Below are 71,515 nucleotides of genomic sequence, written 5' to 3' on the forward strand. Positions count from 1 at the left end.
CCTACCTTTCTTCTTCTCTGAAAGGACATCAAGTGTTTTATAATATTAGTTTAATTCGAGCTATAAATTAATATGTCTTCCATTAGAGATAATGAACTCCCTCCTATATGGAGCCAAAATGTATTATCTGCATCTTATTGTCATTATGGTGTAAGAGCTTCCCTATATATCTCGTGGACTTGGAGAAATTCAGGATGCAAATTTTATTGATGTGCAGGTTGAGAGGTAAATATAATGTGTTTAGTGGTTGATTTATGCTAATTTATGATGTTATTAATATTTAATATGGTTAGGATAATGACTGTGATGGAAAATAATATTCATGTCAATAGTTCTGTTAGTATTTAACAGCAGAAAAGTGCAAATTTCAGGTTTTATTTTATCCCTTATAAGTTGAATTTTCATTTAGTGCATAAGCCAATTCAGCTATTTCAGGGTTTAATTCATCGTTCATGTAAGAATTGCTCTATTGAGCATTGATAATTACAACATTTATAATTAATAAAATTACAATACATTAAAATAATAATTAAAATATAAAAAATAAATTAATGAGATTCATCAAGCTGAGACATGTATATTTCTTCAAGGAAATTTAAACCATCTACAGTAAGTAATATCATTGACTCTATGCAATGGACATTTTTTTATTGATTTGTCTCTTTAAAATACAATAGCTTGATAATTTTATTGTATGGTTTCATTTAAAAAATATAATTTTTAAATTTAAAATTCTATATATATATATACTAACTTAGTGTTGCGAGTGAAATGAGAGAACATGCAGCCATCTATTTAAATAGGAAATTTTAGTTCCTTGATTATGTTAAGTTAAAAAAAATTAATAATAACATAAATAAATAACTTAAGTGGCTTTAATTGATTATGTTCAATACTTGTTTAGAATTGCGTTTAAAGATCTAAAATTATTAAAAAGAAAATTATTTTAAATGTTGTTGAAAAAAATTATTTTATTTTTTTAATATTTTTATTATTAAAATTTATTTAATTTAATTTTAAATTATTTTTTAATACTTTCTAAATAATATATCTAAAAATATAATTTTTTCAATAATAATTTTAACAATAATACCAAATGAGTCATCAGCAGCGGTTGCATTTTCTTTCTTCTGACTGATTGGTTACAAAATCAGTCAGTTACTTTAGCTTTATTGATGGGTCTAGTTAAACCCATATAAAATTTTTGCAATGGTGCGGTTACCAATCCACACCACCTATAAGAAATCAAAAAACCATATTACTTTCCCTTGTACGTACCCACCCACCCTCTCCTCCTCCTGACTCCTGTCTATCTACTACACCCACAGGAAAAAAACCAGGCAAGCACTAGATGAACTGCACTCTTTCCTGTCCAAAAAACCATAACAAAACTTGGGTTCTGGTTTAATTGTTGAACTAATTACTACCTTTTAATCAACCCATGTTAGGGATGAGATGGTTGAACTACTACAGTTTTGCTTTGATAGCCCTTCTTCTGCTTGTCTTTCAGGTACATGGAAATTGCGAGGATCTATCCCAAGTATGCAGCGGTAATAATGGTAGTATTTTCGCTAGAACAAATGGAATCCATTTCGTAATGAACAACAAGCCTCTCTACTTAAATGGCTTCAATGCATATTGGATGATGTACATGGCATCTGATCCTTCTACAAGGACTAAGGTCACATCTGCATTCCAGCAAGCCTCCAAGAATGGCATGAATATTGCTAGAACTTGGGCGTTTAGTGATGGTGGTTCTGATAGACCTCTCCAGATTTCTCCGGGTTTCTACAACGAGGACATGTTCAAGGTAAATGCGTTTAAGCTTTGTTCTTATAGTCAGTCGATCACATGGGAATTTGTATAATGTACACACATGCATGTTTTTCAGGGATTGGACTTTGTGATCTCAGAAGCTGGAAAACATGGAATTTTTTTGATCCTAAGCTTAGTGAATAACTTCGAAGATTTTGGGGGTAGACATCAGTATGTTGAGTGGGCAAGGGAACGTGGCCTGCAATTGAGTAACGATGATGACTTTTACACAAATCCTGTGGTCAAAACATTCTATAAAAACCATGTAAAGGTACTGAAATAATTAATTTGCTAATTGGTTGGGTTTTAATTTCATGAGCAGGCTAGTGGGATAGAACTCAATTTGATGATATTAAATTGATTAATTAATGTATGCCTTGTAAAACTTTTAGCAAAACCATCACGAAGTTCTTGAGCATTTATCATCAGTATTACGGTTCTCTTGATTTCATGATCAGCAATTTGCACGACTATATTATCAACTCGTGCACAAAAAAGTAAAGAAGCTAAGCTTTTGACCGTTTGTTAATAAATTTGTTTCCTATTGCCTTAATAATTTGTCCCATAATTTCTTCAGTATATGGAATAATTGATTTTATATATATGTTCATGCAGGCTGTGCTCACAAGAGTTAACTCAATTACAGGGTTGACATATAAAGATGATCCGACCATTTTTGCTTGGGAATTGATAAATGAACCTCGTTCCAATGACTCCTCTGGATCACAAATTCAGGTTTTTCCTCTCTTTCTACTCGTGGATGTTTCTTATTACTAAATTACGTGGTATATTTTAACTTTAACTTTTTTTTTTTAAGAAAAGAGCTACCTCAATTTAAATCTAATTGTAATTAAAAATTATCATATTATTTACCAATCAGGGATAGTCTATCTTCCTGTGCAAATGAAGAGTTAAAAATAGTAATAAATTTAATCAGAATCGATTATTATTTTAAAAAGAGTTTTATTGAGAAGAGCATTAAAAAATATTGTCAGAACATATAGAGATTTTGTTTTTCTTACGCTTGTTCAGTACTTTAGTGAAAGTCTTGATAATCATCAATATAATGAATTAATGATAATTTAAAAAGCAAATTTTATTTAATTAAAGTAATAATTATCAATAGCTATATTTGTAATTAATTTATTGAATAAAAAAAATAGAAAACATTAAAGAAAAAGTAAAAAAAATTTATGAAAATGGTTAGAAATTGCATAAGAAAAAAAAAGGGAAATACATGCCTACGTTCCAGAAACAATGTTATGGCCGAAGAATTAAAATAATTTCAAATATAAATACTTTATTATAAAAAAAGCCATGGAATTCAAAAGAACAAATTATGAAGTCTGACCTGACTTGATTTGCTCTATTGATTAAAAACATATTACTTACTTCAAAATTTTAATTCTCACCCCTAATTTCCTATTAGGAAAATCATAACAAAAATAATGGAACTCGGTTGTGTATAGATTAGACAGGGATAAGGAAGAAAAATCCTTATCAACTGCAAGAATTTCTTGCAGGACTGGGTCAAAGAAATGGCGTCCCACGTTAAATCCGTAGATAGCTGCCATCTACTGGAGATTGGGCTTGAAGGGTTTTATGGGGAGTCGATGAAGCAGTTCAATCCTGGTAATTTCCTTGTTGGGACTGATTTCATCTCCAACAATCAAGTCCCAGAGATTGATTTTACCACCATTCATCTCTACCCTGAGCAATGGTAATCTCTTTTATCATTAACACACTCACCCTACAATCATTTAGAAGCTAATAATTTTCATGTGTCCCGAGATTAATGCGTTCATGGCAGGTTGCCAAATTCAAGCGAAGAGGAGCAGGCTGCTTTTGTAGACAGATGGGTCAAAGACCATATCCAAGACTCCAATTCAGTGCTGCACAAACCACTTATTATTGGGGAATTCGGAAGGTCTTCCAGGATTCCTGGATACAGCTTACAGAAAAGGGACAGCTATTTTGTGGAGATATATAATGCCATATACAACAGTGTTATAAGTGGGGGCCCATTTAATGGTGGTCTCTTTTGGCAACTCATGGCCCAAGGAATGGACAGCTGGGGAGATGGCTACCAAGTAGTCTTGGAGGAGAGCCCCTCTACGGCCAGTGTGATTGCTGAACAGTCTCACAGACTATCATCTATTAAATGAAAAAATTAAAAAGAAAATACTTCTGATATACACATGTAGGAATCACAAAATAAATTTGTATCCCTGTATTGGTTTCCATCCACAGGAAGAGAAAAGTTGCTACTCTATTCTGAATTTCTGATGCTCCAATTTTGCCTTCGCTTGTTTTTTTTTTTTAAAAAAAAAAAGAAAAGAAACTGTACGATCGTCCCGTCGTTTATTACAGAATTTTTCAACACCATTGTCATTCCTGATCTGATATAGAATGCCTCAGATGGTCTTTCTGCATCTTCCATATGCTGCAGTTCAAGCCAAAAGGGAAGAACATGTTTAGTTTAATATTCTTGTCACACTCTTGTATTATTAACAAAGATGAATTTAGCTGAAAATATTTGGTTGTGAAATGCCATCTCCTACTATTTCAGTGTCAACCTGCATCTCTCCTCTTCCGAAGAATGACTAAAGAAAGTTGGGGTGGAAAAAACTACTAGACAGCTATACATTAATACTTGCATCCTTGTTTGCTATGACCACATTCTTCCCAATTCTTGCATTCTTGTCAATTATGCAATTCCTGCGCGATTAAGATAACTCATTATATGCAACTCATCAAGGATTAAATTCAGAACTTTTGCATGATAAAGATATGTTGGAGAGCTGAGATTTTTTCTATGATTGTACTATGCTTATGTAATGTCTTTAGTTACAAAGGAGAGATTCTCCATGTATTTAGCAACAGATTTAGGATGCTTATCTAGTGATAGGTAGCTTAGTTGTTGACTAGGAAATGCTATTCTCTCTATAAAAGAGAGGTTGCTGCTGTAACAAAAGTGAGAGAGAAAAGATTGTTGGAGAGGGGAGGTATTATAAGAAAATACTTGCAAGAAATAAGTGTTGAAAATGAAGAAGAAAAATTCTGTTTTATGCTTCATGTTTTGAGGTTTTTGTTCTTGTTCTTTCTTCGTTTATCTCCTCTCCATCTCCAACAAGATAAAGATAACAGGAAGGAGAAGAGTCATACTGCGTGTGAGATGGAATATATATTACAGATTTATATGTCAATAAGCAAATGAATGTTGATTTATTGTAGAAGATATTTCATGACAATAGGTGAATAAATCTTCAGACGTTTAGCAGGTGTACTTCACCAAAAATTGAAGATTTAGATGGTGCAATTGGAAAGGATTTTCAGGACTAGGTGCATGATTTTTGTATGAGATGCCTTGCTATGCAGCTTACAGCTGGTTTAGCCCTTCCATTAGTAAGAGGAAGAACTTGTCCCAGCTCCACCACCTAATATAATAGAGGCAACAGTCTTTGGGTCTGCTTCTGGTTTTTCAAGCATTGGTGCCTGTAAATTCTACATTGCGATCTCACAAGAGTATGGATTAGAGGCACCTATCTAAATAACATGAACTTCAAATTTAAAAGCTTATAAGCAAATTGAAGCTACCATAAAATCTTTAGTAACATCAGCAAGGACAGAAGTTGTCAAGAACCCTCTGGTAGTATTACTCATTTTCCTGGAGGAGCTGACCTAATTGAACACCAGAAACAGAACTATTCGAATACCCAATGCCCACTTTTTGTGTGACAAATGGGGACGAAAGAAACATGTAGTAAATCAGCCACCGCCATTTTGGTTTTGATTGTACCAGGATAGAACAATTCATCAAGAATTTTCTACTTTAAGCACTGTAGCTGCTTTTCTATGCTCTTTGGACTACAAAACAAATTCGAAGTAAAAAAATAAGCATTTGAAATCAGATAACTTGTATAAATAAACTTCTGGGGTCAACAGGGATTTGAGAAGTGAAAATCCATTTCCAAACAAAAACTAGGATAAAAAGGCATTCAGTCTCGGACGTAACTTTAATTTATTAAAATAAAATTTTTAGAAAAATTTAGCAACAAGAGGTTTACAAGTTTATTTTATTTTATTTTTAATTAATTAATACTAAATTAATATTTGATCAAAATGAATATATAAATTATTATTTATTTTTTATTTTTTATTTTTATATAAAAATAAAATATTGACAAATACCATATATTGATAAACTATTATTTTAGAATTTAATATTTATTATTATATTATTATTTTTTAAGTTTTATAATTAAATTTTAATTAATAATAAATAATATATGTAATTAATAATTTTATTAAAAAACTTAGTTAAAATATTTTATTGATAATAATTATTAATCAATTTAATTAGATAGGTGAAAAATAGAAAAAGATGGTAAAAAGGTAATTTTATTATTTTTAATTAGAAAAATTACTATTGTAAGTTATGCAAGTTTTTTTTTGGACAAAAATAAATAAATAACTAAGTAATTTAGAGACAGTAGATGTAATTTTCCCCAGACTAAGAGAAATGGGTCATGATTGAGGGATCAAGTGGATTCATAATTAATATGGATCAAAGGGTTTTCGTAACATAAAATGTTATACTTTATTTACTCTTTCCACTTTCATTACTTTCCCTCCAACTACATCCTTTTTTTCAGCAAATAGTAATAAATTATACTTTCATATTATATCTATTGATCATATACATTTTGAGTCAATTGAATCGACTGACCATATATATTTTGAGTCAATTGTGACAATTATTATTAGCCCTTAATTAAGTAAATTGAATTAATTGATTATGTAATATGTCACATTATGTTAATTGACCATATATATTTTGAGTCAATTAAATCAATTGAATCAACACATAATATATATTTTGAGTCAATTGTGACAATTATTATTTAAATGATTTAATTAAATATATATTTTAGTTAATTGAATCAGTTGAGTATGCGATATGTCACATTATTCATGGATAATTGAATCAATTATAACAATTGACATTTAAATGATTCAATTGAATATATATTTCAGCCAACTGAATCAATTAAATATGTGACATATTAGATTGATCATATATTTTAGTGAATTAATATTTTAATTAAGTCAAATGATTAAAAATATATAATTTATTTATATGAAATATATTTTTTAATTAAGCCAATTGAATTCATTTGAAATTATAATATTAATTAATAATTTATTATTATAATATATGCATTAATCGAAATCGATTTATACTGTTAGTTTAATTGAGTTAATTTAATCAACTAAAATTCAGATTGATCATTTGTTTAGTTATAATAAAGTAATATATATTGTACTTTTTTAATATTAATTTACACATTAAAATAAAAAATAAATAAAAATAAATTATTTATTTTTATTTTTATTTTTAAGTTTTTTTTAATTTACATAAATATTTTTTTTTTCTAAATGTGTGAACCTAATTAAAAAAATGAAAGAAAAAAGGAAAGAGAAAAAGTAAATGAAATTTTAATTTGTATTGAAATTTGTAATTATAATAAATACAACAGATATAATTTAAAATTAAATTTTTAAATCTCTATATTTTTTCATAAAAATAGTCTAAAGGATATTTTAGTAAAATGACATAATTTTTATATACAAAATAATTTTACTATTTCTATTGTTCTATATTTAATGCGGATCTACTTGATCCTTCAAACTTTTTCCCTAAGAGAAATTACCTATCAATAAACAAGAAAATCCCAAGATTAAACAATGAAGAACAGTCATTACAATGCAATAAAATTTAAAAATGGAGACTAAATTAAAACAAAAACACTTGAAAAAAAAAATCTCATGGGACAAGTAAATTATCGAGATTCGCAGCAGCTCACAATAAAGCCTCCAGAGTTCGCTGCACGTTTAAAAACGTGCATATGTTTCCCTCTTCTTGGGCTTTCTCAACAATTTCAACTACTGTAACTGCATTTGTATTGTCCAAGCAAATCTTTCTTCGGTTTTCCATAAAATACTGCGCTTTTCACACTCCATCAATCTCCGTGAAAACATGAAAAGAAAATGGCAATTAGAAGATATTGATCGCTCATTGATGCTTGGAAGTTGGAATGACGTTCAAGGAAGAGGGATTGATGACTAGCAACTATTTGGAATCAAGTTTCATAATTAGAAATATTCAAACTTGAACTTGATATAATATTTTAAAGAAAGTAGTAAAAAAAGGGGTTGTTTATGGTTAGTTTGAATTTTCAAACTTGAACCTGATCGTTGTGAGACCCAAAAAAGATGGTTATTTTGTTTAGCACAAAGATTCAGAATTTCTGCTATATTTTATTCAATGCTTTTATTGTTCGTGCAAGAATACCTTTTATTGTTGTTTATAATGAAACATATGAAATCTATCATTGTCAATGGTCCAAGCTATACATTTGTATTCTATCATTTCCCTATAATTTAAAAATCAATTTAGCACTAATAAATACACATCTCTAACCACTTCATTTTCATTCCTAAATTTTTGATACATATTTTATTTTAATTATTATATTGAATTTATAATTTAAACCTTTAATAAATTATAAAATTAATCTATATCGAAAAATAAGGATACATTTAATAAGAACGCTTCAACTGTCCGAACAGTGATGACCCAAACAAGAAAACGACTTCACTTGTTGAGAATAGTTAGTGACATGACTCCAATTGCTTAACCATATAACTAAAATGTTATTGTTTGTCCTTTAAGAAAAAATGTTACTATTTGGAGATTGCATTGATTTTATCCTAAAACTGTCACCTGAGGATAAAATTTAATATTCATCATTCTTTTTATGATATGAACAGTTAAGCATCATGAATCACTGAAAAACAAACTTAATATGGCCAAGAAACAAGCTTAGTGTGAGATTAATAAATTCCCAGACACCGATTTTCAAATGTAAGTTCTACTTAAATGGCCTATCCTCACATGAATAAACCTCAGTGACTTGTATTACGGAACAATTTACATCAATTGTTATCAGAATCAGCTCCATCTTGCAAGATCCGACACTCTGAGTGATAGCTCATGGAGTGGTGGTCTAGACCCACTGTGTAAGGATAGGCGGCCCGTGTGTAGGGTGTTAGCCACAACTAATGTGATCATGACCAACATGGCCATGACCAATAAGGACATTGGTTCTCCAAACATGATGGAGTATTGTTATGATATTGTTACAATCCTTCATCATTAAGGAACAACCTTGATGAGAAGATAATAAATCCCTAAGCACCCTCCCCTTGCAAATCGATTTTCAAGAATGAGTTTTACTTAGGTGGCCTCCTTACTTAGTACAACCTTAGCGATAGAGGGCCAGCTTGCATTCTAAATCCCTCTGACCTTAAATACCAGCCGAAATTAAATTGAATTTCTGCTTGAGACGAACCCAGTGACGAGTTTTATTGATTTTTGAGTGATGCACCAGTTGAGCACATCTATCAACCAAGAGGAAGAGCAAAGAGTAAGAGAGGTTATTAATGGAGAAGCTACAACAACCAACAAGCATGACTAACTGTACAGATACAATTGAAGATTGCTGTACACCCGAAATTATTTATCAATCCTGAGGTTATTACAAAGATGTCCTAGTTCAGGTCTTGCATCCATCCAAGCTGTGAATCTTGTTTCAGTTGGTTTAGCACAATAAAGATAAGATCTGAATGTTATGAGAAAGAAGTACCGCCTGCAAATGGACAGAAAGAAAGGATTATTACAATGTTTGAGCAATTGTGCACAACAGAAACAAATGCTCAGTGATCTCTCTTCATATTTCACAGAAAAGTTGCCAACTCAACTCTGTAAAGTTACAAAGCAATTCTTGATTGAGTCTTTATGTCAATTAATGGCAAAGAATGAAAGAATGCGAACTAACCTTAAAGCTTTAATGCCCATATCCATGATGTATGCACGTTGCTCATCATCATCATCGGGATACTTTCTGAGTTCCTTGCTGTAATATAGAATATCATCACGTAAATTCCCAGCACCGGCACACCTTTAAAACAGAGAAACAAACTCAGCATCAGAAATCAAACCACAAAAGAATTAATTTAAAGAAAATATAGCAATAAAATAAACAATAGAAGACCACATTAAGCAAAACAAACCACAATTTATAGAGATATTACTCTGCCGAATACAATTGGAGAAGAGAAGAATCAGTGAACCAGTTTTTCTTCCCTATGTCATGAAGAATTCTCTGCCTTCATGTGAAAAACAGAGCTTTGCTCTGTTGCAGGTAAGTGCCTTTCTAGTTATTATTTTTGTAAGAAAAGGAAAGAAACGAAAAATTACTTGTCAATAATAATGTCAACATCTGCTTTGCTCTTTGGACCATACATGAGAACTCTTGTAAGACTTAGTATGTCATGGTAATCGCCCATCTTGAGTGTCTCTTCATCACAGGATTGAGAAGGTAAGTTCACTTCATGCACAGAAAATGACTCTGTACCAACCAACGTTTGTGGAATCTTTGCTGTGAAGTTTGCTTCTGCACCTAGTCTAATACAAATAATTGCCATTGCATAAGCTACGCCACCAAACCCCGTGTGTGAAACAAAAAGGTAACTCCCTCCACACCTACAAACAAATCATCATTTTCACAATAAAATTAAGGATAAAACAAGAACAAAGCATAACTCATTATTATATAAATCATTAATAATCGAAAGTCCAAAATATTAAGACTCCATCCAATAACACAAAAGAAAAAGTTCAATCTGCCACCATCAAAGATCTGCAAATCTTTTTGACTAGGAAAATGATTATTATAATCTAATTCAAATGATGGTAGAGGTTCAAGAACATGGGAGTGTCTTGTTGAGAATACCCGCTCTTGGCACTTGCGGACTACCAAAAGAACATAGGAGCGTTTGTCTTGTTGAGAATACCTGCTCTTGGTACTGCAGACTACCAAAAGTAAAATGGTCATTTAATGAATTTCATTTGGTTCCTGAAAATATATGATAAATACATGATGATATGGTGCATGAATGTTAGCAGTTGAAAATTTTGGACAAGTATGAAGTTAATTCAAAACTGATTCTCTCACCGACTTTGCCATTATTTAGTGCCAATCAAATTGGTCAAGTTCATTATGTTAATGTCCCTAAACAAGAAATGGCCTCTGCGTTTGACTAATTTTTTGGTTGGTGTTACATGATTTCTTAAAGATTCATTATGCAACTAACAATCTGCCTAGTGATGATACAGTATTTCAGGCTTTCAGCTACTGCAATAGCCTCTGGATGGGCAAGACCACAAGGAAAAAGGGACACAATTAACATATGACATACACAGCCAAAGTGGTATTCTTTAAAGGATTGCCAATCTTTATCATCTTAAATGAATGCTGGAAAAGTTGACAAATTTGAGAATAAAACTATTCTTTTCCCTTACAATTTATAATGGCTGACCCAGGGAAGTGAGAGAATGTAAAGATGATATTTGCTAGGCTTTAGAGACTGGGTGTAACACTCTAAATTTTTAAATAATTATTTTATATGTAAATTATAATATTTTATTTTATTAAATATTATGAGAATTAAATTGAAATTTTCTGGATTTTTAAAATCAGGTTTGATTTTCTTGAGATAATAAATTTTATCGATTTTTAAAAATTTATTTAAAGACCACATGGCAAATCCAAAAATATATTTGGACTCCACAAATTTTTCTGAGTTTTTTGTAATTTTTTCGAAATTTTTGGACCTCATTTTGGGTCTCAGGGCAAAGTAAAAATCGAATTTCGGGTAACTTGAATCGAATCGGCCGAATCGAATTGAACCAAATCAGACCGATCAAATCAAACTGGTCCATTTCTCTTTTTCTTCCCCTTCCCCAGCGCGTTCGACACCCTCCCTTCTCCTCCCATTTTCTCTCTCCTCTTCCCTTCCCCACGCCGGCCGGCCACCCTCCCTTGCTCCTCCCTCGCTGGCTCTCCCTTAGGTAGCCTCCCCATTGCCGGCCGCTGCTCCATTGGTCGGAAAAACGCGCCAGAAGTTCCCTCCTCACGTGCACACCGTTTCATCTTCCCGACGTGATTTCGGCCGATCCGGCCACCAATCAAACCAGGTCTTGTGTCCATTTTGTTCTACTCTCCAAGAGCTTTCCAAAGACACCTAGAACGCCCATTTTCATTAAGTGATTTATCTTAATCAAGCCCGAGAAGTTTTAGTCCATTTTGATTTTTGAGCTAAATTTCTCCTAAACTGAGAACCCCACGGTGGATTTGAGACTACTAGCACGCTCTACTCGGTGAGAGCTTCATGGTGATATAAATTTCAAAATTTTCTAACATCAAAAATTCGGTGGGTCCCGCGAACTTCGTAGTATTTTTCTTAGTCTTTAATGAGCTTATTTAATTAAATAAAAATTAAATTTTAACTCCTGATGTTGTGAGTTTCGCGTAGGTACTTTCGTTTCCCGAAAATTTCATAGGCGCTCGGATCTGCATTTTCGGGCCAGACAGACGAGCTGCCGAAGCTACCTCGGAAACGGGTTAACATTACAGTCCTTGCCACAATTTTCAAACGTCCCGGACGTGTTCCCAGCGTTAGAATTGGAGTAAGTAAACCCGAACTCCAAATTCCCTTATTTGCCTAGTGCTGAGTTTAAAATAAAAATCCATAAAATATTCGTGGGTTGTTAAAAAATTGTATTTCCTTTTGTAATAATGTTATAGCATTGTGATGGACCATGGAGCACAATTTTAGAATTTTTAAAGCTAATTTGGATGGTTTTTGCAGAATGTCAGTTTTAAAGACTATAACTGAATTGTCTGATTATGTGAAGTTTGCCTGGTTTGGAGAGCCCAAGAGGGGCCATGTGATGATGTTAAAATGTGGACTTGAGGCTTGTGACCTTATAAGTATTATTTAAGCTACTTTGCAGGTTGGATAGGTCCTAAGTACAGAGGAAACTCTATCAAATTTCTAACATAAATTAAGGTGTCTTTTGTATCTTTAAAGGCTTGTTTTGACTTAGTACTGATGAAAGTATAATATAATTGTTTAGTTGATCAGGGTCAACCCTATTCTTTCACTTAGCCGCCAAAGTAACTTCTGATTAATTTGTGAGTAGATATTGATTTTATTTACAATTTCAATATTATTATCTATTCAAGACATGCTTATGTATTCACTTATAAATATATGTATATAGTTAATTATTAAGCACACCTTGTATTGCATATGTATATGATGAATTTATTGTGGATGTTACTTTATGGTAATTTGGAGCTGTGTGCGTGTCGGTGTGCGTGTGATGTGATTATGGATATTGATAGGACGGATAGACACGGCTGGAGCTTGACTCGCTGAGACCCAATACTTTTTGTGGATAAGTCGGTGTGAGTATAGTTTTGAGTTAATCTCGCTAACCCCCACATTTGGATTATTAAGTGAAAGTCCGGCTCGAATTGATCTCGCTAACAGAGGTTAGAATTAAGAGAGCTATATAGAGAATCAGCTCCCATATATATATATATATATATATAGATTTGACACACGGGTGTATGAGTGCTCCAAATTACCTTTTATGTGAATATGATTTGATTTGTTTGAAATATGTGAATGTGTTGCATTTCATCTTCAGGAATGCATTAGACTTAGATAGTTATAGAAATTTTATCTAAAATCAATATCTTACTCTATGAGTCGAACGCTCACTCCTGTTCACTCTGTTTTTCCAAGCTACAGGAGGACCTTTTATGATTAATCTGCTTCCTTTCTCATAGGTCTATTAATAGCAAATATGTGTATTTCATTCTATTGATTTAAAATCTAGAACTCCACATACACTATCAGTATTCTGCTCTTGTCGGGGGCTATATAATTTAAATCATTTGATGTTATTGTAATTTATCATGATTATGTATGGATGTTGAGAGAGTTACCTCCTTGGATGAGGGAGGTGAGCTCCCATTTATAGGGTTCCTATTTGTCCTTACTCTATCATCTTTGCATCTAGTTTCTGCTTTATGTACCTATATGAATTGTAGTTATATGGTATTTTATTTTGGATTTTATAGGCTAATACTGCTGAATTTCAGGAAAATGCATAGAGGTAAGAGAGCCGCTACGGTACCAAAACCAAGAGTGCCGGATGAAATATCGGTGCAAGATGAGGCACTTGCCCCAAGGAGACGAGTTAGGAGACCTAGAGCTGCTCAAGTGGAAGAGCAATAACCAGAAGTAAAGGAACAGTTCTTTATGGCCTAGGGTCCTATGGATCCAATGGTAGCCACTCTAGCAGGCCTACAAAGAACAGAGAACTATAGACATGATGGCTCAATACATGGTCCACCCTCCACAGCAACGGCCACTGCCACTAGTACATCAAGAGGAACCATACAACTCAACTCAACTAAGCTTTTATCCCAAAAATTTGGGGTCGGCTATATAGATTCTCTTTCTCCACACTAAACAATTTTGGGTTAAATCCTCAGAAATGTGTAATGTTTCTAGGTCATGTTGTACTACTCTCCTCCAAGTCAATTTAGGTCTACCCATTTTTTTCTTTCTATCCTCTAACCTAATGTGCTCTACTTGTCTAACTGGAGCCTCCGTATGTCTACGCTTCACATGACCAAACCATCTCAATCTCCCTTCTCTCAACTTATCCTCAATTGACACCACTCCTACCTTTTCTCTAATACTCTCATTACGGACTTTATCTAGTATAGTATGGACTTTATCTAGTCTAGTATGACCATACAAACAGATAATAAATTTTAGGAAGTTGGTGCCTTGGACTTATGATACCACAGATGATGCATATTGATTCTTGGACTCTTGCAAACAGGCAAGAGTGGAGCTACAGTTGATAGAGTGTGTAGCATGTGATGGGACCTGTGCTAAGACAGTGGATGACCGACTACACGCTTTCCTGGATTAAGGGTCTATCCTGGACACAGTTTGTAGAACTATTTATAAACAGGTTTGTACCAGAGAGCTTCAGATATCAGAAGCAGTGGGCCTTTGAAGCCTTAAGACAGAATGGCAGATCAATGGATGAATATGCTTTTTAGTTCTTGGAGTTGAGCAAGTATGCTCCTACTGCTGTGGCCACAGAAAGCATAAAGGTAAAGAGATTTTTGAAAGGGCTAGACAGGAGGTATGCGAACCCGGCTATGTTGTCGGACCAACCTTTTGATATAGTAGTGGATAGAGCCCAGCAAATAAAGATCAGTTATACATGTGATGAAGGTGGTAGGACAAAGAAGAATAAAGCTGAAGGATCATTTGGTATGCCTTATATGAGTACCATGGGTGGTGGCAGCCAGAGTCATCACAGTGGAAGGACTAGGAGTAACAAGAAAGGTGGCTTCAAACATAGATCCAGAGGGTTCAGACACACGGGTGTATAAGTGCTCCAATTTATCTTTTATGTGAATATGATTTGATTTGTTTGAAATATGTGAATGTGTTGCATTTCATCTTCAAGAATGTATTAGACTTAGATAGTTATAAAAATTGTATCTAAAATCAACATCTTACTCTATGAGTCGAACGCTCACTCCTATTTACCCAATTTTTCTAGGTTACAGGAAGTCCTTTTTATGATTAACCTGCTTCTTTTCTCACAGGTTTATTAACAGCAAATATGTGTATTTCATTCTATTGATTTGAAATCTAGAACTCCACATTTACTATTTGTATTCTGCTCTTGTCAGGGAGTGTATAATTTAAATCTTTTGATGTTATTGTAATTCATTATGATTATATGTGGATGTTGAAAGAGTTACCTCCTTGGATGAGGGATCTAAGCTTCCATTTATTTGATTGACTATATTGAGGATGGTGAGAGTGAGCTGAGCTCCCCAAATTGAGATATGTTGAGTTATTTTATGTTCACAAGTCGGGTGAGTTGAAAACTCCCAATTGGATAGTCCAATTTATGGCCAGACTCTGTCTATTTGTTTTCTTGAAATTGGACTACAGTGATGGGCCTTATAGTTTGGTTAGGAATAGTTAATCTTACTACGGACTTTGAGGGTCTTATGCTGACCCAAATCCTAGTCCGGTTCATAATTTGGGTCGTGACACAGGGACAGTGAGCCGAAGGACAGCAATTACAATCATGTTCCAACTACCTTGATTATTCAATTATTCAGTTGGCATATTGCTATATTACTGCTAGTTAAAGAACAACTTTTTCTGGTTCAAAAGAAAAAACAAATTTTTTATGGCGCAGAAGATAGGAATTGATACTTACTCATCTTTGCAATACTGGATTGCATCAACATCAGAAGCTAAAGCCTCCCTCTCTCTAGTTAATGGTATCCTGCCATATGTTATATCATAACCCTCATCTTTTAGAGAAGCATACACTTCAGCTGGTGTCTTCACATCATCTGCAAAGATGTTTTCCCAATATCCTATGACACTGGACTGATTTGTTGCTGGGTTATATTCTTCACGATGTAAAAGCATTCTACCTCCAGATTGTCTCACCACAGATACTATATCTTCTTTTAGTCGTGCCTCCATATGTTCCACCTGTAAAACAGTTGCATGAAAAGGCAGTAGAGAGGAAAAACTTGGCATTGTAATTAGTTCTTAGGGCAAATATAGGCCGGCAGTGACATACCACAGGACCAGTAATTCCAACATGCTTGAGTGTATCAACAGGTTTATGCAACTCCCTAAGGACAAATGGCGTGCTATTAATGTAAACAATTGCTTCTTCTCTAAGATCGGTCAATATCACTTTATGAGAATATGATTCTTCTAACTTGGGCCTGGCACCCAAATATGCTAGCATCTCTTTAGCACCAGCAATTGTTGGAGTTGCCATGCTATACACAGGGTATCCGTCCACCTGAAGCCCATCATCAGACAAGGATGAGTATATATATACACGCTAGTGAGACTGTCGAATTTCTATCTTCTTAGCCATGAAAATATCCCATGTGGCACATTAAGACTTTTAATGCATCTTGTTTCCATCCTTTTGAGCTATATTTTTATCATTTGTAATAACTAATATCACATTATTACCATTAATTAATGTGACTTTTCAGTTTCCTAATGCTCAACATAACATCAATTTTATATATATATATATATATATATATATATATATATATATAGTCCTAATGACAAGCATAATGAAAAATAATTCATAAACATAACAACAGTGGCACATAAAAAGCCACAGCTACAAGTATATAATCATGAAGACCAAACAAAATTACTATAGAAAAATAACTCTATGGAACTTCAATGCATAGAAAAGGTCTATACATAAACCTAAAACAATCATAAATATCTCATTACATTTGAAAATTATAGTCAAAAAAGTATTCAAAGATAATGAACAAGATTTCCCACAAATATCTCCAAGGTATTTTCTTAAAATTTAACACATTTTTTCCATTTTTTTTTTTATATTAGCAAAAGGCCTATTTTGGCCCTTAAACTATTGGCCAAAGGTCAAATAAGCACATAAACTTTTTTTGGGTCCAAAGAAACCCCTCAACTATTAAAATAAATCAAATAAGTCCTATATAGTTTAATTTTAATTCAATTAAGTCCAAGATCACATTTGACTGTTAATTGACTGTTACAAGACCATAAAAAATAATATAATATTATTCTAAAATATTTTAATTCATTTAAAATATTCCTTTCATTCACCACATCGTTGCCTTTCAAATATTCTCTCTTTCTATACGAATAAAGGCCTTCTATTGATAACTCTAAAGATGCATTTGTTGCAGAAAATTAGGATATTGGTTCATGAACATGGTCAAGAGTGATTCAAGAAAGTAAAAGATTGTATTGGATTCAGATGAGAACTTGTTTGAAGGGTTTAGCAAGCTTAATCATAATGCAGTGCCCTTCAACTTAAAAGGGTGGTATGATAACTAGCTTCAATCCTTCATGGTGTGTACAACATCTAGAACGCCAGTGGTCTATGCTTTAGTGGAGGATGAAGTCGAACCTGTCGCTGGTAACTCGAGAAGTGAATTAAAAATGTGGAGGAGGATAGTCAACAATAGCAACTCAAGAGAAGATGTTAGAATATCTTAATTAGTGTAAATCCCTTAATCAGTGTAAATTAGCTGTAAATTAGAATATAATTAAGAATCATTGTATTTATTGGCTATTATTAGTTTTCTAGTTAGTCCTAACCTTTGTATATAAATTAGAATGCTTGTAAATCAGTTTAGTATGAAGAAATATAAAAGAAAATTTTCCAAATTCTCTGTTTTCTACATGGTATCAGAGCAGTGCCAAAATTTATTAGCGTGAACAATGTATTTCTGGGTTTTTTTTTTTTTGGGTCAACCTTCTACGTCGTTCTAGGAAGGGAGGTGACTGTCACCACCCACTTGAGGAGGAAGGACACCAACCGATCAGCCTACGCCCGGAGTCCCGCCGGCTTTCGATGAAGTGCGTGAGCTCACACGTCTCCAGAAGTCTCGCATCATTCTTCAAGCGCCGGCGCGTGCACCCTTTTTTTTTTGTGATTTCTCCGACCGCACCTCTTGCCAACGACCTTCCCTGTCCGACGCGCCTCTGACCAATGTGTTTTCACACCTAGTTTGCACATTCATTTTTTTTTGGCACCTTCCGTTGCCCAGTTTCTTACTTTCTGTCTTAGTGCCTATTTCTTTAATTGAAAAATGACTGATGAAAAGAAGAAAGCCTTTAAAACAAAGGCTGAATTTGTTGGTGATAATCCCTCTTTACAAATTAGTCCAGTAAAAGTTGGATGGAACTAATTATTTGGCATGATCTAGATCTTGTCTACTGTTCATTCAGGCTAGAGGACTGCAGGGGTATATCACTGGAGATAGAAAAAAGCCAAAAAGTACTAGTTCTACCTACAGCCAGTGGGAGTCGGAGAACTCTCTTATTATGTCATGGCTCATCAATTCTATACAACCTCATATAGCTCGTGGGTATTTACTGTTAGACAGTGCCGCTACCATTTGAAGTGTTGTTTCTCAGATTTATTCTCAAGTTAGGAATAATGCACAAGTTTATGAGCTTAGGAACAAAGTTCATGGAATGAAACAAGGTGAGTTGACTGTTGTTAAGTATTATGCGGAACTGAGAGGTCTATGGCAAGAGTTGGATTTCTATCAGGACTTTCAGGCTTCATGTCCGGCTGATGCAGTTAAGTTCCATTAATTGGTTGAGAAGGAGTACATATATAATTTTCTTGCTAGGCTAAATGTGGAGTATGATCATATTTGGGTCCAAGTGCTTGGTAAGGATCCTTTGCCCACCTTAAGGCAGACATACTCTTATGTTCAGCAGGAGGAGAGGAGAAGGAGTGTCATGATCAATTTTACAGCTGTTGATAAGGCTGGGCTGGATGCTAACTCCTTACGAGAACAGTCATATGGTCCATCAGATAAGGATCACTTGCATTGTGACTACTGTGGGAAATCTCGGCACACCAAAAAACAATGTTGGAAGCTGCACGGCTGCCCAACTAAAGGGCGTGGAGGAAAAAGGATGGGCTCTGCTAAATCACAAGCAAATGTATCTGAGGCTGAGTGTTTCTGAAGATACTGCTATCACTGGGATATTTTCCAATGAAGAGGTACAGACTTTGAGAAGATTCCTATCACAGCTTGAATCACAATCCACTACAGTTGTCTCTTCTAACTTCATCAACTCAGGTAATGCTTTTCTTGCCAATCATAATAATTCATTTTGGGTTATAGATTCTGGAGCAAACAAACATATGACAGGCTCTTCGAATAAATTCATATCCTATTCTCTATGTTTAGGCAAAAAAAAAGTCCGCATTGCAGATGGATCCTTATCTAATGTTTCTGGAACAGGTTCTGTTAAATGCACTCCTACTATAAGTCTTAGTTCTGTCTTACATGTACCTAGCTTTCCTATTAACCTTTTGTCTGTCAGTTCTATTACAAAAGATCGCAACTACAAAATTGAATTTTTTCCCACTCATTGTGTGTTTCAGGAGTTGATAACAGGGAGAACGACTGACAATGGCAGACTGCAAGATGGGCTATATCTATTGAATGATTGTGTTGATCAGACCATGTTGGGACAGTCTATGGGTGCTGAGTAAAAAATTATTCAGTAGCATAGGAGACTTGGACATCCTTCATTTACTGTTTTAGAGAAACTTTATCCTCTTTTGTTTAAGAAATGCAAAACTGAATTGTTAGTATGTGATGCTTGTGAGTTTGCCAAACATACTATTCTGCAAAAAATAATAAGGTTTCAGTTCCTTTTATAACTATCTATTCTGATGTGTAGGGGCCTACTTAAACTGTGTCTTTATCAGGTTATAGATGGTTTGTGACCTTTATTGATTGTTGTAGTAGGTTAACTTAGGTATATCTGATGAAAGGAAAAAATGAAGTATTTTCATGTTTTCAGCAGTTTCACAAAATGCTTAACACCCAGTTTGATGCTCATGTTAAAATACTGAGAACTGATAATGGCACAGAGTATATAAATAGAGTTTTTCAGGAATATTTGAAGTCACACAAAATTTTGCATCAGACTAGTTGTGTTAACACTAGTGCTCAAAATGGAGTATCTGAGAGAAAAAATGAACATTTACTTGAGGTTGCTAGGTCTCTTATGTTTATAATGAATATTCTCAAACCTTACTAAGGGGATGAAATTCTTTCTGCTGCATATCTTATTAACAAGATGTCACTCCGGACTTTAGAGTTTAAGAGTCCTTTAAAGGTTTTGCAAGGTAAAAATTCATATATTATTCCTCCAAAGGTCTTTGGTTGTGTTTGCTTTGTTCATCAGCCTAATAGGGAGAAGTTAAAACCTCGAGCCCTCAAGTGTGTCTTTATTGGTTATTCCAGTACTCAGAAGGGATATAAGTGTTATCACCCTCCTACACGGAAATATTTTATAAGCATGGATGTTACCTTTAGGGGATCTGAATCTTATTTCCATTCACCTCTTTAGGGGGAGCATAGAAAAGAAAAAGAGGTTTCTTTCCCTTTCCCTTTCCCTTTCCCTTTCCCTTTCCCTTCTTCTTTGTGCTCTCCCAACTTTCAACTTCAAAGAGAAAATCTGGGTCTAAAGCCTATACCTAATAATGATACTTAGAGGGAGTCACCTAAATCTCAAGGGAGACTAAATGGACCAAATTTGAGAATCTATACTCGGCGGAACAAGAAAGATATAGCCATCGAGCAGGAGACTGCTGATCAACCGGAATCTCTGGATTCAATTTCTGAACATCTTGAGGTATGTGATGAGTCTCTTTTGGTTCCTGAAAAGTCTAATTTTAATTCTCAGTCTACTCTTCCTTCTTCTAATAATGATCTTGATATTCCTATTGCTCTCAGAAAAAGTGTTAGAACCTGTACTAAACATCCCATTTCTAACTTCATTTCCTATGATTCTTTGTCTCCATCCTATAGAGCATTTTTATTATCTGTTTCCTCTGTTTCTATTCCACAGGATTGGAAGAAAGCATGTCTTGATCCAAAATGGAAGGCAGCCATGGTGGAGGAGATAAAAGCTCTAGCAAAGAATAAGACATGGGAACTTGTTACTCTTCCACTGAGGAAAAAACCAGTTGGATGCAAGTGAGTATTCACTGTGAAACATAGAGCAGATGGTTCGATTGAAAGGTATAAGGCTAGGCTGGTAGCAAAAGACTTCACACAGACGTATCGGGTAGATTACCAGGAAACATTTGCTTTTGTTGCTAAAATGAATACCATCAGAATTTTACTATCATGTGCAGTAAATCTTGAATGGGATTTGCAGTAGTTTGATGTAAAAAATGCCTTTCTACATGGTGATTTAAAAGAAGAAATATATATGGAAATCCCTCCAGGGTTTGAGAATGGGAAGACCAGAGGAAAAGTTTGCAGATTGAAGAAAGCACTATATGATTTAAAATAGTCACCTAGGGCATGGTTTGACAGGTTTAGTAAGACTATGGTTTCTTTTGAATACTGCCAAAGCAATGCTGATCACACACTTGTTTGTAAAACACTATAGGGGTAAGATCACTCTGCTTATTGTCTATGTAGATGATATTGTGGTAACTGGTGATGATAGGAAAGAAATGATTCATCTAAAGGAACAACTAGCACAGGAGTTTGAAATCAAAGATTTGAGAAGGCTAAAGTACTTTCTTGAAATAGAAGTTGCAGATCAGATAAAGGAATCTTTATTTCTCAAAGGAAGTACATACTAGATCTGTTGGAGGAAACAGGAATGCTAGGTTGTAAACCAGCAGAGTCTCCCATTGAGGCAAATCACAAATTGCAAGCTAGAGTTAGGAAATCCGTGGATATTGGGAGATATCAGAGGTTGGTTGGCAAACTGATTTACCTTTCGCATACCAGACCAGATATAGCATATGCAGTGGGTCTAGTATATATGCATGATCCTCGTGAACCTCATTTGGAGACTATTTTCGGCATCTTGCGATACTTAAAATCTGCACCTGGGAAAGGACTTCTTTTCTCAAAGTATGGCCATCTTCAGATGAAGGCCTTTACAAATGCAGATTGGGGTAGATCTCTTGATGATAGGAGATCGACATCTGGTTACTGTACTTTTGTTAGTGGTAATCTAGTCACTTAGAGAAGCAAGAAGCAAAATGTGATAGCTAGATCCAGTGCAGAAGCTGAGTTTAGAGCAATGGCTCAAGGTATTTGTGTACTATTGTAGTTACGAAAGTTGATGGAGGAATTAAAATTGCAAGAAACTAGTGGTTTGTCCCTGTTCTGTGATAACAAAGCTGTCATCAGTATAGTTCACAATCCAGTTCAGCATGATCGGACCAAGCATAAAGAGATTGCCTGACACTTCATAAAAGAAAAAGTTGTCAATGGTTCCTTAAGTATCTCTTACGTAGGGTCGAAAGACCAGTTAGCTGATTTGTTCACTAATGGATTAAGTTGTAAGGGGTTTCATACCCTAGTTTGTAAGTTGGGCATGTGCAACATACATGAACCAACTTGAGGGGGAATGTTAGAATTCCTTAATTAGTGTAAATCCCTTAATCAGTGTAAATTAACTGTAAATTAGAAAATAATTAGGAATCATTATATTTATTGGTTATTATTAGTTTTCTAGTTAGTCTTAACCTTTGTATATAAATTAGAATGCTTGTAAATCATTTTAGTATAAAGAAATATAAAAGAAAATTTTCTAAATTCGTTGTTTTCTACAGAAGAAGTGAATGATTTCATATCTACAAGTTCCAACAACTTGCACAACATGGAAATGCAAGCTCTGCTCCTTAGAGAAATAGCGCTCATCGACTCTATGTTGTAGAAAGAGAAAACGAGAAAGGTAGATGTTTCAGAGTTCTTCCAAGAAGACCAAATCAACACTACCCAATTACACCTCACTGTATGTATAGTGTATACTATTGCTCCTATAATTGCATGACTAGGATTTGGGTGGGTGCTTACTCCTATAACTGTATGAAAAACAAGTTTTGTGTATAATTTGGTGATCTCAATTAAGTGTATCATCAATAGTCAGTATGATAGTATAGTTTTTAGATCTTTGAGTTAAGTGGATGTCTTTGTCTTATAACTTACAAATCTTTCTCGTTCTGCAGAAGATTAGTGCATTGAAAAAAAAAAAAAAATGAAAACTCTGGACCCTCCCCATCTCTTGGTGTCTCATCTCCTTTCTCTTCACAATGGTTCCAGAGTTAGAGGTACAGCTAACCAGAGCTTATCTCCTGCGTTTTTACGTTCTTGCATGTGTTTTATATTTTTGCAGAAGTTGACAATAATTAAGTGGGCAAATCAGTAATTTTACCACACTTTTTAGCGGTGTTAATTAATATCGTTTCTTTGGAGTTAAATATACCATTTTAAATAGTTGATGGGCTTCTTTGGACCCTAAAAAAGTTTAAGGGCTTATTTGACTTTGGGCCAATAGTTTAAGGGCCAAAATAGGCCTTTTGCCTTTTCATATTTTTTCCAACTTTCCACACTGTATGCTGATTATTTATTTTATTAACAATGAACACTATAAAATTTTAACTATAATTGCACTTGCAAGAATCAGCATGAGGCTAGTCTATCACCGAATATCTTAGTTTCATTACACTATATTTATACACATATAAATCTATATTTATAAATTATAATTGTAAACAAAATTCTTAAATTTGAAACCAATAAGCATAAACAATTAAAATACAATCAACAAATAAAGTGACATCTCACAATTTTATACAATAACAATTTAAGGAATTAAAAAACTCATGCAAAACATAGGAAAATATAAATTTATCTATGAGACCAGGGAATACAAAGGTAGGCATCGCTCCTACCCGCAAGCTGCAACATGTTGGTGGAGAAGATTTAATATGGGCTAACATTTAGGCAATGCATGTCTTATGGCCAATGTTATATTGATAACAAAATGCAGCAAATATCACAGTATGCTAATTAAGCTATCATATATATGCAGCCTTTCCATGTGGCATCACAATTTCAAAGAAACAGCTTGATACTACACATACCTTGTAAACATGAGGTGCTCCATGAATTTGTATATGACTGGAAGTCCTTTGACCAGGAAAGAAATACATTTTAAGTATAGAACCTGCTCCTAGAACTGAACCATTACGGGCCTTGATAGTGGCCTCCATCACTGCATCTCCATGCTGAGATTCCTGCGCTGCTCTCAACTCCTCCTGCATAAATAGCATTTACAACAATATCTAAGTTAAAACAGTAATAAAAGGAGAATCTAAATAGTCAGGAAAAAAGTATATATATTAACAATACTGAAGTCCCCAATAAGTAGGCAGAGAAAATATACAGGGATAGTGAAAAACCGCCCAGGTCTTAGTCTTATGCTCCATTTCATTGCTTGGACCTCAGGCCTTTGATGCAACCAACTCTTAAATGTCATCCTCAATTCTCCTTGCCCACAAAATCCATCAAATGCTTCACTTCCAAGATAGGCTGCAAAAGCAATTAAATGAAAGTACCGCTCCAGATATTCAGCACCACGGCTCAATGCTACTCTCCTCACCCTCGGCTCAACATGTTGTTGATTGACAACATTTCTGTAGTGCAGAACAGCTTGGCGTAGGTTCTGTAATGCAGAGCATCTATCAATGACAGCATCTAAGGCTTCTCGGCATTCCACCCCATTCTCAAATAATCTTGTTATCTTCCACAACAGTAGGATATCATCAATGCCAAAAGCACGACTTTCCTTTGTTCCAGTTCTTACTATGATAATACTGGAGGGGGATGCAGCAGCATTGCCTCCAGTTCCTTCACCACTAGAGCTGCCACTATCCACCTCTTCACGGGTCATATCATCAACTAGGACTCTAATTGGCCGCCCATAATCAATCCTATGCTTCAGAAGGCAAGCAATTACAGTGCCAGTGGTTGTTCTTCCCCTCCCCATCTACAAGTATTGCAAAAGACCAAAAAAAATAAAGGAGAGAGAGAGAGAGAGAGAGAGAGAGAGAGAGAGAGAAAGGCAGAAGAAAGAAAGAAAATTTCAACATGAGAAGATAGCAAACAAATTTGTGTAAATCAATAAAGATCCCTAAGCACACTTATAACAGTGGTGGTGAAAGAAGGAAAACTTTAACCTGGCAATTGAAAACAAAAGCAGTATCCTTGGAAGCAGAAGCAATATTTGCTGCCAATGTGTCGAAGTCAGAACTTTTGGGAGCTTTACCATCAGTGATCGGCACTCGTGCATACTCAATGGGAAACCCATCAGCCTCTAGGCATTTGAAGACCTCAAGTGGGGTCATAACAGAATCAGGATTCACATGCTCCCACGCATCAAAAATTTGCCCATCATCTGTTTCATGAATGACCATTATAGCACCTGCATAGCTTTCAGCTTCTCGTAAGATATCCTCCTTTAATCGAGCTTCCATTCTCTCCACTCTCTCACAATCAATTCCCTGAACGCATGAATCATAATCTCAGCTTCACCAACTGTAGCCCATGAAAATTGGGAAAGAGAAATTGAGCACAGCTTGCAATAATTTAAAAAAATAAAATAAAATTCAAACATAGAACAATGCCTATGTGGAAGACCACTTTTGTATACAAGCAACCTAGACATGTCATACATGGTTCTTCCATCCTGGGAATAAGCTATAAAAGTAACAATATATAGTCCTAAATCATACAGTGCCAAACAGTCAACTCATGGCAATAAGGCCGCCGCATTTTCCCGATACACAAGTTTATTTATTTATTTATCTATTTTAGCAACATCTATTCATCCATCACTTGTTGGTGAACATGATATTTCTGGTGCTGTACATGTCATATAACAACATGGAAGATTAAAAAGTGAAGTGTTGAAAGATCAGTCAAGTCTCAGCCACATGCACCTCTAATTTTCCTGCAGCTAACTTTGTATAGATAGGAAAATGATAGTCTTTACCGTGTACTCCAGCATGTTTTTATATGGTCTTTCAACCTCACGGAGCACAAATGGCTTTCCATTGATGTAGATAACAGGTTCTTCTCTCATATTGTGCCAAAAAATAGAGCGACCACCTTTGCGGTTTCCAATCCTTCGAATTACAGAGAGAATACCATCTATAGTTGGATTTGCAACTCCATAAACAGGAAATCCAGGAACTTCTCTGAAATTAGGTGCACCCTCCACTCTCTCCGGTAAAATTGGGTTTTGACAACCAGGACAATGGTCACTTTTTAGAACAGTTTGACTTCCTAAAACCTCCCCATTTCTTAAAGCAGCAACAACTCCCATCTCATGAGGACGGCCATCAGCAGATTCAGCAATCTTCATCAGAGACGGCTTCAAACTTGCATAACCAAGTGCACCCATTGGATCTCTCCTGAGCAACCTGCAAAAAGGAATAGTAGCAGCAAAATAAGTTACCTGTGATCTAGTTTAAGGACAGCAGGACACAAACTGACAGATTTAGTGCCTTAATTTTATAGAGACAAGTGAGTTAAAGGAAAAAACTATAAAAACTCTAGATGTTGAGGAGTTACACAAGCATGTGGTAAACTTGCAATATTTGGAAATATATAATTAACCATGAATGAATTTGCTTGCTCAGGGACAAACTATGAATGGTGAAGCAAATATAATGACCATTAAGTTTCTCAAGAACACACTCAAGATATTACAGCATACTACCCTGATCATTATAAATGAAGGCAAATACACTCATGATCGTCCATAAAAGTGTCATACAAAAATGGGTACAAGTGCTCAAGTGTTCAACTTCAACACTACAGTATTCCAACTGTTGTTTTCAAAAACAACATAACCCATATTGCAAGCAGACAATAAAATATACATAGACTTGACGAAGTTATTGCCTAAGTGGGACTGTAATTGAGGTATTTTTCATTTATTTAAAGGTGTTAATACACAGGTATATATATGTATACAATCATCTCCTATTCTAAATGAATTAAAATTCTACTTCCACATAAATTAGGAATCCTTTACTAGGATATCTTATAGGAGTTAGTCTCCTAATTGAAAAAGATTTCTATAACACTCTCCCTCAAGTTGAAGCATAGATGTTAATCATGCCTAACTTGTTACAAATGTAGTCAACCCGAGTTCCGCTTAGAGCTTTTGTAAACATATCTCCTAATTGCTCTACAGTTTTAATGTGTTGTGTTGAGATGATCCCTTGTTGAAGCTTTTCCCGGACAAAATGACAATCAATTTCAATATGCTTGGTCCGTTCATGGAACACAGGGTTAGAAGCAATATGAAGAGCAGAGGGTGGTAAGCTATTTGAAGATCCAGAAAAATACAAGAAGTTGGTAGGTAAATTGAATTATGTTACAATAACTCGTCCTAATATTGCATACTCAGTCAGTGTGATAAGTCAGTTTATGCCTTCCCCAATTATTACTCATTGGAAAGCTTTGAAACAAATTTTGTTTTATTTGATGGGAGCTCCAGGGCGAGGCTTATTATATAGTAATAATGGGCATTTGAATATTGAATGTTTTACAGATGCAGACTGGGCGAGTTCTAAGGCTGATAGAAGATCAACTACCGGATATTGTGTCTTTGTTGGAGGTAATTTGGTGTCATGGAGAAGTAAAAAACAGAGTGTAGTCTCTCGATCTAGTGCTGAATTAAAATACAAAGCTATGGCACAATCAGTGTGTGAAATAGTGTGGATACTTTAATTACTAGATGAGGTTGGCCTTAAGACCTCTTTGCTTGTACAATTATGGTATGATAATCAAGCCGCTCTTCATAAACACGTTTAAATTCCATAAAATATATTGTAAGAGTCTTGTCTTGTTTTTCAGGTCGATAAAATGCTTTGCAAACATCATATATGCAAGAAATATTGCCTTTGCCAGAGTATAAAAACTCTAAATATTGCATCAATTCTATAACATACTCACAGTGATTAATAAGGCTCATTATCTCACTGCGAATTGAATTCCGAAGCTGTAAGAACAAACGGGCATCTTCCCTTAACCAAGTTTACCTATTATCATCATTCAGTGGATCTTTAGTGAGATGATCATCTTTATCAATGCTCCTCAAATAAATCCGAACAGTTTTGCTCCACTCCAAGCAATTCAAGCCATTAAGTTTGTTTTCAGTGATTTTAGTCATCACTGGGACTACATCAATGATTATAGACTTGGTCTCACCCTTAGCCATTGCACCTTAACTGTCCACAGTCCACAAATAGCCCAACCTATCGAATATTAACAGATTTAGTGACCCAAGAAAAGAGAATCTCCAAACACTGCCAAGAACGTAGCCTCAAAACCAAACGAAGCCTGCAGGGATGGAATCACCCATTCGGGGCAACGCCGGGGAAGGATGTTCGGCCGTCGGAAGTCGCCGGAAAACGCCACACGCACGGACACGCATCGGCGCGTGGAATAGGGCTTAGAACAAAGAAGTGGCGCGTGGAGGCCACTCTCTCCAAGTCCGGTCACCAGACTTTTAGGGGCGGCCGATCGGCACCTAGGTCTCCTTCTGAGACTGGTTGTGAGGTATTTTGATGGCCCTAGGGAGTCCTCCTAGGTTACAGTTTGCCGATGACAAAGAACAGTGGACGGGAGGAAATTTTCAAGGAAAAGGCTTTCGGAACTAGGGACCTGAGGCTCTGATACCATGTAATTGAGGTATTTTTCATTTATTTAAAGGTGTTAATACACAGGTATATATATGTATAAAATCATCTCTTATTCTAAATGAATTAAAATTCTACTTCTACATAAATTAGGAATCCTTTACTAGGATATCCTATGGGAGTTAGTCTCCTAATTGAAAAAGACTTCTATAAGAGGGACCAAAAATTTTAGCAACATGATGAAAATCCATAACTTTAAATTGCATCTAGGTGAAAAAAAAAAATATATATATATATAGCTAACAGCATCTGCACATTCAAGTTCACATTATAAAACCATCTAGCGCCACCTTCCAGAAATCAACATAAATTCTCAGCTAGTGGAGATTAAATCATATAATGAGCAAAAGTGTTGAAAAAAAAATCCAGATAATTCTGGGCTGATAAAAGCATAACCAAAACATCAAGGGCCTAAGAGGAGTCCAATCTGTGGTCCACCCAAGAAGGCATGTTTCTACACTGGTGAAGATTAGCCTCAGTCCAGCTATAGAGTAGCAGAGGAGTTGGACCATCAGAAAGCACCTTGACAAATCATGAAGTCTACAACCACATCATTAACCTAAACAGTTACCAGTGAAAAACGAAAAGTAGGGAAAAGCATCGGATGTTCATACAACTCAGCATTACACTGACAATTTCAACCTACCACTGAGTTAAAACTCAATCCAAGAATGCATACTTATATAACTATTAACAGTACCATTACCACTTATTTCTTTACCTACGAATTATGCTATACAGCTCTGGTCGTGCTCTCATCCAGTCAGCAAAACTGCTATGCCCAAAAGAACTAGAACGGAGGGCATCTCTCTCTGAGTGAATATATACAGCAAAGCATATGAGAAAGTAGTATCTTTCCAAGTATTCCACAAAAAAAGAAAGTGAAGCCTCTCTCTTCATTTCATCTGGTTGACGAAGAATGCTATTGCGATAATTGGCAATTGCTTCACGCAAGTTCTGTGATGAAGAAACCTCATTTAAGTGAAAAAAAAATGGAGAAAAGGAAAAATCTCACACTTCTCAAAGATGTATAGCTGAACGAATTATGACAAATTTCAGAGCCTACCTGCATGGACGCACACTTATCAATGACTTTATCCACTTGTCTTTTACCTTCAACACCACCCTAAAGGCATGACAATAAATAAGTCAATTCATAAAATCTCAAGAAAACTGTGTCTGTAAGTTAGATATTAAGAGACAGAAATGATCAATAAGAACTGATATTAAATACCTCTAGAACCCTGGTCAAGCTTCTTATGACTGCATATTCTCCTCTACGAATTGCCTCCTCGGAGTTTGGCAAATTGTCGCTGACAGAAGAACCAGTGTCAAAAACTCTCCCTATTGAATTGGCTCTTGGAATACCTATTTTAAATGAAATAATAAATACAACATCAAACACTATCATGATTAAAACAATTACTTACACTCAGATAGAAATTAAAAAAAGAACAGTATATTTCAAAAGAACAGTTCTTATTTCCGAGTTACCCAAAAACAAATAATATTTTACTCAAATGAAACTCGAAGTATTTTTCGAGTTACTTATTGCATGTGCATCCCTAATCTCCATCATTGCAGTGATCATTTACGAATTATTCTCTAGAACGAGTCCTGACTCCTCAACTGGGTACCATTTCAGAATAAAAGTTAAGAAGCAAACTGTATGAATTCTTTCTTTCAATACATTTTTTCTAGTCCCAGCCTATAGTTATAAAGAAGAAGCAGCAAGAGAGAGAGAGAGAGAGAGAGAGAGAGAGAGAGAGAAGGAAGGGAGGGGGGTGAATGGGAAAAGGAGTGTAGAAAGTGAATGTTACCAGATGCTCCAATTCGCTTGAGGTAAACCAAAGTTGCTATTACCATCCCAGTTGTAGTTCGTCCACGTCCCATTTGACAATTAAATATGATTTCTTTATTCAAGTTTGCTCTATAAATTTTATCAACCTGAAAAATATAAAGAAGAAAGAGTAGACTAACAGTATTAGCAAATGGACATCAGTAAAACTGTGAATAGGGCTGACTTGCCTAGCACATTCCACAACTACAGTTCTTCCACCAAAAATATGTGAAACCACACTCTTTGATGCAGAAAAACTAAATTGCATATAGACACATGCATAACCAAATCCCACGTGACCTAAATTGCAAACAGTCCTAGGCCAGCCACAACAAATAAATAAAGGGTAAATTACTATTTAGTCCTTGAGGTATGTAAAAATTAACACATATGTCCCTCAGTTTTTAAAAGTCAAAGTTTTCATCCCGGGGTTTTGAATCTATCCAACTCAAAGGTCCTTCCATCTATGATTCTGTTAGGTCAGAATCACAAGGGGAGAGAGAGGCAACGAACAGAAGGTACCCAGCCCCAATCAGGCCACTCCAGGAATCCGACGAGCCAGGACCTGCTGCCAGATGAACACCCAACCTCAGACAATCCCATCGCCATTGGTCTTGCAGCGAACAACCATCAGAAGGCAGAGAATCTAGTGGGTTCAGTCGCAACCCGTGAACTCCACCCGCTTGGAACTCACCTTTTCCAGCACCAGCCAAGCCCACCGGCACCTCTGGAGCTGACCAGACCCATCATTGCCCCTGTTCATAGAGGAAAAGAGTGGGTCTTTGTGGAAACAGAGGGAGGAAGAATGGTGGTTGAGGTGCTGTGTGGGTGTGTGGCTATGTGGGTTTGTGTAGGTGAAGAGGAGGGATAAATGTGTTAATTTTAACATAGTTCAAGGACGGAAAAGTAAATTATTCTTAAGAGTATCTTAGTCATTTCATATACAATTAACGGTAAATTGATGGAAATATGGACAGAGGGACTTTGAATTGTACGGATTCAAAACCCAATGACTAAACCATTGCCTTTTAAAAACCGAGGGACATGTGTTAATTTTGACATACCTCAAGGACTAAAAAGTAATTTACCCATAAATAAATGAATAAGGTATGAACAAAACCATGCTTTCAAATAGAAGATATAGAATCTAATTTTAGAAGGAAATATAAAATTTTGAAGAAATCAGATATCACAGAGAAAATCCTCTTTCCTCGTATGCATTCATTTTGTACCTATTTCATGACAGTTCAGGCTAAATGCAAAATGGAATACAAATAGCAGTTGTAATGATTATATGCTCCATTGGAAGTTAAAGATACAAAAATTCAGTAGAATATAGGAAAAGAGAATCTGTGACCTCTCTCCCTGCCACGTGTTGACATTGATTGCTATACATCTGTAGAACACTTCACAACTTTATGACCCATGAGAAATTCTTTGATATTGATTCCAGTACATTTCAAAAGAAATCCTCTCATCAGCCTTTCTCAATTTATATTTTGGAGACAAGCCACTCTGAATTCTATCATACTACATTTCTTTTAACATAGTTGCTCATGGAGTCTTACACTCATTTTATCATGACTGAGCAGACAAATTTAAAAATAGAAAACAAATTGTTGGCTTCTGGCACAACTAAAAATTTCCACAATGTGATTGAGTGACGTCTATGCAATCAACAAGTGTATTTGTTCAAATAGGAATGAAACATGATGTCTCATGCAGAAAAGTAAATCATTAATCAGGCTTTTAATATAAGATTTAAAACATGAAACTCACTAAGATATCAAAATCCCGCTCCCCTGGTGATTTTTCATCAGTTATAGGAACACGTTCATAGTCAAAAAGGAACCCCTTTAATTGCAGTTCCTCATTCGCCTACACCCAGGAATGAAGTTAGAAAATTGGTAGACTAATCATTTTTTGCCAATTCACAAGCAGAAAGAGTTATATTGATCATGCCTCTAGTGGTGTTTTCACAGAATCATGTGACACTGGTTCCCACTGGTCCACCATCTGACCATCTGGCAGTTCATCTGTGACAAGTATTTTGTTTCCATATCTGCCACAAGCAAGAGCAATTGATGGTAAATCACATAGTATTCATAGGGCACTAGAGATAAACACCAAATTCAACCAACAAAAGCACCTCACAGCTTCCATCAGGATATCTTCTTTTAATCGAGCCTCCATTTGCTCAACCCTAGACCTGTTGATTCCCTAATTCAATACAAAAAGTTGCTATCAAGTAGACAATAATGAAAGCAAATTATCGTTAGACACATATATACACACGCGCGCGCACACAGAGGTTTGCATTCATTCAAGCAAACATATTATTTTTGCAAAACCAACTGATTAATCCAAAATTAAATATGAAAGAAATACTCACCAAACTACACCATAATAAGCTCAAACCACAATGGAAAATGAGCATAAACCTTATAAACTATAACAACCCTATAGTTGGACACTCTTTTAAAACTTGGCAGTTTCTCAAACTTGCAATTGGCAACCAGATTCAAGTATCAAGACATTAAGGTTATTAAAGATACAAGTGCTAGAAGCCTAGAATGCATACGGGAATTTTGGAGAGAAAACATGAAATGCAACATGTGAGAGGGATACACGAGGAGATTAAGGTAAGCCATGTATAAGAAGTAAATTACTTTAAAAATAGCATACCGTATACTCAAGATTGGAGAAGGGTCTTTCCACATCACGCAAGACAAAAGGACGTCCATTAATGTACACCACCTGTTTTAAGTTGTTAGAATAGTAAGTTTCAAAAACAAAAAGGTTATTAGCATAGCATAAGTGCATGCTGTATAAATTTTAAATTTAAACTGCATTCATTCAAGTAAGAAAGAGCTCATCAAAGAAAGAGCTCATCAAACATTTTTCTTCTTTTCAAAATATTCCAGGGCAGGCATGCTTTATGCATTTCCAATGAATGAATCAAAGAAAAGCATTGTACAGTCTTCACTTGCTAATAACTTAAATTAAAATTTGCTTCCTCAAGTTTTAATCTACTGCAAAGATTGATAGAAGATAATAGCTATTCCATTTAAATTATCTGAAATTAAGAGCACATTTTTTGTAGCAAATGACAAGTAAAAAAGATCGTTATATTGCAGAGTTAGTGGTTAGAAAGGCAATGCCTGTTCACATATCCTGATTTACAAGGCTAAGCAAATGAGACCTCCATTAACTATATTAAGACAAAAGGGGCCACAGGATATATGTTATAATGAAATCGTTTAGGATGGCAAAATTGGAGTGAAAATGGCAACTCATAATTCAAGAGTTGATTATACCATTAAAAAACTAAATAATCAAGTTCAGAAGTTATGGGAACTGAATAATTAACAAAAGGAAAACCAATTGCCGGACAATAATAATGACTCGTCAAAATAATGCATAGCACAAAACCAATCAAAGCACGGCGCCAAAATTGCTTAGTTATATATACAACAGAACCTGCATGCCGACAAATAGGCTTACTGGTTCCTCACGAAGGTTAAACCAAAGAACGTGTACCCGACTCCCATCTTTTTGGGCCCCAATATGCTTAAGAACATTACAAATTCCCTCAATTGTTGGAATTGCAACACCATGTACAGGCAATGAATCAGCCTGTTACAGAAACCACCAAAAAGCAAAAATAAAATAAAATCAAAACAAAATTATTCAAATTAGATCCTACATAAACCAATCATATGCATCCTACAACATAGTTAAAGACATTTACAAAACAATTAAGATCCCCAAAAAGGACTTGAGAACATATATGTATGCATACATCTCCGCCCATAAGAAGTTCACACATTACATTCACAAGCACTATATAGAAGCATTTGGCAAAATCTTGTAATATTATCGAGTTGTAAATTTGACCCAACATAACAATAATAATTGACTATCGTTCCTCCAGTAAAAACAAAAACAAATATTTGGGTTATTGCCAACTAATTATAAAGTCAAAGAAAGTGGAATAAACATATACGTTCAAAGGTGGTTAACTGGAGGCAAATAGTAAAGTAATTGGCAAGCGCATAACACGTTTTATTGTAAATTCCATCCAAGTTCGTTTGTTTCTAGCCGAGAATTAGTGTAATTTTGACATCCAAATCTGCCTTGATAAAGAAAGGAAAGACAATGCAATACAATGCGTAGATTTGGAAATCCAGAAATATTCCAATAAAAAGTGCCAAATCAAGAAAATAAAAGAACCTGACGGTAATTGGGAGCGCCATCGATCTGAGGAGTAAGTCGCTTGTTTTGACAGCCAGGGAAATGGTCGCTCTTTAGAATGGTCTTCTTTCCCAGAACTGATCCACCTCTAAGCTTCATCACCTGCTCCAACTCCTTAGGTATGGACATGGCTCCTCCTTACACTAGCACTACTATAAACAATTAATTCACAATATTATGCACCACTAAAAATTCAGAAATTCAAAATTCACCCACTCTCCGTATCAACTTTCTTTCTTCTCCGCTAGCTCAATCTCAATTTAACGTGCATGTCCAGAGTTCCATCACCGCGGCAATGCTACATGCAGATATATGATTAAGCAAGCAAAGTGATTATACAAAGACTCGAAAGGAAATGAAAGTTAAAAGGAAAAGGATTGTGATTTGTGATTAGGTTAGCCTGAAGAAACGAGAGAAAGAGACGAATGTTTGCAGAGGAAGAAAAAGCGACAAGAGAGATGAGAGAGAGACAGAGAGAGAGAGAGATAGAGATGGATAGATAATCATATTATAAAGCCGAGAAAGCAAAAACATTTTATTTGGGTGCGGAGCTTCAAGGCATGCGTAGAGTGTAATCTTGTGAGTTTGTTTTCTGTGGGAGGCGGTGGGATAAAGAAATGCAAACACTAATCCAGTGACACTCCTCCGTCCTTCATGGTCTATCACCGTCGCTTCTCTTCTTTCTGGTCTCTCCTCCTCTACCGGCCTGACACGTAAACGTGGAAAGCGTGTCATACTTTTTTTTTCCTTAGTACAATAAGCTTTGATTAGTAACCAACTCCGAGATGACTCTCATTTTCTCGTACTACTCCCTTCCTCTGTGCTTTTTAAAGTTTTTATATAAAAAGTAATAAAATCATTAAATAACCTTATTTTTATTTAAAAAATATTAATAATTAATTAAAATATATGTATATTTAATTACCGTATTTTATATGGAAGTTTAATTTATATATTTTTAATTTTATGTAAAAATTTTAATTTTAATTTATTTTAACTTAAAAATTAAAAAAATAAAAATTAAACATTTAATTTTTAAACTTAAATCAATAAATAAAAAAATTAATCTTAAAATTAATGAATTAAATTTTTTTAATTTTTTATTTTAATTAAAAAATTTAGTTTATAAATTTTAATTTTTATGTTAAATTGAGTTTTGAAACATTTAAATTAATTTGAACAAAAAGTTAAACTTCCGAATAAATATAAGATTTAAATTAAATATTTTATAATTTAATTAAAATAGAAAAAGTAAGAGATAAATGTATTACAGATAACAATATACAAGAGTATAATTTAAAAAATATTAATTCTTTAAATAAATAAAATAAAATAAAAATAATTTTTTTAAAACATCACTTTAAATAAAACGAAGATATTACTAAATTAAAGGCCAGATCATTGACTAAAGCATACAAAATTTCAACTCTTTAGGGCATTTTGTACAGGAATAACAATGAATAATTATTATTTTGATAATTTTTAATTTTTTATTAATATTATTTAAATATTTAAAAAGAATATATTAATTTTTTATGAAATTAATATTTATATCTTTTTAAATCATTAAATATTAAACTTAAAATTAGGTTAATAATTATCTTCAATTAAAATTTATAGTATAATATTTAACTTTTAATTTTTTAACTTTTTATTAAATACACTCTTAATTTTACACTCTTAATTTAATATTGTTTTATATACTTAAATTCAATATCTCACAATTTAAAAATAATTTATTATTATTATTATTAAAAATGATGAAACTCATAAAAAATATATATTTTCAAATATCTTAACTGTTATTAGAAAGAGAGACTGAGACAAAAGTTTTCAAAATCATTTTTAGTCGTTAATAAATGAGGCAATATGAATAGAGGTGAGCATTCCGTTCAAATTGAACTGAATCAAATTATGAAAGTCAAATTATATATTTTAAAAATTAAACTGAATTAAAATGAATGAAAAATCGAATCAAACTGAATCGTTATATTTCGGTTTGGTTCTGTTTAAATCGATTGATTTTTATTTTTTATTGATTTTTTAATTTGGGCTTTATTTTCAAGTTATTTTTATCTAATTTTGACCTTGTTTTGAACCTAATAACTATTAATCAATGAAATTAAATAATTTATATATATATAATTACATATAATTCATAAATTTCCTATAAAAATAAATTAATTCAAAAATCAATAAATCTATTCAGTTCGATTAGGTTTAACTGATTTTTTTCTCTTCAAAATCGAACCAAACCAAAATAACTGAAATTTTTATAATATAAAATCGAACTGAGCCGAATTATATTAAAAATCAAACTGAATTACCAAATTAAGGTGGTTCGGTTCGATCTATTCGATTTGAACCTAATAATGTTCACCCCTAAACATGAAAAATCCCATAGCTCAAATATTTATCCCAAAATTTTAATTTATTTTATTTTTTCTTCTCGTCCTTTATTTTTTATCTAAAAATCCTAAAAACAAAAAGCTTTATTTTATGAAATTATTTTTTAGTATTTTACAATAATAATTTTTTTATAATAATTAGACGATGGTTATTCAATATTTTTAAGTATTTAGTCGTATCTCATCCAAACATCCAAATATGATAAATTTAGATATCAATAAATATGTTTGAAATGGATGTTAATATGTAAATAATTACTTATTTTGGAAAATAATTACTTATTTTGGATATATATTTAGTATATTATAAGCGAAATTACCCGCACAATATTACAGATTTTTATTTGATATATAAATTTTTTTTATAAAGATAAATTTTGTTCATTTGTGTCAAATTATAATTTATTTAATATGAGCATAATAGCAAAAATATAATAATTGTCTCTTTACTTTTTCTTTCAATTAAAACATAAAAAATAAATGAATCACTTTTCTCCTTCCCTTTTCCCATTGAAAAGATTTATAAAAAAAATAATAATTTTCTTTTTTATAAGAATTTTACTTTTTGTATAATTTCATCCACTTTTCCTTTCCAACTTTCTTTTGTGCAAAATATACCATAAATTTTAGAAGTCGTTCGAATGATCTACTTAACTTAATCACTTATATGGCTGCTATATATTATGTTTGAAAGTTGATATTAAAATAATGCTAGAGTTAATGAATATTCATAATGTTACTTTACTTTTTTTTTTATAATCGAAAATAATAATAAATAATAAGATGACAAAAGAGTCGAAATAAAAAGCACTTGCTTCAATAAATTAAAAATAAACAATAAGTTATTAAACGTTTGAAAAGCTAAAGTATAAACTGGTTAATTGCAATTCCTTCTTCACAAAGAGAAAGAAATTGAGTTGAAGTCATTTACTGAGATCTTAATATCAGCAATGATGCTTTGATCTATAAAGGAATTCCTGCCTTGGATAGTATTGATGACTAAAAAAGAATCCCCTTTAACCACCACACTTATAAACCCTTTAGCTTTCATAAGTAGGATTGCCTCTCTGCAAGCAAGACTTTTAGAGATCAAAGGATCTGAAATAACTGCATTTTGAATCTTGCAAGACGAATCACACGGAAGCTTATGGTGATTCCTTTCATAGCAATAGCCGCCGAAGCACCTTCATTCCTTTGCTTACTCACCACAACATCAAAGTTAATTTTATAAAACCATCATTAGGAGGAATTCATGCTCCTGAATCATGATTCATCAAATTAACATTTTTAGGATGCAAAGAGACTGCGCCGTCAAGAAATCATCATAATATTTAATTGCCTTATCAATAGCTTGGATAGCTGGAATTTCTTGCCCACTGATTTGTGAAAATGATTTTGAAATTTCTCACTATGTGCCGCTCTCTCTTCTTATTGGCGTTACGGCATTTATCATCAAATATTAATGGCATATAATCATAGGTGCCAAAATATTATCAAAAAAGTCTTAAATTTTAGTTAAAATAATTATAAAATCTATTAATTAAAATGATTACAAATTTATATATTCTTTCATTAACTATTTAAATAAATTAAATAATAAAATAAAAATTTTGCATATTTTATTTTTATAGATTGGCTTACAGTGGAAATTTGGTCAACTTTTCTTTATCAAAGTTGTTCCTTAATGTCTTATCTTTAATTCCTTTTTTGAATCACTCCATTTGTAGTTTTGTAGCCCAAGTTATGACCATTTTTTTAAGGTTGGCCGAATTGGTATCTACTCAAAATTATAGGCAGATTTTTGGTTATAGCAATTTTGGGCAACTAAATTTGGGTGGCAAAAGGACTTAGTTATAGGCAGAATTTGGGTTGGTGTTCTCCATAAAAGTTGTAGTACTATGTTATAGCTTTCTAATGATTTAAAAATCAGGTCATTTGGATCTGCCTAGACTAAATTATGGCCATTTGAACATGTACTATTTATATGGTCAGTTTTGTACAGGGGCAGTGTATGAAATCCGAATTTAACCTAATTTTCCACCCACTTATAGTCAATTTTAGGGTAAAGTTTCTACATGAAAATTATAGCTTTGGGTCTTAGTTTTCATCTCCAATTGGCCTCACACTAATTGGAATAACTAATTTTCAATTATGGCCATTTGAATTGACCAAAGTCAAACTACCAGCATTCCACACTTTGCCAATCACCATGTATTTCAATTCAATTCATCAATTCACACTCCATAATACACTAATTGACCAAATTAAGTATCACTAATGTCAATTGGTTATTAATTCACAAAAGTCCCTAATTTTTCAACCAAACCCTAACTACCATAACCCTAATTCATCAACTAACTCAATCCATACACCATTCTTTCACTACTCATGTTTAACACCCCAAAATACATCACAATTCACGTTTCATTTAATTTAACTCATCAAATCCATCATCTTCACAAGCATGGCTGAATTCTATACCCATCCCTTCATACAAATTTTTCTTTATAGTCTTCACAATTTTTATGTATCTTAACTAAATTTCAAGAAATCTTTCAAGAATTAAAACTAATTCATACTTACCTCAATTTGTAGATTCCCTAGTTCTTCAATTCTCCTTTCTTTCTTCTTTTTCTTGTTCCCAATGATTCTACCAAGGTCTAATATCAATTTTTAGTGTTGGAAATTATAGAATTTATGAAGAAATTTTTAGGTTTTAAGAGCTTACAAGAGGACTTTAATGGAGATTTTGAGAGAATATAGAGAGAGAGAGAAAGGTGGCGGGTTGAAGATGAAGTGAAGACCACAATTTTTTTTTCTTTTTATTTGTATTTATCCCATTTTTGACTTAGTTAATAATTTAAATAATTTAAAATAAATTTGATGTCATTGCTTATGTCACTAGGGTGAGGTCATAATTCAATTTTCATTTTTCTTTTCTTTTTCCTTTATTTTTCCATGGTTCTTTAATTTAATTATATATTTCAAAAATTTTCATTTCTTAGATTTTAGTAGACAGTGAGGTCATGAGTCACCTCTAGGGGTGAATTGACCAATTTGCCCCTCGTCGGTCTGATCCGGTTTGCAAATAATTCAGTATTTCTTTCGGAATCCTGACCTAATTATTTAATCTGGTTCTCAACATTTTTCTGTGATTTTCATATTTCTCCTAGCTACGCAATTTTTCCTATGACTGCGGTGTCATAATGTCCCGTACGAATTTAGGGTTACAATTGATTTTGTAGTCACTTCCCTGTGTGGTCACTCATTGCCGTGACCCCTAGCTCATTTAACCATTATGCTTGGATTTCTTTATTTTCATTTTCCCTTCTTATAATTGTTATTTATTTTTATCTATAACTTTTCTGAATGTCACAAATATAGCTTCAAATGTCTTGACTATCCAGGCAGACATCAGGCACCGGAACAGTAAACTATACAGGAGTGTCCAATATAAGGGCGTTACAATTCTCCCCTCCTTAAAAGAAATTTCGTCCTCGCAATTGTGCCCACTATCCATTCTTAAATATTTATACGTATTATTTTCTCATGTTTTCATTACATTTCTATTTAGTTTCATAGTCTAAATAATGGTCCATAGCACTTTAACCAATACTATTTACTCATCGATCGCTCACCTCGTGTGCCAAGTTTCTTATGAGCTTCTGTCATAAGTTAGATTTAAATTCATTTCAATTTTAGAGGTAAGCAAATCTGTGTGCTAATGGATCCACTTTTTCTAGGACCTCGTATGATCCTATGGGTGAGAACTTAGTTTTACTCTTTTCTTATTAAATCTCTTGATCATTTGATGCAACTTTCAGTTTAGTTTAGAATATTTTAGTCTTTTCTTGCTGTTGTTTTAGTAATTATTTTCCTTTGTAGTCTCTTTTTTTTTTTTTTAAATGACCTTGTTGGTCATATATGAACTGTTTATCTCTTTATTGGCCATAGTTCTATAACCATTATCTTACCATATTCATTTATGACCCAGGCCTATGTGCCATTTTGCACTATCTTGTTTGCTTTTATTTAACTTATTTATTTCTTAATAGAATAGTTCAGGATATTGTTACGCATCTTAAGTAGGTTGTTTGCCCTGGTGGCAATTCTTCAACTAGTGTTTTTCTCATTGTTATAACTTAATTGGATATTATCCCCATACTACTTACTATAACATGAATTGGGGATAACAGAGGTTGACCTTTATCCTACAATTTTGAACTCCATGGCAGGGCTCTTAACACTATCCCAAGTTAACTTATTCTGATGTTTGCTCTTTTATACCAAAATAATAATTTTTCCTGATGTCATTCCTTTTTACTATACTCATCCTTACTTTTCTAATTTACTTCTCTTTCCATTCCATAATTTAACTTAACTTTAATTAATTCCTTTCTCAAATTTATCTTCTTCCTTGACTCGACTATAAAGTCAAAGTTTAGCACATCTTATCACCCCTAATAAATTTGCTATATTTTAATATTATTTTGATTTGGTCCTCTGACCATTTTAGTCAACATTCTTACTAATATTCATAACATTTCTTTGTTACATTTGAACCAACTATTCGAATTTTTACTTCCACAACTCTTTTATCTATCAATATTCTACAACTTATTTGCACTGATGTGCAATCATTACTTCCTTTTGTACTGAACTATAACCTTTTGATATTCTAACTTTAGAGTTTTAAATCCCAGATTAGGATTTTCAACTCATTTCCAATAATAAAATTCTGTCCTGGCAGAACTCTACCAAAATAGATGCCGTTTGCAACCATCCTTATCTTAGTGCACTATCGAGTAGTACGTAGCTCTACACAATAATCTCAAGTCAGTACTGTAATCTGTAGCTTACAGTACAAAACATTAAGAATATTGCATAGTTACTACGATACATTCCAATAGATCAAACTTTCCTACAATTTATACTTTTTGAATTCACTAATATCCATAACTTATTCTGATTACCATATCCATAGACAATTACTAGCAGTAACATCTTTGCTCTCATCTAGATCAATTCTATTACTGTAACTTACTTTTAGGTCCTCTTACTTTATATTAAATAGGCTAACTAATTAGCTTTATAAATTCTTATGTGCTAGCAAATACTTTTCGTTGACAAACTCTTCCAAAACTAATTTCAATTACACTTATTATCGAAATCCTTATCTTAAAGGCCTACTCACTAATGCGTCAAAATTTATTCCCACGTAAAGGAATAATAATAAAATATATAATTCTAATATTAACATACAAACAAGTAGTGCTGGGATCAAATACTAACTAATTGTTTCTTCCAAAAATTAAGAACTTACCAGCAACTACGTTCAAAGTTTCTGCTCTTTTCCCTTGGTGCCTGGAGTACATCCTGACTGGTTCACTATTCTGTTCAGGTTGATTCACTATTCTTGGATTATGAGGAGTACCAACTCTATTTTTATCTCAACCTCTACTGACTGTCTGTGAACTTCGGAGAGCAAATCAAGGTTCTCTAGTATAATCTCTAGCAAAGTGTCCAAGCTTTCCACAATTATAGCAAGCTCCAGTGGCTTTACGATAAATGTCCCCATGTAGTTTGCCACAAGAGTTGCAGATGCGAGGAGGATAGGAACTTCTGGTTGTTCGACGACTGGACCTTAGTGGCCTCTGTTCTGATGATCCGTCTCTATCATATCCCTGAGCTCGGGGTTCCTCAAATTCTTTTCTCTTTCCCAAATGACTATTCGAGCTCTGACCCATAGGTCTTTCACTCTTCTCCATTTCATGTTGCCCTTGTGGGGGTTGGGTTTGTACTTGGGCTTGAGCTGATAGACTATCAACCATTTGTTGAAAGAAAGTGGCCATTTGTTGGGTCATTTGCGCGGTAATTTGTACCAGTGGAACTGGTATAGTCGAATTTTTTACACTCTGAGGAGCTGGGGCCTCCCCTTGTGCCTCAACTATAACTGGTTGTTCTATTGATTTATCTCCATCTTCCATTTCTATTCATAAAATCTTCTTTCCCAGAGACAACCTACATAAGAAGATTTCTCTCCGTCAATTCATATTTATGATGCAAATGTACTATATGTATCAAACATTTGAGCAGTTGTATTTACCGATAAAATATTTCAAATTCACAATTCAAAATTTATTTTAAAACCATTGCTCTGATACCACTAAACATGTCACGCTCTACTCCTCCGTAAGGCATAACATGATCCCGTAGTATACCTAAAGAATTACCGTACTTCGCCTACCAGTAACCTATTAAATATACTATAAGGGATTTTAAAACAATTTCTATTCATTTTTAAGCTGGTGGGTAAATTTTTTTCAAATATTAAAACTTTTAATTGACATTAAGTCATAAATCTAATTTTTAGATATTTAAAACTACTGTAATTTTTACAAAAATTCCGACAGAGTACTAGCTGTATTTTGATAAAATAGTTCTTCAAAACCTAAAAAGAAACACACTTTCAATATTTTACTCAACCATAAATCTAATACAAATCCATTTCTCTACACAATTCAATCCCAACAATGAATAAATCATTTGCAGCAATCAACTCAGCTCATTTTTAAACCAACACTGAACATCTCAATTCAGAAAAAGAAATAATTTATCATTCACAAAATATAGAAATTTAATTATTTACATTGATTACAAAACTCAGAAATAAGTTTGAACATTATAATAATTTGCATTTTAATTATATACCCAAAATAATATTATAAAAGTTCTTTGCACAAGTGCTCAAATAAATTACACACATATAATTACATGCGTACATCAAAATCTAATGTACAAGAGTATACCTCTAATATACCCGAAGCTAATCCCAATGAGTCTTCAAGGCGCAGCTACCAGAAATCTCACTCGATTGCTCTATCTTTACTTTCACCTGCGACAGCATACAAAGCTGTCGCTGAGTGGTGAACTCAGTGGTGCACAACCATAATTTAAAGTATAATATACAATATCTTACCAAAATTTTAGCAAAGAATTTGAAAATCTTGAAATTCAATCAAAATTTCAAAAATCAAAATATTCGTTGTCAATAAAATAAATCATTTGTTAAAATGACTCTGCTCAGGAAATTCAATTTATCAAATCATAACTGAATATTTAAAGTAATTTCAGTAATTTATGGAAATAAATCTTAATTCCAATAAAATTAATTGTGCATAAATCTCATTTGAAATCACAATTCTTACTATTCAAAACCCATTCTTTATCTCACTAACTATGCAAGACTAATCCGTAAAGGCCATCTTCGGGGCGATTCTAACTCCCTATGGTCGGGGAGGTCGAATCGGGATTCTAACTCCCTATGATCAGGGAGGTCAAATCATCGTGCAAAGTGCACAACACAATAATGAAAATTCCGAAAGGGCCAATGAAAAACTTAGATCTAACCTCTAATAAGAGGAGAATCTAAGCCTGTGCACATACCATGGTATTCAAAACAAAACAAAGCTAACTCCATTGTCTCCTCAACAAATAAGAGAGACGGGTAATAACCTAGTCAAACATCTATAGTGAGATATAAAACAACATCATAAATCTCTTTGCCCTTCTTGTGAGCATAAATCATAACACAATTCAATTCAATGTCAATTCCAATATTTAATAATTTTTATGCTCATCACAATTCAAAACAAAATTTATCCATTTCTCATGTCAAGTATATTTCAATCAAAATTTTTCTAAAGCTAACTTTATTCAATTCATGACAAAATAAAATCATAACTAATTTCATTTTTTAAAACTAAACTCATTCATACCATAACACATTTCAATAATTGTTGAGATAAATTCAATATTTAAATAACATAATACAATAAGAAATAAAATCATTTAGTCAAAAAACATATGAAGAAACATAACTAATAAAAACACTAGTTGTGCATAAACCTCTTTGTTGAATACTTTACTCCAAATTTCAATTTTTCTTTGAAGATCCCTTTCCAGACTATTTTTCAACTAAAACACACAGTTTAGTGTGTTTCAGTACCATATCTCATAATAAATCCATTAATTTATTTCATGCCTATTTAGTTGTAGCCTTAAATTTGCTTAAATTGGTATCCTTTGAATTTTGCATTTTAGAGTTACTATTCATTACACTATTCAAGTCAAACTATTGACTTTTTTATACTTAATAGGTTCATTAATTCTAATTGCACTCATATACCATATTTTGGGTCATGTTTTTGTTGGCATTGATTGCCAAATTCAATTTAAAGTCTATTATGGTTAAATTTCAAATTTTCAGTTTTGGGTTACTTGTTTGTATTGTTCCATAGGTCTACCTGCAGTGGAAATTTGGCCGAATTTCCTTCATCAAAGTTGTTCCTTAATGTCTTATCTTTTAATTCCCTTTTTAAATTACTCCATTTGGAATTTTGTAGCCTAAGTTATGGCCATTTTCCTAAGGCTGGTTGGATTGGTATCTACCCAGAATTTTGGGCAGATTTTTGGTTCTGGTAGTTTTGGGCAACCAACTTTGGGTGGCAAAATAACTTAGTTATAGATAGAATTTGGGTTGGTGTTCCTCATGAAAGTTGTAGTACTATGTCATAGCTTTCTAATGATTTAAAAATCAGGTCATTTGGACTTGCCTATACCAAGTGATGGACATTTGAATATATACTGTTTATATGGTCAGTTTTGTACAGGGGCAGTGTATGAAATCCGGATTTAACCTAATTTTTCACCCACTTATAGTCAGTTTTAGGGCAAGATTTCTCCATGAAAATTATAGCTTTGGGTCTTAGTTTTCATCTTCAATTGGCCTCACACCAATTGGAGTAACCAATTTTCAGTTATGGCCATTTGAATTTACTAAAGTCAAACTGCTAGCATTCCACACTTTGCCAATCACCATGTATTTCAGTTCAATTCAATTCATCAATTCACACTCTATAATACACTAATTGACCAAATTAAGTATTACTAATGTCAATTGGTCATTAATTCACAAAAGTCCCTAATTTTTCAACCAAACCCTAACTACCATAACCCTAATTCATCAATTAACTCAATTCATACACCATTCTTTCACTACTCATGTTTAACACCCCGAAATACATCACAATTCATGTTTCATTTAATTTAACTCATCAAATCCATCATCTTCACGAGCATGGCCGAATTCTATACCCATCCCTTCATACAAATTTTTCTTTATTGTCTTCACAATTTTTATGTATCTTAACTAAATTTCAAGAATTAAAACTAATTCGTATTAATTTGTGGATTCCCTAGTTCTTCAATTCTCCTTTCTTTCTTCTTCTTCTTGTTCCCAATGACTCTACCAAGGTCTAATATCAATTTTTAGTGTTGGAAATTATAGAATTTATGAAGAAATTTTTAGGTTTTAAGAGCTTACAAGAGACTTTAATGGAGATTTTGAGAGAATATAAAGAGAGAGAAAGGTGGCGGGTTGAAGATGAAGTGAAGACCATAATTTTTTTTTCTTTTTATTTGTATTTATCCCATTTTTGACTTAGTCAATAATTTAAAATAAATTTGATGTCATTGCTTATGTCACTAGGGTGAGGTCATAATTCAATTTTCATTTTTCTCTTCTTTTTTCTTTATTTTTCCATGGTTCTTTAATTTAATTATATATTTTAAAAATTTTCATTTATCAGATTTTAGTGGACAGTGAGGTCATGAGTCACCTCTAGGGCTGAACTAACCAATTTGCCCCTCACCGGTCTGATCCGGTTTGCAAACAATTCAGTATTTCTTTCGGAACCCTAACCTAATTATTTGATCTGGTTCTCAACATTTTTCTGTGATTTTCATATTTCTCCTAGCTTCACAATTTTTTCTAGGACTGTGGTGTCACGATGTCCCGTACGAATTTAGGATTACAGTTGACTTCGCAGTCACTTCACGGTGTGATCACTCATCGCCGTGACCCCCGGCTCATTTAACCATTATGCTTGAATTTCTTTATTTTCATTTTCCCTTCTTATAATTGTCATTTATTTTTATTTATGACTTTTCTGAATATCACAGATATAGTTTTAAACGTCTTGACTATCCGGGCAGACATCAGACGCTGGAACAGTAGACTGTACAGGAGTATCCAATATGAGGGCGTTACAATAACATTTAAAAAATATATATTTTATAATATTCTATAAATTTTATAATACCGGCACCCTTAAATTTTTTTTTTTTTTGGTTTAACTATACTATATTAGATATTTTTTGAATATATAATATAGATATTTTATATTTAACATTATCTGGAATTAAAAATTTTATTTAATTGAGTTATTTGTTTAATTCGTCTATGCAAATAATTATATATAAATAAATATATATTAAATTTTTAATAATTGAAAATTTAAATAATTATAAATAAAAAAACAAATTTTAATAATCAAGACATTTTACAATTATTTCAATACATTGAAATAAATAAATAATGATTGTAAATTTAGAGTATTTTTCTTCTTATATATGCTAACTAATAGAATTTAAATATAAAATATTTTTATGTATATCTTAAAAATTTTTTTTTACAATTAAATATGATTACTTGAATTAAATCACTTAATACTATTGAACAAAAACTCATTGATTATATCTTAAATTTTTACATACCATCTAAACTGTTTAAAAAATTATAAATAAATTATATATATATATATATATATATATATATATATATATATTTTAATAAAAATAAATTAAAAATATTTATATTATATATTTTATTTTTTTTTATAAAATTAAGCGGAATAACTAACCATACTTAAAGCATGCAGCTCAGTCATTGCAAAATTTTCTTTCACCATTAAATCCTTGATCATATTAAATGCAATCTAATACTATTCCCTGCGTAGCTAATAATGACGTGCCACATATTAAAAAAAAAAAATATATATATATATATATATATATATATATATATATATATAAACCTAAAGTACGTTGATCTTTTATGTAATGGTAAGAGTCATTTAAAAAATAAATAAAAAAAGAAAATAATTAAATTAAAAAAAATAAACGAGAGCTAATAAAAAGTATTAAGAATACGTGCTTATCGCTTCTTCGTTACACGTGTAATTATTCATTTTCGAAGCTAATAAAAATAAAATTATCTTTTTTTTTTCTAAGCTCGAAAATGTTGTTTATAGAATAACAAAAAGCCAAACAGGCAGAAATAAAACGCTTACGCTAAAACATAATTTTTTATTTTTAAATCTAAGATTAATTAAATTAATTTTGAGTGATTAAGAAATAAATATATGAAAAAGAGTTATAAGCAGTGAGTAGTTAACTGTCAACGATTTAAAAATAAATTTTTAAAATTTTTTAAAATATAAAAGCTATAAATATCATATTAACAATGTGAAAATCTCAAAACTCAATTAAATAATACAAATCAAACTCTAATGATCTTTTAAAATTACTTTATCTTTATTTTTATATATTTTTTATATTTTAAGTTTTTATATTTAATTTCAAATTTTATATTTTCTTTCTAATCAATTAATTAAAATATCTCATTTTAATTCACTTATTTTCAATTACTTACAAGATTAATAAAATTATGTATAATAATGATAATATAATTTAAAAGTTAAAATTTAAATTAAAAGATATACTTAATGTCTAATACACCTACGTAAATCTTAAATCGTGAGACAATCAAAATTATTTGATGTAGAAAACAGAAAGCTTGAACGATGATCATGATTCATGAGTGATCCACGTGAATGGAGCGTGCGCAGTCATAAAAGCTAATTATATTATTATTATTATTATTATTATTATGATGGAGGCCAACTGTAAAGAAAGCATAAAATGGGATAATAGCAATTGCTATTCATCTATTTTTCCTTATTATGAGACTATTGTTTTCATTTTGCAATTTACTAGTTTTTCATTAAAATAACATTTTTAGAATTTTTTTTAAATTTTAACATTTAAAAGATGAAAACGTTATTTTAAAGAATAATGCAGGTTTAAATTATTTGAATTTTAAGAACCAATCAAAATGTAATTAGCTTGGATTTTTTAACCTTTTCTTTTATAGAAAGTGATATCATAAATTAATTAGAGAAAATGGGTTTTCTTTTCAATTATCAGAGACAATGAATAATATACTTCTTCTTTCCTATAAAAATAAGTTTTTTTTTTTTTGGAGGGTGGGATCCAATTCCAACCTCAGCTGCATCAGCATAGACCCAATCACTTATCTTCCTTACATAGGATGAAAATCTAATTCTGTCCTGATATGTTGTCTTTGCTTGAAGTTCACTGCAGTAAGAATTCGACAACAGTGCACATCGAGTAGAAGACAATGGCAACTTATATAGAACCTACCTATCTTTTGTAAACAGCTTTAGTACTTTGCTAATACTAGTTGCATTAAGAGACACCATGATTAGTGTTTAAGCTTGATCAATTTATCAAGAGATCCAACAACCAAGAAGAACATATCCAGTCTTCTTTACATACTTGAACCAAACAAAACCAGTCTTGAGCTTTAAGCTTGGTGAATCCCCCAATTTAATAAAAAAAAGGCCTGCTTCTTCCATTACCCCAAAGCCTGATAGTGATAAACAAAAGCTACAAAAAGTAAAAAAGGAAGTGTGTAAAGACATCCGGTATGATCTTTTGTCTGTTTCAACAGTAATCGATTTGCTTGCCAAAAATAATCAAAACTCTCCATTACCTACTTTTACAAGGCAAGGCTCCATCTTTCAACATCATAATTGGGCACTACAGGAACGCAGGATTCTGCTACCGACAAAATAAATAATTAGAGCTATTTCCATGGAAACTTCCTATCATGACCAGGATTCTCACATCCTCTCACTTGTTAGAAAAAATTTTAACATCTTTAGCACTCCTGTAGTAGAGATCCAATGCCTAATAACAGACAAAAAGATTGGAAATGAATGTGAAATGAAAATGCGGGGGAATCCTATTATACATTTGAAGAACAAGCCATACAATACTTACAGACTGACATTCTTAAATGGACAATAAATGTTTTGTTGGCACAAACAAATATTACAACATGGATTTGTAAATCTGGTTTCTATCCATGCCTGATACGTATCCATAATTTATCTCTGCAACTCATGTCTTATGCATAAATTACAGCACTTGTGGTACAACAATCTCATCCCCAACACCATCCGTGCCAGTAACCTCTCTAACAAGATCAAGATTTCTGGCCGAAGGCAAACCAGCAATCACGTCTTCTTCAATGCCACACTCATTTGTTCCTCTCAGTATCTTGAAGTAACCATCCTGTCATTCAAAATCAAGTTTATAAATCATTTGCGAGGGAAAATTTCCTATGGTAATTTAGCAGAGACAAACTTGTGATAGGAACATACATCACCCCAGCCTCTATTCCACTGGTTTGCAAGAAGCTGCAAGAGAGAAGAATGCACAATTGTATTAACATCTTGATAAAATTAATAGCAATAAAATCTGAAACAGAATAATTGAGCGGGTCACACATACCCAATAATCCTCTCCATCATCAGAAGTCCCCCACCCAATAAGCTTAACTGCATGGCCTCCCATTACATCACCAGTAATGTGCTTATAAACTCCAGATCTATAATGAGCAAAATCCTGTAAAATGGTAAAGAAGCTACTATAATTTACAACCAAATAATCCTAGCCGCAGCAGTCTTTGTGCAATGCACAAGTTATAATTTGTAATTATGTTCAGCTTGCATTCAGCATAAATGAAAAGTAGAGTATATATAGAAAGAGGAAAACTCCTAATTCAGTAGTCTAATATGTGTAAACTCTCATTGAGGTTGTTCCTACATTTGTGGCAATAGTTCATGATTCTTCAGCTCAATAAATTAGGATAGGAACAGCCAAAAAAGCTAACTTACAGTTGCTTGCAAAGAAGTGCAAAAAAAGCAAGCAAACAATAATTCATCACGTGCATAATTTACCTCATAAACAATGAAAGCAACCTCTACAGGTCCATTTGTAAGAACTTCAGCCATAATATCTTGGGGATCAGAGCTAATTCTATATGCATTGACACCGTAATGCTTTGACTGGCTCCAGAGCTGGTTCTTATCAACACATTTTCTTACACACTTTGGAGTAGGGAATTCAGGCGTACAGCCAGGGTGGGAGCAGCCAATATCATCAAAGTATGGGTCACACTGTGAGATGGAAAATTAGCTCATCATTAGAAAAGCACATCAATCAACATAGGAAGCTGTTGAACTAAAGCAATGATCTTCAACTAGTCTTTACATCAGAAAAGAAACATGAAATCATGAGAACCTAGACTTCCCACTAAGCAATCTTATGTACAGTCCAGATAATAGGCAAAGACAGAAATCTGTACCTCTTCGGTGACAACGCCATGGTTGACAAAGTATCTCCATGCATAGATTGGATACCCTCCATTACAACCATCTCCACATAAAAAGCCACAGCATGCCAAGAGATCATTGACAGACAACGATAGGTTCTGCAGTGAAAGCGATCAGATAGTAATTCAACATAAGTAGAATTTGATCTGTGTTAGTATTGGACAGTATGAGTAGCCAGCTTGCTCAGGATATTCAATTACCATGCCAAAGTGGATACAAAAGCGATCAGATAGTGATTCAACAGCACCAAACGCCCAACAAGATCCACAATGACCCTGGAATATAAAATACAGATTTGCTGAGAACACGTAGAGCTCACTTAAATGAATTGATTAAGAGTAAAGTAAAATCAGATTTTACCTGATCTTTTATTAGGTAAGTGATCCAGAGTTTGCCAAATATTGTGGAAAGTATCAGCACCTCAAAAAAAGGGAAAAAGATATTGCAAAATTAGAAAACCAAGTAAGCAACTGACCTAGAATTCTTCCAATGGTGGTACATTGTGGCCAAGCTTTTCTTGCATCAAATTCTTTTGGCAACTTCAAAGATTTTGGATGACTTGTAACCGGAAAACCCCTCAACTCCTTTTTGGGAGTTGGCTTGGCCCCAAGGAGATACTTGAATTGACCAACCTACGCATCAGAAAATAGAAATATTTCAAATCAGAAAGTAGAGTCTGCCTATGTATGAACTATGAACAAAACTACAAAAGGACTTGATATATTCTCGGCATGCAATGATTTTTAAGGCTCACAGTGTAATTGGAAAATTGAGGATTCATGGCAGCTTCCCATCCAGCATTGGGGTTTTCATTGATTTTTTTAATTATCGACTCCTGCAGGATGACACCAAAAAGAAAAAATAAATGATCTGTAATTCAACACAAAGTTCCGGATTCCTTGAAGAGTCGGAAAAAAAAAAAAAAAAAAAGAAAGAAAAAAAGAAAATGCCTGAAGGATCCTAGAATTAAGCTTCAGTGTAGAATCTGGTGCTTCAGCAATAACCTGTTGACAAAATAACATTTAAAAAGTTCAAAGTTAAGATAGGAACTTTCAAAATCAAAACATAAAGAAAGAAGATCCCGCACTTATCATGCTGTGAAAAACAATAAGCACAGGAAACGACATCAACATCTTCAGATTGGCTTAAACTCACAAACTATACAAGGTCCAATCCAGTTAGAATAACTGAATATGCTCCTTTTCTAATTTTCAGAGTTTCATATGTTCTTTAAGTCTATTAATGATGCATGCATTTTATATCATCATTTAGATGTAATTTTTGCACATAATTTACCCTTATTCATAGCCGTTATTATAGATATTAGTATATATTTAGTCAATTTTGCAATTTTTACTTTGCAAAAATTTTGAAGTTGAGTAAAAAATGGCCGAGAGCGACACAACCTGCAGCACAACCGAATTAGCTTATGTCGCAAGTTGTGTCGATCGTCAGATATTCAGGCCGAGAGCTACACAACCCGCGACACAACCCACGACACAACTGACTCGGCTTATGTCATTTTTACTGGAAATGGTTGACGTGGCATTTCCGTTACTCTGGCTTTTTACCTCACTTTCTCTGGAACCTTCCCCCTTTTTACCCATTCTAGGGCAGTCCCCTCACCTATATAAAGTCTCATTTATCATTTTCTTTCCATAGAGAGCAAGGGAGGCATTTTTGGAAGGATAGAAAGAGAGAAAGAGAGGAGCTCGTTCTGCATTTTTCCAGCAGCAGCAAGGATCACGTTTCTGCACTTTTCTGCAGCAGATCCTTCTGCATTTTTCTGGGTTTTTCTACCCCTTAGCTTACATTTCCATTATTTCTTCATTTATACATTTGGGTTTGTCTTAAAACTATGAATAGTGAGTAGTTGATTGAGATTCTAGAGATGGGTTTGTAAATATTGATTTGTATTGTGGTTTTGAACTGATTTAGCCATTTAAATGGGATTTGTTACATTTTGATTTATTGCTTGTGAGCTTGTTGCCTTGCTTGATGAATGGGCCCTCATTAAGTTAAGCTTTAATCCTTAATAGATGGACTGAAAAGTGAATATTAGGGATAGATAATCTTGCAATAAACTTTATTTTCTTGGTGTTAGAGATAAGCTAAGAGGATTAAGGGGAACTTTCCAAAAATCAATTAGAGCTTTAAATGGGTTTTTGTTAGGTTTGAAATACCGTGAAAACAGGGTTTGATTTAATGAAAACCAACTTTGAGATGCTTGAAAAAGGTTTCAAAAATTTAAGAATTGATTTCCCTCAAAATTGCAATTCTCATGTGTTTGGCTAAATTAGGGATAAACCACATGCAAACAATATTGAAAAATTCAATCTCTAGAATCACTTTAATTTTTATTGAATTTAGATTTAATTCCTCTCAAATTTCATAAATAAAAATTTCAAATTAATTTTTGATAATCTAGTTTAATTAATTTTAGTTAATTGTTTGATTTAATTTTAATTCCTCAAATACCGATTTTAATTCCAAATTTCATTTTCCATCTTTAATTTTTGTCATTCTAATTAGCTTATACTTTTATTTACAATTTAAGCACAATTCCCTGTGTGGGATCGATATCATTTTTTTTAAAACTATACTACTGTGGCCCGTGCACTTGCGGACAACATCGCATCAATTACATGAAAGTTTTATCACATACAACAACAACTAGTGTTAATCACAAATTAGATGCATTGACTATATGTATTCTTTTTCGATATTTAGCTAAATCTGCATAAATATTCAAAAATTATAAATCATTAGATATTAATTCTCTCCTCATCATTTTAGATCTTTCCATTTCCTTTTTCACTCTTTCACTGCTAACTTATCAATTTTGTACTATGCCATTCACTGTCAACGATATACATCACCAAACCATTTAAAATTTAACATATATAAATAAAAGAATCCACAGTGCAACTAAAAAATAAAATCCCCCCAACAGAAGATCAAAATTATCTATATTCAGCTTGGATTAGAGTTATCAATAAGACATCTAGTAGAAAGCATCAAACTGTCCAGCAAAAGAGCATAGAATTCTCATAAATGCTTAAGTTTTAAAGTCAAAACTGAAATAAATGGCTTTTAAACTCTTATCACATATCATGGTCAAGTACAGATTAAGCATGATCATATCCTGATACCCATCAGATTTTTCAACACATCCAAAAACTGATTCGATCCCCCAAATTTGCACAGATAAAGAGTAGGTTAGCTCGTAAGCAAGTTACCTGGAGGTAGAAGGAAGAGATGGTCGAAAGAAATAGCAAAAGAGTGAAGAAGCAAAAAGAAGTTGCCATTTGCCCCTCTTCAATTCCTTGCTCGCTCTCCGGTGAAGATTGAAGAATGAACAGCAGAATCCCAAACGAAGAGGAGTTGCCTCTGAGGGCCCTTAGAATGGAAGATGGTAAATAGAGTTGAAAAGTAACAAAATGGAAAGACCAATAAAGCAGAGAAGGAAGGAATCTTTCCTGACTTCTACATTCAGCGATTGCAAAAGCCCGCCCAATGGCCCTATCGGTTGCGCCCACCTGGAGATATTTTTGTTTTTCTTGGGCAATGGGGCGCTCCTTATGGGCCAATACACCGGACTGATCTCAATCATTCGTTCCTGGTTCTGAATTCTGATATTTATTTATTATATACGTACACTAGCTATTTCGAAATTGAAAATTGAAGCTCCGAAGAGAAAATTACAAAATTGGAACCAAGAGTCTTCGATGGTTAATTGGACGCTTGCAATCGAAGAAAGCGAAGGCAGGGTCCCACCATCATCACACAGGGATACGATATTTTTCATAAATAGAACAATTTTTTTATTATTATATAAACTAAATTTTATTATATAACTCAAATTAAATTAAATCAAAATTAAAATTAGATCAAATTTTAAACAGTAATTAAAATTGGATTAAACCGAAGCAGTCCCCAATTTAGATTGAAATTGTGAAAATCAACCTTTGCAATTCTATTCAAATCCTATGATTTCATGAACAAAAGCTATTGGTTCAAACTTGCAATTAGTTATCCACGAAACTCTCTCAACCCAAGAAAATGGCCTTTTAAACGTGGAAAAACTGATTGAACGAGGGGAACTTAGGAAAGCATCACTTTATAACACTGCCAAAATGGAGATGAAGCCTTCTAAGCCCTTGGTAGCACCATGAGAGCTCCAAAAAAAAAAAAAAATGAAGCAGAAAACCTCTTGATGTAGATCTGAAAGAGATCTACCATGAGGGCAAAAGGAGGAACAAAGTCCCTACAAATACTCGTAGAGGGCACTAATCAATATGAAATAGACAAAACACAGCATAACTAACTGAAGACATAGGCAAAGAAGAAGTGGGCCGGCAGCAGTACTACTCTGCTACAAGGTCTCCCTCTACAAGTGCCCAAATGGGGACCCCTTTTAATTTGGCTGCTGCTCATCTCCAACTCCAACACATAGACATTGAAATTATATATTCGAACTCCATAGATAGGAATGAAAATGAAGCAGCTCACCATCTGATATAACTCTGCTTTAGGAATGAATTACCGAGTAATTGGTTAGTGGATGTTCCTATTTCGATTGTCAATATTTGATCTTGGCATGTTGCGACGGCTGTGTAATGCTTTGTTTAAATAAATAAAAAAAAAATCGTTCCATAATCTCTCTTAGAACGAGAGATTCTGTACTAGGAGGTGTGGGAGAAAGGAGGATCGTGAAATCACCATCACATAAGCATTCCCAACTCATTGATGGATTAAAACATTAAAACTCAACATGGACAACCACGCACCTACATCATTACAGTAAGTTTTGAATATCATACTACATCCTTGAGCAGCCTTATGTCACAGTACGTCCTTAAATATTCTTCCGTCATTACCATCAGCAATAGGGAGAGGAAGAAAACGAGGGTTCGTATCCTATTCCACATTGACAAGGAATTCCCCAGAAGAGTCACGAGGGCGCTGTGAAGCCTCAGTTAATTGCTTGAGTGCTTTGTCATATGATATAAATCCCATAAACCAGAAGTCATGATCATCTGTTGTCACAATTTGGATGTATTTTTCAGAAGGGTTCATTCTGCTTGAAGAAGGATTTACCGTTCTCAACTTATCCAGCTGCACCACCACCTACACAAATTGACACGGTCTGACATCAGATGTTTGTAGCTATAAGACCAAAGTTTAATGTTCAACTACTTGATAAAAATAAGAATATAATAGCAATTTAATATAATGGCCCAATTCGAAATGCTCCTACCAGTACCATTTTAGTAGCTTGGACATAAATTGGTATGAATAAACTACAGTCAATGAGCTTGACCAAACTAGATAGTGTCATATTAATTTCTATAAGTCTTTAGCTCCTTGATACTAAAGTTAGCTCTAAGCATCTGTATAGCTAGGCCAAACAAGAATAGGCTCAGGCGGGGCTGATTAGGAAAGAAAATTCTCTTCAGGTTACGCAAAGTGATGGAATATGTTCTCCAGTGTTCAAAAGATTAAAAGGAGATGGAAAAGAGAAAAAGGAATCCATTGATGCAGCATAAAACTACTTATCACAAAGGGATCATTGATTAGAAAATTGAAAAGAAATCTACACCTTATTTGGAATTAGCAAGCTACTACAGTTGAAAACCGTTAAGAATAATTTAGCCATTGCATAAGCTCAATTTATCCTTCTTCCAGGCCCAAACCTATTGATGTTGATTACAAATGGCAAATCTTTAGCTTTATTGTTGAAGAGCCATGGGTCCAATCCAATTTCAAAAGGAGGTTCTGTTTTCATGCCAGTCTAGCATTTGTAACCTTGATTACTGACTTTTTCAATAAGAGAAAAAAGTAAAGGCCGCAACATTCTTTGCCTCAATTTTTTATTTGAAAGTTACTTGACACTTTTATTTTATAATATTTTTAAAATAAATTATTAATTATAATAAAATTTTTTACAATAAGATTTTTTTATATTTTTAAAAATCTCAAAAAACTTTCATCTATAAAGGTTTTATGAATGTTTTCCCTTTTAAAACCTATAAATACTATAGAAAAAAATTTTCTTTCCTCTTAAACATTTAGAAATCATGAAGGTTTAGAAATCATGAAAAATCTTATTTTAAATAAGTTTATTTTATAAAATTTTATTTTATCATACCTCCTTCTAAACAGAGTGTTAATTACATCTTATTTGATACCTTAAATTATTTAACCTAAGCATTTGATGTGTACATAACTTACATACACTTTTAACTTTTTATTACACTTTTAAAAAATTCAGCAATTTAATAGTTACACCTTTTATATATAAAAAAAAAAATTAATATTAAATGGAATACAATTAAAGTGAGCGTTACAAGTGACTTTTTAAGTAAAGCTTCGTCAAAAAGTAAAAGGTAAATACCTTGTAATACATCCATTGCTGCTGTCCAGTGTGAGAATAGTAGCAGACGGGATTATCACTACAAAAGGCCAGTCTTTTAGTGGATATATAAAGCGTCCCAATCACAGGGCCAGAGATTGTTGACAGATAGCAAACATAGGCCTTCACGAGCTTCTCTCCAGGCAAGCTCCCAAATGTCTGCTGGAATACTTTATCATGCCCTCCTTCAGCGAGAACCTTTGTCCCTTGAGCAATCCTTGCCATTGCTGCATCTGTGAAACTGGAACTAACTTTGACTGTTGTTTGCAGAGAGTATGATTACATGTTAGAATCTAAATAACATACGTATCTGAAGATATGGAAAAAGCTGTATGCCAATAGAGAGAGAAAAAGAGAAGGTATCCAATTCCTTAAATTATGAAGTCAATGTCATTCTACGGATTACTTTCTTCCTCAGCTCCTCCCAATAAATCGTAGAGATAGTCAACTTCCATGCAATAATTCTTTAACTCGACAAATAATACACTCAAGAATGTAGAATATACCAATTCTTATTCGAGAAATGGTTCTCAAAGTAAAGGAGTTATTCTGTTCTTTCTTTTTCTTCCCCTTTTTGGGGCAAAAGACAAACTATTCTACCAAGAAGACAAATTAATTAGTCTGCTCTATATTCCTCCAAACATTCAAACATTCCAATAAAACCCCGTGTTTACTTCGTTAAAATAAAATTGAAGAATTAAGTCATGCAGAGTATTCATCTTGCATATCTTTTCATTGCAATCAAGAACTATCCTACTACTGAAATTTCAGTCGTGATCATAGTTACAGCCTACAAAAGACTAGGTGAGTTAATTAAGTTGTTTGCCCGATTAATGATTGCGTGAGATTCTAAGCTCCTGGAGAACAATAACCAAAAAAAAAAAAATTTCTTCCACATATATTTTTACAACGGAGAAGCAATATGACTCAAGTTTCAGCTGTCTGTGAGTCCAGTACAAAATATGTTAAAAAACACCATCTTTAAAAAATGGGAAAAGAAAACCAGTTCAGGATCGGGATGGCTTTCCTGTCAAGTTTAATCTAAAAAGCCAAGAAGAAAGCCCTCATAGAAAGATGGGTTTCAACCTTTACCTTACGATGATGCTTATTTTTTTATTAACCCGGGAAAAATTAAGAAGAAAATAATACTTACGATGGTGCCAGACGTTATCTGCGTAGACCTCTGCTTTCCTAGTGACATCTTCAACCCTTTTCCCACATCGATTCAACACATCGCATATCCCACTCATCGGCCCTGAAAAACCAATTAATTAATCATGAACGAAAATTAACACAGGAAAAACTCAACCAATACAATCATTACTTACGTCTCCCATATGGCCCGTATCCATTAGAAGCAGGAACCGGTGCATTCTGGAGGTAAGGATTGCCGTTATTGTAATTGTAGCGGTTATCCATCATCTATTTGTTGCTGTGGTTGTTTGGGTTTACAGAATTAGCTTGAAGTTGCACTTAATGCTCCGCTTTTGAGCTTTTCCAATACCGTCTCACCACTCCCTTATATTCTGCCTTTTCTGGATCCGGGTTGGATTGATCGGCCATTTCATAATTCTCGCCTTGGTAAGAGTTAGGTCTGGGAATATGTCCCGATTAGGAACATGGTGATGATGATAAGTGCTGAAGTGACGATGGCGATGGGAAGGGCATTAATTTACAGAAACTAAAAGCAGAAAAAGCCAATGTGAAAAAGCCGAAGCTGTGGGCTAATGCTTCTTTTTTTCGCTTTAGTTGTGGCTTTGAACTTTCTGTGATTCCATCGATTTAAAAATCTGTGTTGATGATAACGAATTTATTCACGATTTCATAATGAACGGATTACCAGAGATTACAAGGAATATGGAATTCTTCAAGACCGTGCTCCTCAGCCTACTATTGGATTTGCGCGCGCGTCGTGCACATATTTTTTTTAACCTGCAAAGTGGCGATACCGATGTGTTGGTTATTGTCTTTAATTTAAATTATTTTTGTAAAATAATTACATGAGCATTATTGAAAGATATGAATCCCTTTCAACTAGTGTGGTAACCTTATGGTTATTTCAGCGAGCTAACTTTGTCTTATTCGATTCTCGACATCAGTAAATATGAAATTACATATATACTCTTCTTTTTTATTTTAATTTTTTAAATAATTTATAAAATTATAAGTAAAATAATAATTTAAAAGAAAAAATACTATTTTATTTTCCTTCCTATTTCTTTCTAAACAGGAGGAAATAAATTTATTTTCTTTTCTCTCACTATTTTTCTATTATTCTAAATAAAAATAAAAAATAAAAAATAAAAAATACTTCCCTCCTGTTATATTCCTCTCTGCCCCATTATATACCCTTAAGGGTAGGGTACTTGCTACAGTGCTCCTCCAAATCCTTTGGAGAGAGAAATTCTTATGTCTATTCAATATCCAATACTTGGCCCAACATGAATCAATCCTCTACTGCCATATAATGGTAATTCTTTACATCATAATTAATTTTAGGATTTAGTTTTAATTAATGAATTTGATTTAAGTTTATTATTTAAATTAAAGAATACTAACAACACATATGTAGTTTAGTCAATAATTCAAATCCACAATCTAAATGTCTAAATTAAGATTTATGACTAAAATATAAACACAAATTCTCGAGAGTTTGAATACTACTAATTTATATTTTTTATAAAGTTTTTAATTTATTATTTTTTTTAATATATAATGATCTATTTTTAAAGTGCACTAATTTTTTTTAATATAGATATTAGATACACAAACGATTCAGTGATGAAATGAATATCTATAAAAATTACAAATAATCATTTATATTTGTTGACAAGATATTTGTATATATTTTTATTGAAACACTTCATAGTGAAATCAAAGAATCCTAAATTTTTTTTTTCTTTATAATCATTATGAGTAAAAATTAAGGCATGTCCATACTCAATTCACGTCAGCGTCATTGGAACACTTACAATTTATTCACACACACACAAAAGGCCATACTACTTTTTTAACATTTTAAATAAGTTAAAAAACATAGAACACAAATAATTAATTTTAATGATATAAATTGCAAGATAATAAATTTGAAATGCAATTGATGTCATTATTAAAAATATGTTTCTTATTTTTTTAATTTATTGATGTGAATAAATATTTGTGTCTTGTGATCCTATATATATATTATTATTATAGTATTTTTCTCTAATAAATGTGAATAAATGAGAAGAAAACAGAAGTATTTAAAAAAATTAAATTAAATTAAAAAGTATTTTATTTATTTTCAAACGTACAAAATTTTAGTAAATAAATATAAAAAAGACTAAATAAAGATTAAGTGACTATTTAATAAATTATTGTTTGAGTTATCTTAAATTAAATTCAATTGTAAAAATTACAAAATAATTAATTTTTTTTAAAGAATATTTAAAATAATTTTTTTTTATGAAGTAAGCTAAGAACTTCAAAATTCTCAAATAGACTCTTAGGATTTCATTCATTTTATGAAAAATAATTCATATATAAAAAATATTTTTCAAGAAAATTATTTTTTAAAAAATATTTTTCATAAAATTATTTTCATCTATTTAATTTTAATATTAAATCAATGATATATATATATATTTATATTATATATGTATAAATATTTTAATAATATATTTTCATCTATTCCATTAATTATTTTTAGAATATTCTAAATATTAAAAAAATATAAAAATAAAATATTTTTTTGTGAAATAAACATACCCTAAGGAGTTAATTATAATATTTTAATAACATTAAATAGTTTTAATTGTTAAATTAAGGGTTAAAGGTTATATTATTGCTTCATTTGGCATTGAACTTTTAAGAATAAAAGATAATTTTTTTTTAAATATAATTTGAAATATAAAAATTATTTTATTAATTTTTTATAATAAAAAAATATAAAATTTAATTTTAATACTCCTTGATTAATATATTTTTTAAACGGCAATTTTGTCAACAATGATAAGCGGTAGCGGTGACAAAGTTTTGAGCAGTGTTTTCTTTAACGCATCGAAAGTTTGTTTTGGTAAAAGACAAACACGGCCTTAGATTGTTACAGCGTCACCACTCACAGGGAGACAAGGGTGCGAAGCCTGCTGTTTAGTTCAGTAATTGAGCCTCTTCAAAGTAATTAAATTAAAAATAAAAAAATCAATTGAATTAAGCTGATTGAGGGAAGAGCGAGAAGTCACTTTTGCTGTCTCAGATAATGGTATTGCCTCACAGTGGAAAGGTTAAGAAGCTAAAATACAGAAACAAAACAAATAAGAAAAAAACAAAAAGAAAAAAAAAAAAAAAGGCAGGCAGGAATAAGGTGGGCGTGAGGAGTAAAGCTAAACTAAAATCAAATGGGGTTCGTACGCTGTTGGGGTTTCTATTCTCATCGATTTCAACCAAGGTATTTGCCCATAAACTACTCTACTCGCTTCTTGCTCAATCATTTTCTCTCAAGTTCTTCGTTTAATTTCACTAATTTTGCCTTTTGATGTCTTGTAATTGTTTTATTTATCGTTTGCTTGGTTCTATGTTTCCAGTAATTGTTAGTAGTCGATGATTTTGATCTATAAGTTCTTTTTTTACTTGATTCTCTTGTTTGATCTTTTAGTTATGATGAAAAAACTTTTGGGTTGCTTCTTTGGGGTTTTTTCTGAATGGGGAGTTTAGGAGTGCGGATGATCTGAGGAAACCAGAATTGATGTAGGTCAAGTCTGATAATTTGGTGGAAATGAATGCCCATGTATGTGTAATGTATTTATTTTATATGTGCCTACAAAACAATTATTACTGTATGTGATATTAATTTCCAAAATGCTTGTGACCATCTCCATTTCACTTCCCATAGTTCTTGTATATGCAGAAAACATTAAAATAGGCTCATTACTGCTGCACACAAAAGTGCAACTGTTATGTATAATGCTTCATCTATATCTAATGTAAGAGAGTTTGCATTTCTGTAGTATGCTTGCTTGTTAATGTTTTATGCCACATGTTCATTACATTGATCACTTTCCACATTGTTATCATTTTGAGAAACTTGATCAAATTTCTGCATTAAACTCAACTATATTTTTTTTGATTCATTGGTATAATGTAGGTAGTTTGGGAAAATGGAAGGCTGTTAATTGCTGTCTTGTCTTTAATTGTGATCTCTCTAAAGCATGAGTAGTTCATAACCATGGGAAATAATGTTCTCATGATTCACAAGATAGGATATATCCTATCTTTGTGGAATTTTAGCAATGTTTTCCAGCAAATATCAAATGGTTTGACATGTTAGAGGATTTCTTGTGTAAAACTGAATTTGATGGCTAAAAGGTCCATGTTCTCTTCAGGGATCTTAATCGTGGCAGTAAATTTTCACACTGGGATCTGACTTCTTATAACTAGATCATTGTGCTCAGAAGACCTTCTGTGTCAATGAGAATTCAAAAGATTGGCCATCAGAGTTTCAAACACAGTAAAACATTTTTTGTATCCAATGCTGGAGAGAAGGAAATAGAAGATAACCCTGTCTCAGGAGCAGACACGGGTGATGATTCTGATGATTTTGAGCTCACTGAGTTGTGCTGTGAGCTTGGCTTGGTAGAAGGTCAGCTGTGTGGCATACCATATGAACTCTTTGATCTGCCAGATTTGAGGGAAATATTATCATTGGACACTTGGAATTCTTGTTTGACAGAGGAAGAAAGGTTCTGGCTGTCGGCTTACCTTCCAGATATGGACCAGCAGACTTTTTGTTTGACTATGAAGGAGCTTTTTGAAGGTAGTGATCTATATTTTGGGAACCCATTGGATGTGTTTTTCAAAAGATTGAGAAGTGGATTCTATCCTCCAAAAGTGGTTCATCTCAGAGAAAGTTTGCAGTTTATACAGAGAAAAAAGTATTATCATTCATTAAGATCTTACCATGACAGGATGACACAAATGTTCATGCATATGAGAAGGATGTGGGATCAGTGTGAAATGAGCTCTGGTGTTGAGGAAAGGATTTCTATGTGGAAAAATAAGAGAAAACAGAAAGCCATCAATTTGCTTGATCTTAACAAATTTCCCAAGGATGATCAACTGTTGAGTGAGGAGGTTAGCTTGCACACAAAGGGAATGAAGCCAGAGGAGCGAAAGACAGCAAAAGATGTTTTGCCAACTCTATCTGCCAATGGAATGAAATTTGCTCCAAAACACAGAGCAAAGGGGGTTTTAAAGATGAAAGCATCTGGGAATGGCTTATTCCCAAATCACAATCCAAAAATAATTGGCAGTGACATTTCAGAGCAGCGTCGATCTGTACCCAAGGGATTGTTGAAAATAGTACCTAAAGTTCCTTCTGTCTGGCTGGAACAATCAGAAGTGGTGCCAAGGGGAGCACAACCAACATTTCTGGTCAGGACCCAAGGTTTACAGGATTTTAAGTTTTCTTTCCCAGCACATACACACTTTCCAGATGCAGGTGGCCTATATGGATCACCATTTTTAAGGCATAAGGTTGATGGTAGCAGAGTTCATTCAACTCTAAATCAACCTCATTATCTACTGAATCAGCAAGAAAGTAGTATGAGAACTAGTAGTCACTCAGAAAGCTCTACTAGAAAAATAGAGAGGCCAATAATGCCTTCTCCAGATGACATTACGGTTTTAGGAAAACATGCTTTGTTGGCAGGTGATGTGAGAAGGGACCCTGTTGAGGAATTTCGACCAATGAATCTAATGAGTGCAAGGGGGCACGCCTTTGGTATTGAAAGTTTGTGGCCACATTTGCGCAAAGGAACTGAAGACTTTTCCCTGAGATCCTTGGAATCTACCCCATCTGGTGTCCAATATCACGGCAGACAACAGCGAATGGCACTCATGAAAGACAGGCATATCAATGCATTTCCAAGAATTCCAGAAGCTGTTCCCAGAACTTCAGCCATTGGTAATGGTAAGCAGGAAGTGTTAATGGCATCTTCTTCAGATCCAACAAGAGGTGAGAGTGACATCAGTGAAAAAAAATCGGAGAAGCTATTAAGCAATTCCAGTGTTTCTGAGGGGTTTAAAGATGAACCTATGCTGCCTTTGACATACAAACGTAGAAAGGCTCTAGCTAAGACCAACTCAATGGACACTGGCAAGACTATAACAGCAGGAGCTGATTTGAGCTCTAATCAACTTTGGGGGGAAGGTGCAAAAGCAGTGAAAATAAAATTCACTGGGTGGAAAGACATGCCCTTGAACGAGGAACCTTGGGCAACAAATCATGGACTAAAGTAGGTATTCTTACTAATACTGATATCAAATTTCTAGTAATATTTTTCGTGAAGTCACTCTGTACTATACGCTTGTCAAATGTATAAATGAAAGTATAGCAGTAAATGAATATTCCCATCGGCCAGTACATCCATGTGAGTGTGCCCTTGTGTGCTTACATCTTTTCTAGTTGGTCACATAGCTTGCTGGCTTATAAGGCCAATGTCAATGAACGCATAGGTTGTCGTTGTCTTCTGTCATTGCTTCAGATGTTTTCACCTGAATCAATTGTTAATTTTCCGTGGCTCCCTTCTACAACTTGTTGAATGCTGATGGAGATGTAAACTGGTTAAGGAGAACAGGTTAAACAATAATCATACGTATTCTACCTCCGAGAGAAAATACCTCAAATAAACACAGCAGTTCTGAAAACCACAATGTGCATATTTATTAGGCAAAATACTTTTTCTATCCATTTTTATTTTTGGGAGTTGGATTTTGATGGTGATTAAAAATATGATTTAAGTGATTAAAAATATGATTTACACTTTTATCTTACTTAATTACTTATTATATAAATATTTATTGTATTGTATAAATATTTATTATATTTAGAGATAAAAGGGTAAAATTAAAAAAAAATTCATACTCTTTGAATTTTTAAATGCAATAAATAATTTTAGACAAAAAAAAATTGAAATGCCACATATAAAAATAGATATTTATTACAAGTGTATGTTCACATATCTATTAACTGAAAATAAGAATTTTGAAATAGAATAGCTATACCAACAATTTAATAACTACCAAGTGAGTGGAAATTTTATCATGTAAGTAATATGTTAAATGCAATTTAATAAATATTTTTTTCCTACATATTAAAAATTAATTTAATATTAAATAATTTAATCAGATGATATTAAAAATTAATTTAATATTAAATATATTTAATATTAAAAAACAAATTAATAAATATATTTTTTTAAAACTATATTTTTAACCGTGATTTTAGAAAAATAGAAAAAAAAAAAAAAACTTTGTTTCACCTCTCAAACGGTACACAATCGCAGAGCGAGCCAAAGAAAATACCAACAAAAACTTTGGTTTGATAAGGTCATCTGTTTGCAGCGGAGGGCAGCAGACAGGCACAGCAGCCGCAAAACCAAACCCCAAATATTTTCTATTTCTCTTGCTTTTTGCGCACTTGGCGAGAAAGAGGTTAGGCCTTATTCACAGTTCTCCACGATATTCGCTTTCTTATACTCTTTCTGTCCGTCACATACGCATTCACTCAATTCATTTGCTGTATCTACATTTCAATTTCTTTCAGGTTTCAAAATTCAAATACTGTTTACTGTTTAGGGTTTAATCGTAGAAGGAATTTTCTTTTCTCACTTATTGGATTTTAACAGCTGCACTCTGTCTGCAGAATTGCTATAATTTTCAGTTTGCAATATGTCCTTTTAGATATTGGTTGAGAACTTTAGCGTTTAATTTGGCTTCATATTCATTGTTTCATTTCAGGCTCGATGGGGTCCATAATTCGTGAATGGGTCGGGTTTCAGCAGTTCCCTTCTGCCACACAAAGTAAACTCGTGGAATTGTTTGGCAAATTAAAGGAAGAGGTCTCTCTGGTTTTATTTTTAAATTGTTCATTGCACTCTTGCAGTTTCAACATCGATTTCCAGTTATTTATCTCTCTTGACCATAAGTAATTGCAGGGTGTGAGCACTTTGACCATCCTTGTGATGGGCAAAGGTGGAGTTGGAAAATCTTCGACTGTCAATTCTCTCATTGGAGAGAGAGTGGTTAATGTGAATTCCTTCTCGGTGTGTTTTCACTTTTTCACCTATTTCCTACGAATTTTAGGTTCAGTAGTCGTTGGGGCTATCTTCTTATAGTTTCTTATACTAAAAATGTATGCATTGCAGTCAGAGGTGTCGAGACCTGTAATGGTTTCACGGACCCGTGCTGGATTCACATTAAACATCATAGACACACCGGGCCTTGTGGAGGGTGGCTATGTCAATTACCAAGCTTTGGAATTGATTAAACGGTTGGTACTACTACAGTGCCATGATTGAAGTTTAATTGATGCCCATCAAATTATAGCGTTTTGGTTTCTTTAAATGTGACTTTTGCATTCCTAGATTAAGTTTTTGATGACTTGCTTAGTCTAACTGTAGTTGTGGATGGGGCTAATAATGCAGGTTTCTTTTGAGCAAGACTATAGATGTTCTGCTGTATGTTGACCGCATGGATGCATATAGAGTGGATGACTTGGATAAGCAGATAATAAGTGCCATTTCTGATAGTTTTGGGAAAGAAATATTGTGTAAAACTTTGCTTGTCCTCACCCATGCACAACTCTGCCCACCGGATGATCTCAGTTATGATGTTTTTTCGGCTAGAAGATCAGAGGCTGTCTTAAAGACCATTCGTGCAGGATCAAGGATGAGGAGAAGAGAGTTTGAGGTTCATTTTTTTTTCTTCATATATAAACTTATTGCTTCTTGTAATGTTCTGAACTAAAATTGGGCATGCTGACATGCAGCTATAAGCTGAATTCTTTCCAATGGAAATGCATAATATCCCCATATGCATGTAGGGAATTTTTTTTTTTTTCCACTTTATGAGTGGTGAAGCGGAGGGGTGGTTTCACATCGCATCCATAGTATCTTCCTAAAAGAAATACTCCCACCCCTACTTTCAGGCATAAACACTCATGTATGCTCATTAGGACCTATAGAGATTAGAGAACCAAGTCCTATCATAATAATACTAGTTTACTTAGTGAGTCAGTTTTTTTCTTCCTCATTGTTCTGAGTTGGAAAAGAATGGTATGCAGTGCTACTTTATACTGGACTACTTGATTAGTGAGTGATCTTATTTTTTATGTTTCACTTTGTAAGAAACTTGATGATTGTGATGCCTTGGTCCAAGAGAATATATAATGTTCATATGTTGGAAAGGTAAACTGGGTAGTTGTCATTTATGTGTAGAAAGTTGTTAAACAAGAGAGGGGAAAAAGTTATGCCTTGAATCTCTGCAAATTTTCTCTGGTCTTGCATCCATATATTTGATTGTCAAAAGAGAAAGAAACATTTGAATGGAAATTTGTTGTTTCACATTGGGTTGTTTCGTAGAAAACTATATTCTATTGTATTGTTCATTGGTTTGCCATATGGAGCACTATCCACTTCTTCAAAACACTTCAGGTCCATGAAACACTTTTTTGTCTGTGGAATTTATGAAATGATAAAAGTATCTTCAGTTTTGGATTTTTATGTTTTGTGGTTTCTCATCCATATTCGACTTCTTGTTTAAATCAACCCATTAATTGTTCAAAAATGAATTCTAATTTGTTTTCTTGAATCTTTGCATGCTTCACTGTGGTTGTAAAAACTCCTATAGTCAGGGATGTTGAAGCTAAATACATATTATAGATGGAAGAGTGGGGTACTTCGTGATGAAGATAATTGTAGTTTGAGTAAAGGAGATAATTTCTTTATTCTTAGCCATTAGCCAACCTGATTTCATTGGTGGAAGTTAAAGAACCCCTTGATATATCTGTGATTGATTGGATTCAGTACATCAGTTGATCAGGCTTTTTTGTTTCAAGTGGCTTGAGTAAAATGTGGAGAAATTATCATGCTTTCTATAAGAATGGAATTAGGATTTTAAAAAAAAAAAAAAATTATATATATAGCAAACTGGTAGAGGGTAAGATTCCAAGGGAAATTGAGAACCTTGTGTGAATATACTGGCAGGAAGGTGGGTGGCTTGGTGGTGGTTTACATATGCTGCAGATAACCTTGCCTTTTTGCCTATTTTATTGGATAACCAATTGTGATCTTGAGACATTGAAATTCATAGTATCATTTTACCAACACCCTAAATGATAGTGTGAAACATATAACAATAAATACCTTGCAAATCTCTCATTTTCTCATGTTCCACAAGCCAAGTTATTCCTAAAACTTCTCCTTTCATACCTTTTTGTGCCAAGAACCATCATTTTCTTGTCTTGTGTATTTGTCTTCTCTAATTTCCCTTTTTGTTTTGGTCAAATAAAAGAAGAATTTATTTCAGAGGAACTTGAAGAATTTATTATAGAGGAACTTCTTCAACTTCTATCACCTGAAATAAATGATTTTCTTTTTGAGGAGTCTGGTGAATTCTTCTGAAATTTTGATTTTTTAGTAGTGCACTAGTTCTTCTAAGTATTGTCATGCACATTTATGAATCATTGAATGATTTTATTCATTTATTTTCTTTGTTATGTCAAAATACTTTTCCAAGTTTTCATGAATCATTTTAAAATATTTGTGCTTTTCTATCATATGCTTTGTTAAAGCCTTGAAGGTATTTTGATTAGCATCAGAAATGGCAAATTGAATGCAGTTTTTGAAAGTGAAATTTTAGATATGACTGGGAGTGGATTGGCTAAAAGGTCCTGTTACTGGGCTGTAAATTTGACTGAGTTATTGTAATTGTTGGGCCATATGATCCCCTTTTTTGGATTTTTTGGACCAACTGATGGAAATCTTTAAGTTGGTATGAAGTTATTCAGCCGGTTTCATATTTGGCTTGATGAATCAATATATGATCATATGGGACACATTAATAGAAACTAAACCTGTTTTCCCCTTATGGGTGGATGGCAATTTTCATGGGACAATTAGTAGCCTGTACTCATGTTTGAAAAATCAATTGCAATGGTGAAAATATAGATCCATCTTTATGCTTGCATATAGAATTGATGAATATTTTTTTTTTCGTTTTCTCCCTATGCTTGGAGTGTTCTTTAGTAATCACTTACTTTCAATGCTTATAGGATTCTGCCATTCCAGTTGGTTTGGTTGAGAATAGTGGGAGATGCAATAAAAATGAGAGTGATGAAAAGGTAAGGACTCTTTGCTCCAAACTTGTGGCCACTTATTTTTTTGAATGCCTTGGTCATTTGCAGAAGCCTCGTGCATTGGGGTGCCACTTTTATATATTTAAATGTCTTAATTGCATGTGTTGTATTATTATTGCAGATTCTCCCAAATGGCGAGGCTTGGATACCCAGCTTGGTAAAAGAAATCATTGGGGTTGCCACAAATGGGAACAAATCCATTGTTGTTGACAAGAAGTTGATAGATGGGTCAGAGTCAAATGACAGGGGGAAGGTGTTGATTCCTCTCATTCTTGGGATTCAGGTAAAAACTGTTGGGTTCCTTAATTGAGGTTCTGCCCTTGTGATGGTGCATATTGTCATTGTTTTATGGTCATCATCTATGTTGCAGTGGCTTATTGTGAAATGGATTCAAAGAGCAATCAAAGATGATATTGCAAAAGGGGACAAGGCCTTGTGAGTGCTGCTCAATTTGGTTGTGGTCAAGGGCATGTTCTCATATGGCTCTTTGATATTGTCTTTCACTTTCTTTCCCTGCTACTAAATTCCAGTCTGTCTTCTGGTACCTTCATCTTCTGAAAATTCAATCCATGACACCTGAGTGTCCATGTTTTGGTTTCCTTTGGTCGAGTGTATTTTTGTCCCGGAGCTTCATGTAATTTTCTCTTGTTGGAATATTTGTCTATTTATTGTTCTTTCTTGGTATTGTATAAAATTTTAACGAGGTGTTGGAAGGATTGAAGCATCAAAATCGCTGTTGCTCTCAAGCAGAAATACATCAAGTTTACTGGCAGACAATGCACAGGCACAATCTCCTTTCGAGTAAGATATCACCTATTAGTAATAGAAGAGTACATGGCTGGTGCGCACTTTATGTTCAAATGTTAATGTAAAATGCACTTTATTAGTTTATCCTTTTGCCCATCTTGATTCCTGCATGGTCCATAGAGCAATTAGTGAGTGCTGCTGCGAGCACAGCTCAAATTAAGTTTGCTTAATATTTCAAGTGGAGTTTATACTCGCGTGTGTTCTATCTATTAACAAAAAGTAGCATCTCTGCGCACTTATACAAGCCAAGAGAAATGGCTTCAGCCGGTCTATTCATTAATAACAAAAAA

At 33.3% G+C, this 71,515-nt stretch overlaps 6 protein-coding genes across 11 annotated transcripts; 3 read left to right on the plus strand and 3 right to left on the minus strand.

The window, feature by feature from the left end:
- Positions 1-943: 943 nt before the first annotated feature.
- On the plus strand, positions 944-4,094 carry LOC110661695 (mannan endo-1,4-beta-mannosidase 4). Its single transcript, XM_021820399.2, has 5 exons — positions 944-1,810; positions 1,892-2,086; positions 2,431-2,550; positions 3,339-3,535; positions 3,626-4,094. Exons 1-5 carry the CDS (start codon positions 1,442-1,444, stop codon positions 3,978-3,980), a joined length of 1,236 nt encoding a protein of 411 aa, XP_021676091.2. The 5' UTR covers positions 944-1,441; the 3' UTR covers positions 3,981-4,094.
- Positions 4,095-9,219: 5,125 nt separating this feature from the next.
- Positions 9,220-35,840, minus strand: LOC110661694 (uncharacterized). 4 transcript variants are annotated; one of them, XM_058140026.1, is made up of 20 exons: positions 35,256-35,838; positions 35,019-35,188; positions 34,290-34,421; positions 33,471-33,542; positions 32,935-33,005; positions 32,748-32,847; positions 32,565-32,663; positions 30,766-30,892; positions 30,180-30,313; positions 30,012-30,071; positions 29,667-29,902; positions 26,227-26,656; positions 25,412-25,735; positions 24,619-25,221; positions 24,317-24,490; positions 16,436-16,666; positions 16,061-16,344; positions 10,139-10,423; positions 9,717-9,839; positions 9,220-9,527 (listed from the first exon to the last, which is right to left on the minus strand). In XM_058140026.1, exons 2-20 carry the CDS (start codon positions 35,166-35,168, stop codon positions 9,395-9,397), a joined length of 3,768 nt encoding a protein of 1,255 aa, XP_057996009.1. In that variant the 5' UTR covers positions 35,169-35,188; positions 35,256-35,838; the 3' UTR covers positions 9,220-9,394. The 4 variants fall into 4 exon arrangements, 3 of the variants coding, with proteins under 3 accessions (XP_057996009.1, XP_057996015.1, XP_021676090.2); XM_058140032.1 differs by having other exon boundaries at positions 35,024-35,838; XM_021820398.2 differs by having other exon boundaries at positions 35,019-35,838.
- A 14,533-nt stretch (positions 35,841-50,373) lies between these two features.
- Positions 50,374-55,320, minus strand: LOC110661693 (cathepsin B-like protease 3). The gene is made up of 11 exons (XM_021820397.2): positions 55,071-55,320; positions 52,782-52,835; positions 52,586-52,666; positions 52,307-52,463; positions 52,192-52,196; positions 52,032-52,106; positions 51,804-51,929; positions 51,397-51,615; positions 50,948-51,061; positions 50,818-50,853; positions 50,374-50,728 (listed from the first exon to the last, which is right to left on the minus strand). The coding sequence occupies exons 1-11, from the start codon at positions 55,137-55,139 to the stop codon at positions 50,573-50,575; spliced, it is 1,092 nt and encodes a 363-aa protein (XP_021676089.2). The 5' UTR covers positions 55,140-55,320; the 3' UTR covers positions 50,374-50,572.
- A 1,240-nt stretch (positions 55,321-56,560) lies between these two features.
- LOC110661692 (GEM-like protein 1) lies at positions 56,561-60,227 on the minus strand. Of its 2 annotated transcripts, XM_021820396.2 has the most exons (5): positions 60,087-60,227; positions 59,575-60,012; positions 59,400-59,501; positions 58,229-58,503; positions 56,561-56,961 (listed from the first exon to the last, which is right to left on the minus strand). In XM_021820396.2, exons 2-5 carry the CDS (start codon positions 59,666-59,668, stop codon positions 56,752-56,754), a joined length of 681 nt encoding a protein of 226 aa, XP_021676088.1. In that variant the 5' UTR covers positions 59,669-60,012; positions 60,087-60,227; the 3' UTR covers positions 56,561-56,751. The 2 variants fall into 2 exon arrangements, with proteins under 2 accessions (XP_021676088.1, XP_057996029.1); XM_058140046.1 differs by having other exon boundaries at positions 59,575-60,227.
- A 2,186-nt stretch (positions 60,228-62,413) lies between these two features.
- LOC110661691 (uncharacterized) lies at positions 62,414-65,805 on the plus strand. Its single transcript, XM_021820393.2, has 2 exons — positions 62,414-62,672; positions 63,607-65,805. Exon 2 carries the CDS (start codon positions 63,692-63,694, stop codon positions 65,519-65,521), a length of 1,830 nt encoding a protein of 609 aa, XP_021676085.2. The 5' UTR covers positions 62,414-62,672; positions 63,607-63,691; the 3' UTR covers positions 65,522-65,805.
- Positions 65,806-66,550: 745 nt separating this feature from the next.
- LOC110661690 (translocase of chloroplast 33, chloroplastic) lies at positions 66,551-71,309 on the plus strand. Of its 2 annotated transcripts, none has more exons than XM_021820391.2 (8): positions 66,551-66,715; positions 67,022-67,122; positions 67,219-67,326; positions 67,429-67,553; positions 67,708-67,972; positions 70,335-70,403; positions 70,540-70,701; positions 70,789-71,309. In XM_021820391.2, the coding sequence occupies exons 2-8, from the start codon at positions 67,027-67,029 to the stop codon at positions 70,855-70,857; spliced, it is 894 nt and encodes a 297-aa protein (XP_021676083.2). In that variant the 5' UTR covers positions 66,551-66,715; positions 67,022-67,026; the 3' UTR covers positions 70,858-71,309. The 2 variants fall into 2 exon arrangements, with proteins under 2 accessions (XP_021676083.2, XP_021676084.2); XM_021820392.2 differs by having other exon boundaries at positions 66,594-66,827.
- Positions 71,310-71,515: the final 206 nt, after the last annotated feature.

Source organism: Hevea brasiliensis, chromosome 2, assembly GCF_030052815.1.
Source record: "Hevea brasiliensis isolate MT/VB/25A 57/8 chromosome 2, ASM3005281v1, whole genome shotgun sequence".
Taxonomy (NCBI): Eukaryota; Viridiplantae; Streptophyta; class Magnoliopsida; order Malpighiales; family Euphorbiaceae; genus Hevea; species Hevea brasiliensis.

Bases quoted from the DNA above. Each gene is read 5' to 3' on its own strand.
- LOC110661694 (XM_058140026.1), bottom strand. From the start codon at position 35,168: ATGTCCATACCTAAGGAGTTGGAGCAGGTGATGAAGCTTAGAGGTGGA. The intron at 33,543-34,289 runs GTAAGCCTATTT...AACTTAAAACAG, and splicing joins TTAACCTTCGTGAGGAACCA to GTGGTGTACATTAATGGACG. The intron at 25,736-26,226 runs GTAAAGACTATC...TCATGCGTTCAG, and splicing joins AAAACATGCTGGAGTACACG to GGAATTGATTGTGAGAGAGT.
- LOC110661690 (XM_021820391.2), top strand. From the start codon at position 67,027: ATGGGGTCCATAATTCGTGAATGGGTCGGGTTTCAGCAGTTCCCTTCT. The intron at 67,554-67,707 runs GTTGGTACTACT...CTAATAATGCAG, and splicing joins GCTTTGGAATTGATTAAACG to GTTTCTTTTGAGCAAGACTA. The intron at 70,404-70,539 runs GTAAGGACTCTT...TTATTATTGCAG, and splicing joins AAAATGAGAGTGATGAAAAG to ATTCTCCCAAATGGCGAGGC.
- LOC110661691 (XM_021820393.2), top strand. From the start codon at position 63,692: ATGAGAATTCAAAAGATTGGCCATCAGAGTTTCAAACACAGTAAAACA.
- LOC110661693 (XM_021820397.2), bottom strand. From the start codon at position 55,139: ATGGCAACTTCTTTTTGCTTCTTCACTCTTTTGCTATTTCTTTCGACC. The intron at 52,464-52,585 runs GTGAGCCTTAAA...TCTGATGCGTAG, and splicing joins CTCAATTTTCCAATTACACT to GTTGGTCAATTCAAGTATCT. The intron at 51,930-52,031 runs GTAATTGAATAT...CTTTCACTGCAG, and splicing joins TTTGTATCCACTTTGGCATG to AACCTATCGTTGTCTGTCAA.
- LOC110661692 (XM_021820396.2), bottom strand. From the start codon at position 59,668: ATGATGGATAACCGCTACAATTACAATAACGGCAATCCTTACCTCCAG. The intron at 59,502-59,574 runs GTAAGTAATGAT...TTGGTTTTTCAG, and splicing joins ATACGGGCCATATGGGAGAC to GGCCGATGAGTGGGATATGC. The intron at 56,962-58,228 runs GTATTTACCTTT...CAATTTGTGTAG, and splicing joins AGCAATGGATGTATTACAAG to GTGGTGGTGCAGCTGGATAA.
- LOC110661695 (XM_021820399.2), top strand. From the start codon at position 1,442: ATGTTAGGGATGAGATGGTTGAACTACTACAGTTTTGCTTTGATAGCC. The intron at 1,811-1,891 runs GTAAATGCGTTT...CATGTTTTTCAG, and splicing joins ACAACGAGGACATGTTCAAG to GGATTGGACTTTGTGATCTC. The intron at 2,551-3,338 runs GTTTTTCCTCTC...AATTTCTTGCAG, and splicing joins CCTCTGGATCACAAATTCAG to GACTGGGTCAAAGAAATGGC.